The sequence below is a fragment of the Lethenteron reissneri genome, chromosome 61 (assembly GCF_015708825.2).
Source record: "Lethenteron reissneri isolate LAM-NWPU_2019-01 chromosome 61, ASM1570882v1, whole genome shotgun sequence".
NCBI classification, from domain to species: Eukaryota; Metazoa; Chordata; class Hyperoartia; order Petromyzontiformes; family Petromyzontidae; genus Lethenteron; species Lethenteron reissneri.
Genome location: NC_083839.1, coordinates 4,937,725 through 5,008,477, shown reverse-complemented (window position 1 = coordinate 5,008,477; position 70,753 = coordinate 4,937,725). Strand labels below are relative to the sequence as shown.

General features: G+C 55.4%; 2 protein-coding genes across 2 annotated transcripts; both read right to left on the bottom strand.

Annotated features, from left to right (window-relative positions):
• Positions 1–385: 385 nt before the first annotated feature.
• On the bottom strand, positions 386–34,522 carry LOC133358329 (enhancer of polycomb homolog 1-like). The gene is made up of 14 exons (XM_061576597.1): positions 34,000–34,522; positions 17,626–17,785; positions 16,821–16,966; positions 13,353–13,412; positions 12,634–12,810; positions 11,314–11,462; positions 10,749–10,896; positions 10,289–10,474; positions 9,640–9,729; positions 8,864–9,006; positions 8,289–8,602; positions 5,635–5,729; positions 3,480–4,396; positions 386–2,572 (listed from the first exon to the last, which is right to left on the bottom strand). Exons 1-14 carry the CDS (start codon positions 34,153–34,155, stop codon positions 2,500–2,502), a joined length of 2,814 nt encoding a protein of 937 aa, XP_061432581.1. The 5' UTR covers positions 34,156–34,522; the 3' UTR covers positions 386–2,499.
• Positions 34,523–36,098: 1,576 nt separating this feature from the next.
• On the bottom strand, positions 36,099–63,224 carry LOC133358260 (methyl-CpG-binding domain protein 5-like). The gene is made up of 13 exons (XM_061576499.1): positions 63,106–63,224; positions 62,407–62,509; positions 56,522–56,729; positions 55,871–56,342; positions 55,394–55,564; positions 54,858–55,356; positions 49,337–50,363; positions 44,517–45,746; positions 43,469–43,566; positions 41,582–42,985; positions 40,820–40,932; positions 39,292–39,367; positions 36,099–38,691 (listed from the first exon to the last, which is right to left on the bottom strand). Exons 1-13 carry the CDS (start codon positions 63,222–63,224, stop codon positions 38,620–38,622), a joined length of 5,592 nt encoding a protein of 1,863 aa, XP_061432483.1. The 3' UTR covers positions 36,099–38,619.
• Between the last annotated feature and the right edge of the window lie 7,529 nt (positions 63,225–70,753).

Here is a 70,753-nt window from a genome sequence, read left to right as displayed (position 1 = left end):
AGAGCCCAGGAGACACACGTGCAGGAGGTCCGGCTGCGTGGGAGGGTTTACGGATCGCGCACAGATGGGAGCCGACCGACCACTCCGGCTCCACGGGGCGGTACAGCAAGCAGGCCTGTGGCAGGCCCGTGCGTGCGGTGTTTGAGGATTGTCGTCCTCTGCATTGCCTCCCCCAAGGGAGATTATTTAAACACTCAAATAAGATAACTGGCCGAAACATCCCATGCAGGACCCTCCTGAAAAAAGAGTGGCGCCGTCGGCAACGCCTTCCCCACGGTAAATATTCCCAAACAACAGCAGCAGCAGGGTGCATCATTTGCAAACGGTGTGGGGTGGGTGGGTGGATGTTTGGGGTGCAGCAAGAGAAACAAAAACCAGACTTAACGATGTTTCACTTTTGTTTAAATCGCAACGCGAAACGCCCTTTTGGAGAGAGATAAAAAAAACCTGTCGCAATCAGCTTATCGGGAGACGCACGCAATTCCTCCCCGCCCCACGCCCTGAGCGACCAGTTGCGCAATTTGGTGGCATGCCAATGAAATCTCTCGGCGCCGCGTGGACGTGCTCTGGTGGCCAACTGGGAGCGGCCGCTCGCAGGAGCGATGCGGCACGATCCGACGACTCTCGACTTTGGGTTATTAGCGCAACCGATCGTTCAGTATTGACCCCCCCCCGAATTTACAGCGAGGACTGAGGGTGATGGGTAAAGGGACAGGGGGAGAGTTGAGGGAAGGGGGCAGAGAGAGGTTGGCAGTGGGGTATGAGGTGGCTGGCATGGCTACCCGGGGGTCAGGGGTTAAAGAGGTACCCACAGAGCAGCCGAGCTGAGCACCCGCAGTGTGTGTGTGAGGGTGGAGTGCGAGATGGCTATAGCCACACCCCGTACAAAATAGATCTGCTCTTCTTTCACCCTAGGTTCGCATATACATATACAACCATATAATTCTATACATCTCTATACATTTGTGTGTGTGTTGTGTTGCGTCGCAGCCTCTGTGCCATGATAAACCATTAAACATGTTGTTAGGCCCAAAATAAGAATGTCAATAATAATGATGACAGAAGAAACTTTTTTTGAGAAACATTAGTTTTTTTTCTTCTTCTTGTTTTTGAATCCTTTTTTTACCTTACAATTTACAAGGAGCAGCGAAGAGACCTGCAGGGCCCCCCCCCCCCTCCCACCACCCCCCTCCTCGGGCGACGTCACTACAGCAAACCCATTATTAAAAGATACAAAAAGAACAAAAATAAAGGGACTAGAAATCTCGTAAACACGGTACAATAAATAGATTAACACCCCCTCCCCTCCCCCCACGAGAAACCAGCGGTGGCGATGGCGGCGATGAGGAAGTGGGGTTGTTGGTGGCGGTGGGGAGCGAGGGGGGTGCAAAGCCGCACTTGATTCGCCATCCATATTCCCTGCTGCAGTCCCTCATGCATCCCCCATCAGCTGATTCCCCCACCAAGGTGACCTCACAGACCCCCCCCCCCCCCCACCTTAGTACCCTCCCCAGCCTACGCCCCCCTCCCGCTCACACTTGGCCGTGTCTCAATCTCCACCCCCCCACCCACTCTCCAAACCCAACGTGTTTCAAGTGCAAAGCATAACAGGCTGAGGTTTCCGAATTTCAAGTTACCAACGAACGGATGAATCGGTTTGTTTATATTTTCTACATTTATATATGTACACAATATTACAAAGGCGAGCGCGTTCCCGTGTGAAATCTGCGCGCGTCCGTACAGACGAGACGGGCGAAGGTGCGGGCGGGCGGGCGGCAGAGGCCGCTCTCCCACGCAGCCCGGACAAAAATAAACCACGTCGCAGCCGAGCGCGGGGAAGGTGAATTTCCACTGAGCAAGAACCCAGAATCTGGAACCCCGGGAACGCAGAAACCGGAATGGGAGCCATCTCCAGGAAGTCTTTCACAATCCGCAACAATAAGATTGTGTGGGCAAAATGTCACCCACCGAACCCAAACCAAACGACAACAAATTGAAATAAAAGAGGACCTGTCCAGGAGCAAAACGAAAAAGAGGTTCAAACGAATATCAAAGGCTGGATTCGAGGCAGTGCCCCTACTAAAGACTTTTATATTCATTCCATCATCACGACCTCTGCTCCTCGCACGTCTTTAATGCCATCTCGGTCTGGTTCCAGATCTGGATTCGTCTCGGTGTGCAGAGTCCAATTCCAGTCGTACGGTCCGGCTCAAGTGTGAGGGGGGGGGGCGCGCCCCAGCCACGCTAAGCGATTCACAGGGCCGCCCCGATTGGCTGTAAATCCCGAGCGGCGGTCGGTGTGGCTTAGTGGTTTTGTGGCGTTGACCAAGTCGCTAGGCCCGGTGGCCTGGGTGGCAGCGATGCGGGCGAAGGAGGCGGGCGGGGCCGGTGGCGCGGCAGTGCGCTGTCATTGGCTGGCGTCCTCCCTCCCCCCCCGCAACTCCGGGAGGTCGCAGGGTTGGTGGTGGGGGGGGTGAGGTGCGGCGACCCGGTCAGAGGTCACGTCACCTCCATGGGGGCAGGCTTGTCGGCGAGGCTGCTCAGGGAGCCGAGGTCGGCCTCGTGGCTCTCCCTGCACACGAAACACAAAGATCCCCCGTGTAGTTTCAACAGACTGTTGGGGCAAGTGCTGTTAGCGAGCAGCGCCTACGAAGGCCGGCACTGTGGCACACGAGGGGGTGGGTGGCCAGCACCACGCCCGGCCGCCTTTGTTTCCCGAGTGGCGATGTTTACACACCGCACCAGGTACTCATTTGAGGCTGAGTCAACCTAAGGAAGGCCCACGACCGGTTCAGATAATCATCACTGGTGTCGGCCATGAGCGGGAATCAAACTCGGGTCTCTGCCACGTTCGTAGCGCAGTGCGATAACCGTTCTACCACCGCTTCCCACACATGCATAGACACACACGCGTACACGCACAAGCGCACAGATACCCCAAACAGCGCACACACACGCGCGGATGCACGCACGCACACAGACGCGATGTGCTTGCACGAACACACGGACGTACACACGGCCGTCATCACAACTCTGCGCGCTCGTGACTGTGAAGTGTGATGAGGGTGCGCGTTGGCGACGCGAGCGATGGTGCAATGTGCATTTGAGAGGGCGCAGAGGAGAGAGAGAGGTAAAACCAAGGTGAGCGATGCGATTTAATTAGAGCAAAGATGAGTGAAGCTCTTTGTGACGTGACGGGGGAGTCTTACAATTCGAGCCAAACAAAACGAACCCTTGCATGCCCAACCGTCACTGACGCAATAAAGGTGGACATACTTGTTGCAAGTACGTCTGTTAAGACCAGCACGTGTGTAAATGTTATGTTCAGTACTTGCGTACAACAAGTACGTCTGTTACGACCAGGACGTCGCGTACAACCTAACCAGTCACCGTCAGGACCAGCACGTGTGCGCGCACGTGACCAGTCTGTCCGTACGACCGGTAGACACGCGTCACCGCGCGAGCCACTCCCCGCTCACCGTGCCGCCATGGCGAGTTTCAACGCCCCCGGCGACGGCGCCGGCGCCACCGCCAGCGCCCGAGGCGGCGGTGCCGCCGCCGCCGCTCCGTGCGGAGGCCGCGGCGCCGCGTGCGCGTGCAGGGGAGCGCCGCCGCCGGGCAGCGGCGAGGAGCAGCCGGCCGGGCGCGAGCAGGGCGCCGGCGCCGACACGGGCACCGGCACGGGCGCCGGGCGGGCGTGGTGAGGCCGCGGCGCGTGCTGCGCCGGCACGGCCGCGAGGGGCCGGACGCCGGAGAGCTGCACCGTCGCCGTCCTCGCGTACACCGGTTGCGCCGCCGACGCCACGACCGCGGCGGCCTTGCTCGCGACGTGAGCCATCGCCACGCCGCTGCCGACGGCGTGCGTCGCCATGGCGGCCCGCACCAGCGGCTGCGCCGGGATGCAGCTTCCCGTTTGCGCCATCGTGCCCGGTTGCTGCAGTTGCTGCTGCAACTGATGCTGCTGTAACTGTTGCTGGTGCTGTAACTGCTGCTGATGGTGTTGTAACTGCTGCTGCTGCTGCTGCAACTGCTGCTGGTGCTGCAGCGCGGCCACGGTCGTCGGCTGCTGTGGGATGGCGCCGCCCGCGCCGGCGAGCTGATGCTGGTGCATCGGGCCCACGTGTCGCACGGCCGCCAGCGCCGTGGGCTGTTGCGCCGACGGCCCTCCGCCGCCCAGCGCCACCGAGGCCCCGGGGCCCACCGGGAGGCAGTTGGCGAGGCTGGCGGGGAGAGGCACCGTGCCCGCCAAGGTGCCGGCGCGCGCTGGAGAGAGGGCGCCGGTGACCGCTGCGGCGCCGCCGCCCGACGCTAGCGGCAGTGCGTCGGTGGGGCCCAGCAGCGCCGTGACGGCGAAGAGGGCGCCGGCCGAGTCCAGAGTGTTCCCCAGACAGGGGCCCTGAGAGAGGCGAGGTGAGCAGAGTGGGAGTTGAGTGGAGAAATTAATATGGGGGGAGGGGGGGGGAGAGATCAGAAGACGAGAGAGATAAGAACGGAGGCGAGAGAGGTGGGGGGTAGAGCGAGAGGAGTATGATATGAAGGGGGTGTGAGAGACAGATGATGAGGCAACAGATGACGAGGTTAAGAAGAGATGCGAACACCAGGAGAAAAGAGAGGACTAGATGGAAGAGGACACGTGAGAAATTTACAAAGATCAATCACCATATGATAAGGAAACACTAATGAACTCCTTTTATCTGTGGCTGTCGAGTCCTTTAAAAACTCCTGAAATCTGTGGGTTTACTCTGATTATCTGCGATTATCCACCATGCCGATTACTCGTAATTTTTTGTACTTAAGAGTCACACGGAAAATTACTCATTATCCTGCAAATGACTCATTATCCGTGGGGTTATCGGTAATTTAATAAGTACATAAAAATGTGCCGCGATCAAAGCAAGTGCAAATTTGGCGCACTTATTTTGATAATGAGCCAACACAGACACACACATAACCACGGAGACACAGAGAGAGACAAGAAGACATGTAACCACAGAGACACAGAGTGAGACGGAGACTGATACAAAGCCAAAGAGGCATACACTAATAAGGGGGGAGACACACAAACAAAGACTGTCCCGTTTAACCTTTTAACAGGCTGTAGGAGCAAGTGGCGTTAGCGAGCACCTACGAAGGCCGGCACGGGACACTAGGGGGTGGGTGGCCACAGCACCATGCCCGTCCGCCTTGAGACACACATACAGACACAAAGACACAGATATGAAGACAAAGATATGTCGACACAGACATGGAGATGCATACTAAGGAGACACAGAGACAGAATGAGACACACGCAATTAATTTCACGGATAAGTTAATTTACCCAGCAGATTCATCCTCTCACCCGCGATTTACCACGTGGATAAGAAGAAAATCGCAGACAATAAGATCCACAATATTGATCCCCCATATAACCGTGGATACGAGGATTATTATATATATAAATTACTATCAACCTATATGCCAAACGTAACATTAAGGCTAAACTAGACAGCTGCACTCGGGAAGAAAAATCCATCTTTTTTTTAAACAAAGCGGGAAGATTGAAGACAAGCCGCGCGATTGACAACGGCAAACGGCGACTGCTGCGGTGAACAGCACCCCCCAAATCCTCCCCCCGCCCCCCCCCCCCCGTACCTGTTGCTGCTGGTGCAGCGAGTGGGCGGCGCTCTGCTCACGCTGCATGTCCGCCACTTGCTGCTGGTGCCTCGCGTACTGCTCCTGCGTGAAGCCTGCGGCGGCGGGGGGAGAGTCACCGCATTTAGCCACGACAGGCCGACTCGCGCCTTCCAACGTTTGACAACGATCCCCGGGGCAGAACTTTGGACGCCCGTGATTGGGGCGGCTTTGTGGAGGAGGGGGGCATTGGTGGACAGCGTTAAGAGATATAAATGTGTCGTTAAACCCGCCACCACCCGACACAGCCAATTGGTAAGGTTGGTAACGTAACCAAAACATGCCAAAAACTAGGAACGTTTTGGCTGTCGGGTGGTGGCCGGTTTAACGACACATTTATATTCATGTCATCTAACTCAAAAACCTCTATTGTGAATAATAGTGGTCAGGAAAGCCTCCGACTATGTGTCAGGTGTCAAGCTGACCAGCAGATGATGACACAGCAAGTTGGTTCGTTCGAGAACCCATCAGTGATGATCTTATTTATTGCCAGAAAGGGTAAAACCTATTCTCTTATTTTTCATCCTCTTTGGGTCTTTCGGTAAAGATAGAAAATTAACTTTTAAAAATCACGACGTTTCGATCGCAACACAAGCAATCGGCTTCAGGTGAAGAAATACAGCAGGCCGACTGCTGAGGCCGGAGAAATGTTTATCCTGCCTCAGAGCAGTTCGCCTGATGTGTCTGCAGTCACGAAAGCTTTAAGTCAAGATTTATTTTTCATCGTTTTGGATTCTAGAAAAAAGGTTCCATCGATATAACTGTTGGACCTGAGCTTAAAGTGTTCTGATACTGGCATCGTCTGCGTACTGTTTGCTTTTTGGCGTTCTCTGCGCTGACACTGATGACACAAGGCCATAATAAGTATAACCCGTAAAAACAAAGTTTTTCACTCTAAATCCTTTATATGCGTGGCGGCTAGAGTCCTCTCGTCCTCTGGCTTGAGATGGCTGCCACCTATGGGTCAGATGATTGTCTGCAGTATTAAACAATTGGTAATTAAATATTTAATTTGTTTTCCCTAAAAAGTGTAAAATTTTGGAAAAATGTTTTCACGAACATTAATTGTCTCGCACAACGAGTCTGTGTGCAAAATGTCAGCTCGATTGAAGTGGGTTAAAAAACGACCAAAAGATTTGCACGGTCGTAAGCAAGCAAGCACGCACGCAAGCACGCAAGCAAGCAAGCAAGCGAACTTAATATAAAGGATTTAAAAAGAAGGCCATCTGTGGTGTAAGCCAATCAGTTTAAAAAACAATGCATATATATTATGAGAGCATGTTTGTTTGCAAGTTCTACCACAAGTATAACGTGTGATTAATGCAGTACTTGACGCCTTGCAAAAGGTATCTATTGGTGTGTGAACATCTTATTGCCAGAAAGGGTAAAATCTACTCTTATTTTCATCATCTTCTGAACGTTTATCCCCTTGTATGTGTATTGGGTTTGCTCTGGATTATCCGGTTTCCCCCACCATAAGGCGATATTTTCCTTAAACAGACCCCAAATGTCTTCTTGGTTCTTTCGGTAAAGTCACGTAGAAGGGAAGTAATAAAATAATAAAAATAAAACATAATAAAATCAAATAATACTCACGACGTTTCGGCTACAACGCAAGCTTATTATTTGATTTTATTATGTTTTATTTTTATTATTTTATTACTTCCCTTCTACGTGACTTTACCGAAAGAACCAAGAAGATGAATCCCTGCAGTCACGAAAGCTTTAAATCGAAATTTAGACCCCAAATGGTATCCATCTAACACTGTGTAATTGAAGTGCGCTCAGTCAATCATCTCACTGCAAGGGCCTCCTCACACTTGGCCGGCAGGCACGCGGTCATGAAGGTTTTTAGACGACGACACGAAGCCGTGCGCTAGTCTGTGGACCTGCGTAATAACAATGTACACGTGCAAGGCACGTTTCATCCACAGATCTCAATGCACGCCGTGCATGGAAAGCAGGAAATCAAGAGAACCAGGGTACACGGCCAGAACTCGGGGGTAAAGATGGCTTTAAAGAGGTAAACTTTCAAGACAGACTTAAATATGTCTCACGATTACAGTCTATTCTCCTATAACGTTGCATGTTTTCATCGCGCGAATTGCAGGTAACGCGATGAATGTGATCGGGAACACACAGAACGCGATTGAGTGAACAGGACTACGTCGCGCGAGTCCGAATCAACGGTTGTACGGCCGCCTCGGTGTGGCGTCACACGAGGCGAGATGCTACCCACAAGCCTCAGTCTTTGTTCAGCCTGCGCACGCATATCATGTGTTACCACGGACTGTGTTTTACCCTGCATTCAATATTATTCATTATACCATTTTTCCATGGCGCGGTGTTATTCTTCATGAACACAACTATCTCGTTATAGGAGAAGAGACTGGAAAAGCAAAGGCAAAATCGTTCCATGGTTTAGGAGCTGCACTTGCAAAAGCCCGACCACCCCGGGACACGAGCCTTGACCTCGGCAGTACTACGGAGGTGATCTGAAGATTCCTCAACCAGGAACCTCGTCCCTCACGTTTCCCTCCCACGGCGTCTCACGGCGTCTCACCCCCCCCCCCCGCCATCTCCCCCCCTCCCACCCCGGCGGCGGTGACTCTCACCTCCGTGGTCCGTGGCCGCGTGCCGCGCCCCGCCGCCGTGCCGTGGCCGCTTGCCGGTGCCGGGGTGGGCGGCGGCGGCGGCGCCGTGCCGCGGGCGGTAGTGCGGGCAGCGCGCGGCGCGGATGTCGGCGAGGAGGCAGCTGAGCGGGTCGGTGAGGGCCGGGTGCGGCGAGGGAGCGCCGGGCTCGGCCGGGCTCGGCAACGCCGCCCGCTCCTCCTCCCCCTCCCGCTTCTCTCGCTCCTCTGCGCCGCCGTCCGCGCTCAGCCTCCACAGGAGGCCGTCGAGCGGCGAGCGCAAGCGGTCAAGGAGCAGCCTGAATGCACGGGGGGAGCGGCAGCGGTCGGTACAATCGGGTTTGGCGTGGGAGGTTTGATTCAGGCTACGCTTTGCCCATGGAGTGTTTCTGGGGTGCCTGTTTGTTGTGGTTAACTTCATACCTGGTGCTGAGTTTGCATGCGTGGTGGTGGAGGTGGCGTTGGTGATGGTGATGGTGGTAGCGGTGGTGATGATGGTTGTGCGTGGTTATGGCGGTGGCGGTTGTGCGTGTGGTTATGACGGTGGCGGCAGTGGTCACCTCCCGCCTCGCCCGACGCGCCGTCGTGCGAGCCCCATGCAGCGCGGCGGCGACGACAGCGACGTGAGGCTGTAGCCACGCGCGCCGCCTCTGCCGTTGTCATCGTCGCTGGCCGCCTGCCCGCTCGGTTCGCCGTCCCGGGGCTGTGTGGCACAAGCAGGAGAGCCGGTAAAAGGGGGAGAGAACTGGTTAACAGGAGAAACCGATGGGGAGGATTGTTGAGAGCAGATTCGCTTTAGAAGAGAACCGGTGACGGGACGAAGGGGAAACAGGAGAACCGCTGAGGGGGAACGGGTGATAAGGGGGCAAGGAGCAACAGAGACGATCTGCTGCTGTTGCTGTAGCACTACTTCGGCACAGAGACACGTCAAGCGCGGTGCGTCGTGAGCTCGTGAGGAACGCAGTGTGGTGCGCAGTGTGGTGCGCAGCGTGGTGCGCAGTGTGTGGCGCAGCGTGGTGCGCAGCGTGGTGCACAGCGTGGTGCACAGTGTGGTGCACAGTGTGGTGCGCAGTGTGGTGCACAGTGTGGTGCGCAGTGTGGTGCAGTGTGGTGCACAGTGTGGTGCACAGTGAGGAACGCAGTGTGGTGCACAGTGTGGTGCGCAGTGAGGAACGTGCAGCTTTGTGTGCACTCTAAGTGTGTGGGTGGCGGAGTTAGGCATGGCGGCGTGTGCAGAGCATCGTGTGTATGCGGTTACGGTGCAATTTTGTGCCGTGATGTATGGTGCGTATATATTTAGTATTGGTGTGGTGGTGGGGTGGGGGGCGCATCTCACCGCGTGGTAGAGGCACCCGGCGACCCGGCGGAAGGTGAACGTCCCGTCGGGACCGTTCTCTTGCTCCGAGTCGGATGACGAAGACTGAACCTGCAGAGCGAGATGAGCGGCCAGTCGCACTTTAACCAACACACTGGGACCCAGGGCCAGCCCACTGGGCTCTATCAGGCATCCACAGGACAAGCATTCAGGGTTCTAAAACCAGCCTTCAGGGGGATTCCAGGAAGTCTGCCACACCCTGTCACAACACCGCTATGCTGCACGTTCACCAAGCAAAGATGACGATCCCCTTCGTAGCCTTAACCGACTGTAGGGGCAAGTGCTGTTAGTGAGCACCTATGAAGGCCGGCACGGCACACGAGGGGATGGGTGGCCCGCACCATACCCAGCCGCCTTTGTCTCCCCGGTGGCGATGTTTTACAATCGCACCAGGTACTCGTTTGAGGCTAAGTCGACCAGGACCGGTGAAACTAATCGTCACTGGTGTTGGCCGTGAGCGGGAATCGAACTTGGGTCGTCAAGTTTTTAGCACCATGCGCTAACCGGTACACCACCGCTCCCCACACACGCTCACTCACACCACACAGCACCGCCACACCACCTCACTCGCTCGCAGGCACCGCCACGACCGCGCCTCCGCCTGGCTCACCGGTGCCGGGGACTCGTCGCCGGAGCTGTGGAAGTCGTATTGGTTGAGGTCCTTCAGGTTGAAGGTCGGGGCCGGCGCGGGGGTGACGGCGCTGGCGGCCGGTGGCGTTGCTGCGGCACGGCCGGCACCTGGGCGGTGCTTCTGGTGCTCGTACTTGCGCTTGGGCCGCCCAGGCTGACCTGGCTCCTACATTCAGGAGACGATGGGACGACGGGGTCAGAGGATTGGCAAAGAATTCCATTGGCTTACCGGCGCACTATGAGGATTATGAATAAACGATCGAGCCGATTGAGTAACGTACGATCATCAACTGCGGGTGTGACCGGTGGACTGACGTACGTTTACGAATGTGGGAACCAATCCATTGGTTAACCCAGGGTACGGAAAGAGTGTCCAGCCTGGGGCGGGGGTAGGTTAGGCGAGCGAGCGCGCGCGCGCAGGAGTGGTGGCCGGCACTCACCCGGTGCGCCTTGTAGTCGACGTGGTGGTAGGGGCTGCCCCCGTTGAGCAACGTCGGCGGGGAGGCCGGGGAGTGGGCAGGCGCCTCCTGCTGCCGCTGCGACAGCACCTCGGCGAGCATGTCCCCGTTCAGGTCTCCGGCCTCGTACCTGGTCAGCGAGGTGAGGGGGGGGGCGATGATGGCAGCAAAGCAATATGACTGACGAGCTACATTCAACCTGGTAAGGACTTTGATACACTTTAGAAACCGACATTACCTATGTAATAGAATGCATGGCTAGTGTGGGTTGCGTTGGGGGCATATGTCACGCACAATGTCACACTCGCGCACACAGACTGACACTCACACACAGTCTCTCACACACGGTCACACAATCACTTAGTCTCACTCACAAAAGACAAAGATCCCCCCTATAGCCATAACAGACTCGTGGGGCAAGTGCTGTTAGCACATAAGTGTCTCACACACGCAGTCTCACGCACGCAGTCTCACGCACGCAGTCTCACACACGCAGTATATCGCTCGCACGCACGCACACGCGTGTGCTGGTGGCGGCGGTGGGCACCTCTTGACGGCGACCTGCAGCGTGAGGTGCAGGAGCTGGCGCTTGTTGGCCTCGCGCCGCTTCACCATCTCCAGGATGGTGACGGCGCGACTCAGCTCGCGGCGCAGACGCAGCATGCGCTCGTACGACGCCTCCTCGTTCTTGCGGTTCTGGCGACGGGCACGGGGGTGGGTTGTTTTTTTATAATAATGATAACAGTTAAAAAAGAGTTGTGTTGCTGAGGGACTTCCCCGTGTAGGAGACCGGCCAAATCGCCCAGCACTTGCAAGACAAAAACTAGCGCCAAAATCAATGCTACTTCCCACTCCACCTCCGATGACGTCACCGCACGATGTCATCTCGCCACCTCGCGGCACCACGCGCCGTGTGTGACATCATCTTGTTGTGCGGCTTGCCACGCAAAGTCGCGAACGCTTATTGAAATATACTTCCGAGGGCAATGGTGCGTTAGAAAGCATTACAGAACGCAAGCGTATGCACGGTTCTTCGTTTTGTCTATTTCTCCAATGATATTTTCGCCTCCGATATGCCCATCGTGGCGCATGACAAAGAATCTGTTCGGATATCTCACCAAGCAATGCAGCTACCGAGTTAGAGAGCAGCCCACGGAAGCGGATATCACAGAACTACCACCTCTTGAGATAGCTTCAACTGCCCTCTGGTTCACACACAGGAGGCGGCGGCACCGTGCCACGCAATATGCTGCGGAAAACAGTAACGTTCTTCGCGCGACGAGTCAAATCGACACAGAGGGACGGTCTCCCGTTTACGACGGTCCAATTTAGTAAGATCCACATTCATGACATTTATAAATAACGCCACCATGGATCTATTTACGATGCAGAAACTTGATTTACGACGCATCTTCTGGCATGGCTCCGAATGCGTTTGAACAGAACCGGTCTTTGGTTTCCGACGTGACTTGGCGTGGAGCTTTTGTTATCTTCCAGTGTTAGGGTGGGTTTCTTTAACCTATTAAACCCCGTCAAATACGGCCGGTAAAAAGGAAATACACATCGGCAAGTATGTTTCTACCGTTTCTACTGTCTATGGAAAAATAAGGTCCGATTTCCGACGATACAATTTACTACGTGGGAGTGTCGCGTGGATTTTTCTCCGGGTCCTCCGGTTTTTCCCCTCCACGATTAGAATCGACGTGATAAGCCACTTCACTGGGCTGTTATTTGTGATAGCCAGGTCACTTCTGAAAAATACAACTCAGTGGGCCTTACCTGGTAAAATAAAAAAAGTCGTAAAATCGGGAGCGCCTGTGTATATATATATATACTTATTTAATTTATGTTTGTTTAATTTTCAGACCTTGCGCGTCTGCATCTTCTCCGTGCGCCGGCGGAAGGCCACGTAGGGGTTGTGGTTGTGGTTGTTGCTGTTGCTGCCGGCCGGCGTGGCAGGAGCGTCGCGCCGGTCCTGCCGCACCGAGGGCATGAGCGAGCAGCCCCGGCAGCGCCGCCGCTTGTTGCGCCAGTACTCCCACACCTGAACGCCGCGGACGACGAAAATAGGAGGGCGGAGGACGACGAGGATGAGGAAGGCGACAAGGTCAGAGCACGCGCGTAGGAACGACGGTCCCGACGCAAATTTCAAAACAACGGCAGAGATGTGGTGTAGGCGTCACTGCTCACATCGTTGCCAATGTGGGCAACAACACGTGGGCTTATCAACGATTAGCACGGTTGGATCGCACCGACGATAAGCACGGCTGGCTACGTACGGTGCAAAAGAAGTTCAAGATACGCACGTTCATCAACGGCGATAACGACGATGTGAGAATTACGCACATGGTCGAGGATGTGGACACGTCACACAATATCGTCAACATCATCATCATCATGGATGTGGGAGTCACGCTAACCATCATCAAACGTCGATGAACACCGTCATAAAAACATCGAACAATGTGGGCATTAAATTGACGTACGGTTAAAAATCAGAATTAAACAATAGGCTTGTTATTACAATTGTTAACACTCGTCATCATTAGGTACCAAAATTATGCATTAGAATTGGTGTATTAGTACCTCCTCTATCAGCTCATTCTCCTCCTGCAGCAGTAGCCGAGCCTCTGCAAGCGTGACGGACTGCACACACAAACACAAGGAGACACGCACGCACACAAAAAAAAATTCACATCCCCGTATAGCCGACATTGACTGTTGGGGCAAATACTTTACAAGCGAGCACATATTAAGGCCTCCATGGCTCATGAAGGGGTGGTGCAGACAGCACCACACCTGGATAGCTTTGTCTCCCCAGTGCCGATGATTACACACTGCACCTTGTACTCATTTAACGCCGAGTCGAGCTAGGCGAAATCCCAGCAATGATCCAGATATCAAAAGCCACTGATATTAGTCGTGGCCGTGAACTAAACTTGGGCCTCCGTGTTCAAAGCGCAACACACTAACCAACAACACTATTGGCTCCACAAACAAGACACGGACACAAAGGCAAGCCAACACACGGATAGCTATCTATAAACACTAGGTCATGGGTACCCTGATGGCTGTATATTTGGAGTTTTCATGTTCTCCCCGTGGCTACGTGGATTTTTCTCCGGGTCCTCCAGTTTTTTTTACATTTAGAATCATGCGTCTAGCGAGTTTGCCTGCTATAAATTTCCCCGCGATAAGCCGCTTCGTCGAGCTATCGTTTGTGGTAGCCAGGTCGCTTCTGAAAAAGAACTGTACAGCTCAGTCGGCCGTACCTGCTTACTCCGACCACTGATTTCAGGAAAAAGTAAGTGGTCGGAGAGAGCCCACAAACAACCCAAACATAGCTAGGACATATATAATAATTATTATTATTACTAAGGAGGTAAACACACCTCACATGGCCTCATACATTTTGTTGTAAAATCAGAAATTTCGATAAGGAGCCTCAATTCCATTGAAGCAAAAAAAACAAGCTAGGCTTTACGGAGGCAGGCAAAGCACTGGGAAAAAAGTGAAGATATTGGAACTGAACCTTAATAATACTGCGGTTGCCTTAGGCTATGAGCTTCACACATTATACTTTTTCATTACCATTAAAGTCAATGTTAACGGTGAAGAGGCAGGGCTGTGGTGCAATGGTTTGCAAGCGGTGCTTACGACCCATCGACCCGTGTTTGATTTTTGGCCACGGCTTACATAAGCAGTGGATTTCAGAATCGGCCCTTGGGTGTACCTCAACCAACTGGCCAGCGTGGTGAAGCATGGCCCAACAAGAAACCACGGCCGATACAGCATGGGGAGCCCGGCAGTGGATGCACAAAAGGACCATGCATATTGATGCATGTACATCATCTATATATACAAGGAGAATTTGTGAATATGTGTGTCTGTTCGAAATGTTTAGCATACTTCCCAACATGCAACAAACTTGAAATTTGGCATGTGGGTAGCTTCCAGACTGTACACAATGCAAAAAGTATAAAAATAGACTTTTGTATTTTGGGGGTGGGGGTGTAATAATGGATATATTTTGCACGGCAAGTGAGCGCCTGCCGCCCTGATGTAACCGATGTAAACATCGATATCCTTATACATCTGGCCGTTCTCCGGCATTGATTCAGGCAGTACTAAATCAGCTAATAAAACACGATGTCGACACTGGTCCAGAGATTGGTTGTATTGAATCAATGCGGCTGAATTTATGAATTCCCGGATTGTGCGGCCGATGGGTTGTGGAAACAATGCTTTTATACGGGTTTCTCTTGCTTTATGCGGGTTCGGTTTGTGCATTTTCGTGTATATGCGGCTAACTTATTTCTTCCCAAAATTCGCGGCATTATGCAGTTTGAATGCACTCGTATGTGGCTACGTGGTTGGACGTGGGACATTGCGTGTAAACTGTACATGCTACTCAGCAGGCAGCTATCGCGAACACAGAGAGGACACATACACAGAGATACATGGAAATAGAGCTACAAAGACACAGACAGAGAGATACATACACATACAGATACACAGAAAGATACACACAGAGATACAGACACATTCACAGAGATAACAAAAAAAAAGATACCCCATATTGCCTTAACAGACTTTTGAGGCAAGTGCTGTTAGTGACTACCTATGAAGGCCGGCACGGTGGCCAGCACCACACCCGGCCGCCTTTGTCTCCCCAGTGGCGATGTTTACACACCGCACCAGGTACTCATTTGAGGCCGAGTCGACCTAGGGGAGGCCCAGGACCGATCTAGAAAATCGTCACTCGTGTTGGCCGTGAGAGGGAATCGAACTCGGGTCGCCGAGTCCGTAGGGCAGCGTGCTATCCGTGAGGCTACCACTCCCCACCACACTGTGTGTGTACTTCACGCGCTACTCGGCAGGCAGCTGACTCCTCGTGTGGTTTCGCTTTTTGCGCCCTCTTCTTGGAACGCACCTCCTACGACCACCTCATCGAGCACGGGAAACCTGTATTGACTACGTGCAGAGACAAATACGAAGGAGCCGTATTGTCTGCTTATCTATTTTGTTAACGTATACTCTCCCACGATGGTGATAATTTTACTAAAACTAAGTGCCCAGAGACTAATACTGTGCATAGACTAACTAAACTCAACTATTTTTTTTATTTTACCAGGTAAGGACCACTGAGCTATTTTGCTCTTTTTCAGAAGCTACCTGGCCACAAACGAGAGCCCAACCAAGTGCTCTGAACGCACGTCAATTCTACACGGAGGGAAAAAACCGGAGGACGCGGAAAATAATCCACGCAATCACGGGGAGCGAGAAAACGCAAACTCCAAATATACAGGCAAGGTCACGGTGGGGATCGAACCCACGACCTCCTATATACCAGACGAGGTAGTGACCATCTCTCCACCATGCTGAAAGCTTGATGAATCGAACTTAGATAATTAATTGATTATTTATACTTGGTTACTTGCTCACCATTTTCTCTATTTTGCACTCTGACGGTTGCTGTTTTTTAGCAATGTTTGCTGTCGCAACTCGTTGAATCGCCCAATCCCTGGACGCGTGTGAAAAAGATCTTCATAGCGCATCGGATTCCCTCATTCCTCCAGTCCCAAACAAAGATTCTCGGTTCTGAACAATGATGATTTCGTGTCACCAAAACAATACAACACACCTGGCATGTGTGAGTGTGTGTGAGTGTGTGTGAGTGTGTGTGCTCAACGGACCGAAAGCCGCTGCGGTGGAGGCAGGGGGGGCGGTGGGGGTAGTGGGCGGGGGGGGGGGGCGGTGGGGGTAGTGGGCGGGGGGGGGGGGGGCGGTGGGGGTAGTGGGCGGGGGGTGGCGGTGGGGGTAGTGGGCGGGGGGTGGCGGTGCGGGTAGTGGGCGGGTGGTGGGGGTAGTGGGCGGGGGGTGGCGGTGGGGGTAGTGGGCGGGGGGTGGCGGTGAGGGTAGTGGGCGGGGGGGGGGTGGTGGGGGTAGTGGGCGGGGGGTGGCGTGGTGGTAGTGGGCGAGGGGGGGGGCGGTGGGGGTAGTGGGCGGGGGGGGGGCGGGGGGGGGGGTTAGTGGGGGGGGGGGGTCCCTCACCTGCATGCCACTGCCCTTCTCTAGGCGCTCCACCATGGCCTCCAGCTGTATCGGCGTGATGGGGTAGCGGCGGCCGGACCGTGCCAGGAACACCTCGTCCTCCGAGTCCAAGTCATACTCGGGCAGGTCCGGCTCCAGGCTCAGCGCTGTTGATGGAGATAGAAAAAACTGTTAAGACGATAAAACTATTTTTTATTCTACCCAGGTAAGGCCCACTTGAGCTGCGTGGATCTTTTTTCAGAAGTGACCCGGCAAAATGATCTGGCTTGATGATGGCTCGACTAAGTGGCTTATCGTCACGTGGAAATGTATAGCAGCCAAAGACTCTTAAATGCACGTCGATTCTAAAAGTGCAGAGGTAAAACTGGATGACCCGGAGAAAAATCCACGCGACCACAGGGAGTCAGGGTCAGGATCGAACCCACGAGATCCTGTATACCAGGCGAGGTAGTTAACATCTCGCCACTGTGGCAAGATGTTAACTACCTCGCGCACACACGGGATTTTGCGACGCTTTCAAAATTTGTCTGTATGTGCTCGTTAGTGTTTAATTGTTATTTATTAGCAGGCATGGGATCTTGTGGAACCTGAGTTCTTGTGAGTCTGGTGGAATGTGCCTCTGGTGACAGGTGGGTTCTGGTGGAATGCGGTTATGATAAGACGCTTGTTGTGGTGGGAAATATTTGTGGGGGCTTTTTGTGATGACTTCAAGTGGCTCTGGTGTCATGTGACAGGTCGCTGTAGAGAGGGAGGGTGGTGGAGTGGGGCAGGTGACGGGTGCGGTAGCAGCAGCAGCGTTACGCACGTGGCAGGCGGATCAGCTGCTTGGGCAGACGGTAGGTGCTGGGGTAGAGATCGTGGAAGTACGGCACGTTGCTCTGCGCCTCGGGCACGGGTATCACCATGCTCTCGCGCTTCTCGCCGTACGCCTGCTGCGCCGACATCGCCCGCTGCAGGTGGTGCTCCTGCACAGATGGACGGGCACGGCAGGGGAACAAACACGGTCAGCAGTTATTAAATTGAAGCAGAAGGCTCCGACTGCAACGGAGTGGGCAGCCAATGGAGCAACAGGGCTTTCGGTTATGAAACATGAACGGCAACATTACCGTCATTATCGCTGTCATCGTCACCAATATTCACAATCATTGTCACCATGACCACCCCACCCCCGTCCAGGGCTGGGAAAAGAGCATCAGCTGATGAGTCTGCGTCACAAAATGTAGATTAAGTCAACAATGGTTCAAGTTCGGTCAGGATGTACTGCTTCCCACCATGGGAATATGGACCGCAGCTTTACACCATGAGCACCAGCGAACAATGGCAGCACCAACAGGTACATGGGTAAAAGAGCACGGCTCACAAACATCACAGTTAAACATAACCATACATTACTTCATACAAACAACAACAGCCGCCATTCGCTACGACGTGGCGGTGACGTCAACACGGCGCTAGTCTTAGGCCAGGTGCGCTCCCGAGGTCACGTGAAGTGTCGAAGGCTCGCCGACAGGTCAAGGCACAGACCCATGTACCAACACGACCAATGGAACACGCAAAGGGACAAAAATGAGACGTACACTACTTCTCTACGCTGAGGTACTTCATGACACAGCCAATAAACCAAGGAAATAAGCAACAAACAGACCCACGCCTTCACTCCCCCGTATACAGGGTTACTGCATGCCAACACGGCAAATTAAAAAGCCAACGGGAAAACAAACAGACCTACACCACCACTCAACTCTATACAGAGGCACTCCGCACCTCCGATTAGCACGGTTGGCTGCGTACGGTGTGAAAGAAGTACAACATACATGCATATTTCACGACGCAGCCAATGAGTCAAGTAAACACAAAACAGACTCACGCCATCAACTTAGCACTATAGCGTACGGAGTAACTTCAAGACAAAGCCCACGGACTAAGCAAAACAGATAAATTAACAGATCCATGCTAATGCTCTAAATTAAACAGATGAGCTTAAAAGGCGAAAGCCGGCGGAACAAGTAAACAAAAACAAAGAGAAACCCCCACGCCACCACTCTACGATCGATACGGCGACTTCAAAGTGCAGCCCAATTACAGCCGTGCATAATCGCCACGAGTCGATAGTTTGAAGCCAATACGGTTCTGCGTGGGATTGTGGATTAGAAAAGTGCCTCTTCTGCGATCGATGGGACATTAAGGGGCGCTGCGATTTTGAAAGGGGGCAGACAGCGGCGGCATGACTGAGCGCCGCTTTGTTGCAGAGGTGTCACCATTCGAATCCAGCGGCCACCCTGATTATTACTGCGGTGGCGTGTAAAGTAATACCACGTAGACTAATACCACGCGCAGTCTGCTTCAGAGTGAACATTAACGTTCCTCTTCTTGGTTCTTTCGGTAAAGTCACGTAGAAGGAAAATAATAAAATTAAAACATAATAAAATAATTCTCACGACGTTTCGGCCACAACGCAAGCAGCCGTCCTCAGGTGAAGAACAGGTCTGTCAGACTCTGTCTCCTTGACAGCCCTGTTCTTCACCTGAGGACGGCTGCTTGCGTTGTGGCCGAAACGTCGTGAGAATAATTTTATTATGTTTTATTTTTATTATTTTCCTTCTACGTGACTTTACCGAAAGAACCAAGAAGATGAATCCCTGCAGTCACGTAAGCTTTAAATCGAAAATTAACGTTCCTCTGACGTAATTCACAAGAGTGCGCTATTGTGTCTAGCGTCAGGATCCAAATTCGCCAAATAAAAAAAAAAGACCAACAAAATTACATTTGGGGATATCATTGTACCCTACTTGAAGACGAATGTCCCATGTAACTATTCCAAATGAGTCAATCCTCATCTCTTGAGTGTTCTCCTGGTTAAGCAAAATAAACATGACCACTGGGTGCAACTGGTAACACATATCTCCTGGTTTTAAAATCTACCCCGTGAATTCCACCTGGATATTTTCTTTGAAAAACTGATAACAATGCTCATTGGGCTCCCGGCTGGTTCAAGAAAGGATATTGACATCTGACTGAATGTTCATGGGTGCAGTAATCATTTAATCAGACTGATATTACCACTCACAAGAAGGACGGACAGTCACAGGAGTCTGCAGTTTAGTGCTAACTTAAACCATATGAAGTACTCTAAACCTGGGCATTTCCTGGTAAGTACTCTCGCTAAAAGAGACAGTAAAAAAAACCTGTTATTCATATTCGTTGTTATTTGTTCTGTACATTCTCTAAAGGAACAACTTTCAAACAACAAAGACAAAGATGCCCCGTATAGCCTGTAACGGACTGTTGGGGCAAGTGCTATTAGCGAGCACCTATGAAGGCCAGAGTGGCACACAAGGGGGGGGGGGTGGGTGGCCAGCACCACACCACAGCCTTAGTGTCCCGAGTGGCGATGTTTATTCACCGCACCAGGTACTCATTGGAGGCCGAGTCGACCTAGAGGTAGAGGAGGAGGGGCGCAGGACCAGTTCAGATAATTGTCACTGGTGTGTTGGCCATCAGCGGGAATTGAACTCTGGCTGGGTTCGTAGTGCAGCGCGCTAACCGCTACACTACCGTTCCCCACCAACCAACACACACATGGGACAGGGGTGTGGGTGTGAATGTTGTTTTTACAAAGCACCACACGGAGAAGCTGCTGCAGGGGAAGGAGGTGGAATGAAGAAGTTAAAGCTTTAGAAGGGCTTGCTAATAATCTCAAGAAGGCAAGGGAGGCAAAACTTGCATCGTTTGGGGTATCTGTTGAGAAGAGAGACAGATGATGTAATTAAGACTACTGAGATACTGCCAATGCAGGGCAGGTGAGGGATTCTTAGATGGAAGGATCTGGTGGACCAAAATATTAGGGCAGTGGATGCATGTTGAACCTCTTTAGCAATCTATGTAGCCAACCGCGCTAATTATCCGAGGCACAGAACAGACAAATATGAAGCAAATACGAGCGGAGTACCCTATGCAATCATGGATCCCTATGTAAGCCTATGTAAGTGTGGGCTTCTTATGCATGTCTTTATGGGTCTCTATGCAAGTCTCTAGGTCTCTATGTAAGACCAATGATCATGAGAGCGTACGCGAGTTCATAGGTCGTCATACAAGTCTATGGATCCCGATGCAAAGCTACTGGACGTGATGACGAAGAGTCACAGAATAGAACGGAAAGAGCGAATGCGAGCAGATGACCCCACGCAACAATGGGACTTGTGGCACAGAAGATGGAAATGTGCTGCAGCCGACACATTAAGACTCGGAAAGAGAGGCGAGCACATTAGGTGAGCTCAGCTGGTGTGCGGTGAACGGGCAACAACGCGGCCGCTCGGTACAAAATGTAATTCTGCGGGGCCGCGAGGGGTCATGGGTCAGACGAGCCTGCGGATGCTTGCTTTCCCCAACGCCCAGAGGCGTTAACATCTCATTGCACGGAGCTCGTATTGGGTACAGTCCCCAGTGTGCGTCTGTACTCGTGTAGCGCGCACACATTAAAATATGATAGAATACATGTGTACGCGTACACGGGCAGAGAATTTTAGTTTTTTTTCATCAGGCGAGGGCTCTTTGAGGAAATAAGAGCTGGGAAAACGTAGCACAAGCACGTGGGCAAAACCAAAAGGTTAAAACATCTAAACATTGAAAAGGACATTGCAAAAGCCATACTCTTTTATGTCTGTGACATTAGGCATTCCAGTAGCATTTATTTAGCATGTATAACTGCTGATGAGACTGGAAAAAGTCAACACCTGTTTGCGTGCTTAAACAAATGCTGGGGAAAATGTTTTAACTGTGGGCTAAATGTGTTTTTCATCATAAAGGCAGACATACCTTTGTCTACGTAACATCTAAAAACATTTTAAAACGTTTGCCAATGTGAAACACAACTGCACTCCACAGGGAGAGGAATGCGTCCGAATGACTGACGTGTAACATATTCCATTAAAGCACCACTGCATTTATTGCGAATATGGGTCTGTTGACATTTATAATATAGCTTGTGAGCCACTGAAGATGTTTACACTGCTACACATAATAGGTTGTCATGGTTGCCTTGCTCAAGGAGTCGATGATGAGAATGCTCATGTCAGGAGAGAGCATCTGCAAGCGATGCACGTGTACACGTGTCTATAAATCAAATTGCCAAAGGAACACTGCGCCACTCCATTATAGCAGTCGTAGACAATGTATGTATGACTAGTGAAGAGCCCATATGACGAAAGTATATTGATCAAGAGAGAAAGACCATGGTTATTCTGGCCATCACTTAAATCTCGCTAATTAAGCGGCAGGCAGTTGGGAGCAAAACTTAAGGACGTTTTTGATTTGCACAGCGAGAGCCACCAAAAAAGTCAGCCCTGTATATAGAGCTCATTGGGAATACTTCCAATTCCTAACAACCTCTCAGACATACAATGCATCTCAGACACAACAAAGATCCCCCGTATAGCCTGAACAGGCTGTTGCAGCAAGTGCTGTTAGCGAGCACCTATGAAGGCCGGCATGGCACACCAGGGGGTGGATGGTCAAATACACCATGCCCGACCGCCTTTGCCTCCCCAGTGGCGATGTTTTTACACAATGCACCAGATACTTATTTAAGGCTGAGTCGACCGAGGGGAGGCCCAGGACGGGTTGAGATAATTGTCACCGGTGTTGGCCGTGAGCTGGACTCGAACTCGGGTCGCCGGGTTCGTAGCGCGGCGCGCTAGCTGCTGCACGACCGCTCCATATACAGTTCCTAACAGCCTCTCACAGACATACAATGCGTCAAAGACAAAGATCCCCCGTGTAGCCTTAACAGACTGTAGGGGAAAGTGATGTTAGCGAGCATCTATGAAGGCCCGAACGGTACACGAGGGGGTGGGTGGCCAGCACCACGCCCGACCGCCTTTGTCTCCCTAGTGGTGATGTTTACACACCGCACCAGGTACTCATTTGAGGCCGAGTTGACCTACAATGCCTCTCACACATTCACACCACTCCACACACGCATGGACAGTCGGACGCAGTTTCACAATCACACACTCACAAATACAGCAACAATATCTACAAATAAGGGACAAAATATTCCAAAGTTCCCATTTATATCTGCAGACACAGTGGCACTACCAACTATGATTAGCACACACCATGTTAAATAACTAAATAATGTGCTGGCAACCATCGCTAATGTAAGAAAATGTTGTTTTCAACTGACTCTCACGTGGCTAAAAACAACCACGGATATGTGTATGCCCAGAGCACCTATTAAGGCTAACCAAACGCACTCACACAATCATGGGATGCCTTTTCGATTGTCCGCAAATTATCTGGTGGTGATGCTGCTGCTGCTGCTGCGTTGGCAGTGATGCACACGCACAAGCAACAACTCAACCCATCTCTTCTTGGTTCTTTCGGTAAAGTCACGTAGAAGGGAAATAATAAAATAATAAACATTTTACAGAATAAAATAAAATTCTCACAAATTTTCTTTTATTATGTTTTATTTTAAAATTCTCACAAATGTTATTTTATCATGTTTTATTTTTTTTATTTTATTATTTCCCTTCTAACGTGACTTTACCGAAAGAACCAAGAAGATGAATCCCTGCAGTCATGAAAGCTTTAAATCGAAATTTAACTCAACCGATATTTAAATAACGCTGTGGCCTTAAAAGTTAAAATATATAATAGCCAACGTTTTGGGCAATGATCCTTCTTCAGAGCACCAAGAAAGCCCAGACAGATCTCCCCCCCCCGTGTGTATCTTTACACACCGTGTACTAAGCACTGAATTAAGTATCTTTGGCACCTTTTTTGCCAGTATCAAAATCAAGAATAGCTTTTGCCCTTACTGGCAAATAAAACAGGAGTTGTGTTAAGATGCTCAAACACCAAATACTGGATATCCTTTGAAAGGCATCAAATCTGCATTAACCACACAGTAATTGTGGAAAAACATGCTCTGATAAGAAATGCATTGTCTTCGAAAGCGATTGGCCTACACCAGAGACAGCCTTCTTGAGGGCCTGTTCTCACCACCAGTGTTAGTTAGACCAGAGGACAACGCAAAAAGGCCAACAGTACAAAGACAATGCAAGTATTTATCAGAGCATTTGTAGCTCGAGATGAGCAGGTATAGATACCTATGGGGCACTTATTAAGGTCATTTAAGGCTGGAGAGGGCCTATGGAAGGTGCAGGTCTGTGGTCTAATATCACACGCGTCTCCCTACAGCATGCTGTGATGGCTCCCACAATACCCCAGCACCAACAACGCATACGAGGAAGTCCAGGCACCCGCCCACGTGTACCCACACACCCACGTGAGCACCTCAAGTTGCATTTCTATACACACACAGACACACGTATACTATACAAAGACCCCCCCCCCCATGTGACCTTAAGAGTACGTGTTGTTAGCGAGCACCTATTCGGAACAGGATGGCACCACGAGGTGGTGATACAGTCGATGTTTATATGCCAACACTAGGTACCCATTTAAGGCTGAGGCGGCCTATGCAAGAGGTCGACGACTGTGCCGTGATATCGTTCGACGCCGATGTTATAAGTGGCCGGGAATGATAAGCAGGTCACCGGGTTTCTAACGCAGTGCACCAGCAGCTACTGCACCACCGCTCTCCACTCCTCGACGCGTGTGTACATCTACGCTTGTTCACTCACACACACCAAACAACATATAATACAAGCATAACAGAACAGGATAGTCAATAGGCTCTTTCTCTCTCTCGCACACGGACAAAATGGCTACATTTAAACAAGCAGACACGTGCTCACACTTACGTGTGCTGGTTCATATGTAAGGGTGCAATACCCAAACTGATGTCTCAGTACCTAGGCGATGTGGACCTCGCACACAATGTGCATTGTTATACGTGTGAAATGTGCCAGTGCCTACAAAGAAAAGTGGATGCACTCACACAGAGTTCTTCACTGCAAGGCCCACGGGCCTTTAGTGCGGCCCCCGACAATACACAACACCACGTGACAACAGCCCCCCACCATCAACATCATGGTGTTGCTGTCAAACCCAACAATGGTTTCAAACGTGTGGTGGCGCTCACACTGGTGATGTCTGAAAATGAGTGAAGGACACTGCACTCACACATGCAAACATCGCCACACGTGGACTCGAGGTATTCACACATCTCAACTCCAGTCAACGTGGGCATTCAACAAAGTTCCCCCGTGTAGCCATAACTCACTGCTCGGGCAAGTGCTGTTAGCAAGCACCTACGAAGGCCGTAACAGCACATGAGTGGGTGGGTGGCTGGCACCACGCCCGGCCGCCTTTGTCTCCCCGGTGGCGATGTTTACACACCGCACCAGGAACTCAATTGAGGCTGAATCGACCTAGGAGAGGCCCAGGACAGATTCAGATAATCGTCACTGGTGTTGGCCGTGAGCGGGAATTGAACCCGGATGGCCCGGGGTTCGTAGCGCATCGCGCTAACCGCTGCACCACCGCTCCCCACGTACAACAAACCGAAGCGTATTAAAACATGACAACACGAACACACAATAAACACAAGGCCACGTCTCCTAACGAGGCAACAACACTCCACGCTGACACATGCACGTGTTCTGACGTGTACGGGAACATCAACATAACGGCACGTGTCGTCACGTCAACACAAACCCACGTGTGCTGGCATGTCAACAAGCCCACGCGGACGGCAACGTATCAACATAAACCCACGTGTACGGTCAACACAAACACACGTGTACTGTCAACACAAACACACGTGTACTGTCAACACAAACACACGTGTACTGTCAACACAAACACACGTGTACTGTCAACACAAACACACGTGTACTGTCAACACAAACACACGTGTATTGTCAACACAAACACACGTGTATTATCAACACAAACACACGTGTACGGTCAACACAAACACACGTGTACTGTCAACACAAACACACGTGTACTGTCAACACAAACACACGTGTATTGTCAACACAAACACACGTGTACGGTCAACACAAACACACGTGTACTGTCAACACAAACACACGTGTACGGTCAACACAAACACACGTGTACTGTCAACACAAACACACGTGTACTGTCAACACAAACACACGTGTACTGTCAACACAAACACACGTGTACGGTCAACACAAACACACGTGTACTGTCAACACAAACACACGTGTACTGTCAACACAAACACACGTGTACGGTCAACACAAACACACGTGTACTGTCAACACAAACACACGTGTACTGTCAACACAAACACACGTGTATTGTCAACACAAACACACGTGTACGGTCAACACAAACACACGTGTACTGTCAACACAAACACACGTGTACGGTCAACACAAACACACGTGTACTGTCAACACAAACACACGTGTACTGTCAACACAAACACACGTGTACGGTCAACACAAACACACGTGTACTGTCAACACAAACACACGTGTACGGTCAACACAAACACACGTGTACTGTCAACACAAACACACGTGTACTGTCAACACAAACACACGTGTATTGTCAACAAACCCACGTGTATTGTCAACACAAACACACGTGTATTGTCAACAAACCCACGTGTATTGTCAACACAAACACACGTGTACTGTCAACAAACCCACGTGTATTGTCAACACAAACCCACGTGTACTGTCAACAAACACACGTGTACTGTCAACAAACACACGTGTACTGTCAACAAACACACGTGTACTGTCAACAAACACACGTGTATTATCAACACAAACCCACGTGTACTGTCAACACAAACCCACGTGTACTGTCAACACAAACACACGTGTACTGTCAACAAACACACGTGTATTATCAACACAAACACACGTGTATTGTCAACACAAACACACGTGTACTGTCAACACAAACACACGTGTACTGTCAACACAAACACACGTGTACTGTCAACACAAACCCACGTGTACTGTCAACACAAACACACGTGTACCGTCAACACAAACACACGTGTACTGTCAACACAAACACACGTGTACGGTCAACACAAACACACGTGTACTGTCAACACAAACCCACGTGTACTGTCAACACAAACACACGTGTAGGGTCAATAAGACCACGTGTACGGACGTTAACATATCAACATAAGGTTTAACACGTAGGCTTTCGCGACCAATATCATTCATAAGAGGTTTTTTGGGTTGGATCGCGTAAATGTGTCGTCAAAACCCGCCACCACCCGACACAGACAACTGGTAAGGGTTGTCATGTAATGATGTAAACAGAACGTGGCCAATTCGTCACTAGTGCAGCACACCGCTTGTGTGTTGCAGAGCCAAGCCAAGATTGTAAATGTTGTGGCTGGGCTTTCCAACACACCGGTTAGTGCTGTACTCGTGAAGAATTGGCCACGTTCTGTTTACGTGACAACCCTTACCAGTTGTCTGTGTCGGGTGGTGGCGGGTTTTAACGACACATTCATATATTTACACGTTCTACCCCAAAAAACCTCTACTATGGATATCAACATAAATCCACGTGTACTGTCAGGTCAACATCACCCCGCGTGTAACTGACATGTCAACAAATCCACGTGTATGTTAACATATCAACATAAATGGACTGTTAAGTCAACACACATCAACATAAAGCTACGCTGTACCACCATCACGACAAATGAACGCATTCCAACACAGATACCCACGTGGTACCATTACAATAAACGAACACATGCTAAGGCAAACACACACGTGTGTCCGTACATGCAAACACAAAACCACGTGTGCTTACCCATGCAAACAACTCGCGAACTGACTTTCACGTGAAATTGCACCAACCCACGTGCACTGAGCATGCAAATACAAAGAGCCCCCGTATAGCCTTAACAGACTGTTAGGGCAAGTGCTGTTAGCGAGCACCTATGAAGGCCAGCACGGCACACGAAAGAGGGTGGGTGACCAGCACCACGCCCGGCCGCCTTTGTCTCCCCAGTGGCGATGTTTAGACACACCGCACCGGGTGCTCATTTGAGGCTGAGTAGACCTAAACACACACACCTCTAGACAAACACCTGCACCAACCCACGTGCAAAGTGACCCACGCTCCCACGTGTGCTTCTCGGCGCTAACACTCAAAACATAAAACCCGCGTGTGCACTACACATATTCGTCTAAACACCCATATACACACACGAACATACGTGCACACACGTGTAAACACACATGTACAGGCGTGTAAACACACAAGCGTAAACATGTGCAAAGGTGTAAACACATGAACATTCAGAGACGTAGACACATTAGTACGCACACACTTGTAAACAAAGATCGCCCCTGAAAGCCTTGGCAGGCTGAGGCTATGAAGGTCTAACAAACGAGACAGAATAACGCACTAGCCACTGCACTACCACTGTCCCCGTGTAATCACAACACGTGCGCACACACACAGTTGTTAACACACGTGCGCACACACACAGTTGTAAACACACGTGCGCACACACACAGTTGTTAACACACGTGCGCACCCACACAGTTGTTAACACACGTGCGCACACACACAGTTGTAAACACACGTGCGCACACACACAGTTGTTAACACACGTGCGCACACACACAGTTGTTAACACACGTGCGCACACACACAGTCGTTAACACACGTGCGCACACACACAGTCGTTAACACACGTGCGCACACACACAGTTGTTAACACACGTGCGCACACACACAGTTGTTAACACACGTGCGCACACACACAGTTGTTAACACACGTGCGCACACACACAGTTGTTAACACACGTGCGCACACACACAGTTGTTAACACACGTGCGCACACACACAGTTGCTAACACACGTGCGTACACACACAGTTGCTAACACACGTGTATACACACACAGTTGTTAACACATGCACACACACACGTGTACACACACACACGTGTAAACACGCACAACCGAAAGCACGTGCACATGCATGTCAACACAAGCACGTGCAATGACGGCTGAAATCAGCTGACGCCGTTTGGATTGCAACCTCACACACACACACACAGTGTAAATACACACATGTAAACACACGTGTTTCCCCTGCATACACACACGTGGAAATATACGTGTTCCCCCTATAAACACTCACGCGTAAACACAACACGTGTTTAGCCCCCCGATACACAATGACAAAACATCCCCGTATAGCGTCAGCCGACTGCAGGGGCAAGTGCCGTTAGCGAGTAGCATCGCCGATGAAGGCCGGGGCATGACAAGACGAGGTGATTGGTCGGTGGTGGTGTGGCAACCACAAGGCCCGGTCAGTAAGAAGATCTCCCCACAAACACACGCACGCGTAGTGACAGCGAGCACGCATGGCGTGGCGTTGTACGAGGCAAGCGATGAGCAAAGCAATGAGATGCCACAGGTACACGAGGCGTGAGACGGGGAAAGTGCGAGATTGACACGGTGGAGAGAGCAGAGGGGGACGAGGGGACACGTCGAGAGACATCGAACGGTGAGACGGCGAGTGGGAAAGAAAGACAACAGAGGTTTAGTGCGTGGGGTATGAGCGATTTGGTGTGCGGGATAGAGTCGAAGAGAGTAAACTCGGGAGAAGAGCAGACTTGGATGAAGGAGATCACCCAAAAGCGAGCAGAGAGAGTGTGTGTGGAGAGGGGGGGTCACGGCTTAATAAGAATAACAGGAGGCATCAGAGAGAGAGCGTTGCAAAGGGGGAATGATGCAGTGAAACGTGGAGGTATGGAACTAGAGATTTGTAGCGGGGAAGAGCATGAGGGGTGTAGGTGAAGAGAGTAAACACGGCGGGGGTGCAGTGCCGTGCAGGCATGAGACGCAAGAAAGTGTGGCAGGGTGACACGTGTGGCAGGGTGACACACGTGGCAGGATGACATGTGTGTGGGAATGAACGAGTGGTGAGAGTGAGACAGAGCCGGTGTAAGAGATGGCAGGAGAGTGTGTGTGAATGAACGAGTGGTGAGTGGAGAGAGAGTGTGTGAATGAACGAGTGGTGAGTGGAGAGAGAGCCGGTGTACGAGATGGCAGGAGAGAGTGTGTGAATGAACGAGTGGTGAGTGGAGAGAGAGTGTGTGAATGAACGAGTGGTGAGTGGAGAGAGAGTGTGTGAATGAACGAGTGGTGAGTGGAGAGAGCGTGTGAATGAACGAGTGGTGAGTGGAGAGAGAGTGTGTGAATGAACGAGTGGTGAGTGGAGAGAGTGTGTGAATGAACGAGTGGTGAGTGGAGAGAGAGAGTGTGTGAATGAACGAGTGGTGAGTGGAGAGAGTGTGTGAATGAACGAGTGGTGAGTGGAGAGAGAGAGCGTGTGAATGAACGAGTGGTGAGTGGAGAGAGAGTGTGTGAATGAACGAGTGGTGAGTGGAGAGAGTGTGTGAATGAACGAGTGGTGAGTGAAGAGAGTGTGTGAATGAACGAGTGTGAGTGGAGAGAGAGAGTGTGTGAATGAACGAGTGGTGAGTGGAGAGAGTGTGTGAATGAACGAGTGGTGAGTGGAGAGAGAGCCGGTGTACGAGATGGCAGGAGAGAGTGTGTGAATGAACGAGTGGTGAGTGGAGAGAGAGTGTGTGAATGAACGAGTGGTGAGTGGAGAGAGTGTGTGAATGAACGAGTGGTGAGTGGAGAGAGAGTGTGTGAATGAACGAGTGGTGAGTGGAGAGAGCGTGTGAATGAACGCGTGGTGAGTGGAGAGAGTAGTGTGTGAATGAACGAGTGGTGAGTGGAGAGAGTGTGTGGAATGACGAGTGGTGAGTGGAGAGAAGCGAGAGTGTGTGAATGAACGACTGGTGAGTGGAGAGAGAGTGTGTGAATGAACGAGTGGTGAGTGGAGAGAGTGTGTGAATGAACGAGTGGTGAGTGGAGAGAGAGAGAGTGTGTGAATGAGTGAGTGGTGAGTGGAGAGAGAGAGTGTGTGTGAATGAACGAGTGTGAGTGGAGAGAGTGTGTGAATGAACGAGTGGTGAGTGGAGAGAGCGTGTGAATGAAACGAGTGGTGAGTGGAGAGAGAGTGTGTGAATGAACGAGTGGTGAGTGGAGAGAGTGTGTGAATGAACGAGTGGTGAGTGAAGAGAGTGTGTGAATGAACGAGTGGTGAGTGGGAGAGAGAGAGTGTGTGAATGAACGAGTGGGTGAGTGGAGAGAGAGTGTGTGAATGACGAGTGGTGAGTGGAGAGAGAGTGTGTGAATGAACGAGTGGTGAGTGGAGAGAGAGTGTGTGTGAATGAACGAGTGGTGAGTGGAGAGAAGAGAGAGTGTGTGAATGAACGAGTGGTGAGTGGAGAGAGAGTGTGTGAATGAACGAGTGGTGAGTGGAGAGAGAGTGTGTGAATGAACGAGTGGTGAGTGGAGAGAGTGTGTGAATGAACGAGTGGTGAGTGGAGAGAAGAGAGAGTGTGTGAATGAACGAGTGGAGAGAAGAGAGAGTGTGTGAATGAACGACTGGTGAGTGGAGAGAGAGTGTGTGAATGAACGAGTGGTGAGTGGAGAGAAGAGAGAGTGTGTGAATGAACGAGTGGTGAGTGGAGAGAGAGAGTGTGTGTGAATGAACGAGTGGTGAGTGGAGAGAGAGTGTGAATGAACGAGTGGTGAGTGGAGAGAGAGTGTGAATGAACGAGTGGTGAGTGGAGAGAGAGTGTGAATGAACGAGTGGTGAGTGGAGAGAGAGAGTGTGTGAATGAACGAGTGGTGAGTGGAGAGAGAGTGTGAATGAACGAGTGGTGAGTGGAGAGAGAGTGTGAATGAACGAGTGGTGAGTGGAGAGAGAGTGTGAATGAACGAGTGGTGAGTGGAGAGAGAGTGTGAATGAACGAGTGGTGAGTGGAGAGAGAGTGTTGGAATGAGTGAGTGGTGAGTGGAGAGAGAGAGTGTGTGAATGAACGAGTGGTGAGTGGAGAGAAGAGAGAGTGTGTGTGAATGAACGAGTGGTGAGTGGAGAGAGAGTGTGAATGAACGAGTGGTGAGTGGAGAGAGAGTGTGAATGAACGAGTGGTGAGTGGAGAGAGAGTGTTGGAATGAGTGAGTGGTGAGTGGAGAGAGAGTGTGTGAATGAACGAGTGGTGAGTGGAGAGAGAGAGTGTGTGTGAATGAACGAGTGGTGAGTGGAGAGAGAGTGTGAATGAACGAGTGGTGAGTGGAGAGAGAGTGTGAATGAACGAGTGGTGAGTGGAGAGAGAGAGTGTTGGAATGAGTGAGTGGTGAGTGGAGAGAGAGAGTGTGTGAATGAACGAGTGGTGAGTGGAGAGAGAGTGTGAATGAGTGAGTGGTGAGAGACAGAGTCGGTGTAAGAGATGACAGGAGAGAGTGTGGGAACGAGTGAGTGGTGAGTGGAGAGAGAGTGTGTGAATGAACGAGTGGTGAGTGGAGAGAGAGAGTGTGTGAATGAACGAGTGGTGAGTGGAGAGAGAGTGTGTGAATGAACGAGTGGTGAGTGGAGAGAGAGAGTGTGTGAATGAACGAGTGGTGAGTGGTGAGTGGAGAGTGTGTGAATGAACGAGTGGTGAGTGGAGAGAGAGTGTGTGAATGAACGAGTGGTGAGTGGTGAGTGGAGAGTGTGTGAATGAACGAGTGGTGAGTGGAGAGAGAGAGTGTGTGAATGAACGAGTGGTGAGTGGAGAGAGAGTGTGTGAATGAACGAGTGGTGAGTGGAGAGAGAGAGTGTGTGAATGAACGAGTGGTGAGTGGAGAGAGTGTGTGAATGAACGAGTGGTGAGTGGAGAGAGAGAGTGTGTGAATGAACGAGTGGTGAGTGGTGAGTGGAGAGTGTGTGAATGAACGAGTGGTGAGTGGAGAGAGAGTGTGTGAATGAACGAGTGGTGAGTGGTGAGTGGAGAGTGTGTGAATGAACGAGTGGTGAGTGGAGAGAGAGAGTGTGTGAATGAACGAGTGGTGAGTGGTGAGAGAGAGTGTGAATGAACGAGTGGCGAGTGTAGAGAGAGTGTGTGAATGAACGAGTGGTGAGTGGAGAGAGAGAGTGTGTGAATGAACGAGTGGTGAGTGGAGAGAGAGCCGGTGTAAGATATGGCAGGAGAGAGTGTGTGAATGAACGAGTGGTGAGTGGAGAGAGACAGAGCCGGTGTAAGAGATGGCAAGAGAGTTGAGACATCGTGTGTTGAGCAATCGGTGCACGGGCCGCGTGGGTCGGGAGCGAGGAAGAGAGCGGGGCTAGAGGCATGGACGGTGCTGCAAGGAAGTGCACGGGAGGCGATGGGGCCGAGGTGCGTAGCCAGCGAGTGAAAGACCCATCAGCAGCAGAGATCACAGTCGAGTACAGCACCAGAGAGAGAGACACAGAGAGAGAGACACTGAGAGAGACACAGAGAGAGACACTGAGAGAGACACAGAGAGAGACACAGAGAGACACTGAGAGAGACACAGAGAGAGACACTGAGACACAGAGAGAGACACTGAGAGAGACACAGAGAGACACACACAGAGAGAGAGTTAAGAGAGTTGAGTGGCATTGCACGCGTGGCGGAAGAGAGTGAGAGAGTGAGAGAGAGAGAGGAGATGGTGCAGCAGGGGGACATGGGAAGAGCAGCAGGAGCGACACCGAGAGAGCTGCAGACACCCAGAGGGGAGGGAGACGAGTCAACCTGCAGCAGGAGCAGCAGCAGGAGCAGCAGCAGCAGGAGGACACACAGCGGAGCATGCATGGAGTGAGGAGAGAGATGACGGACATCACGGGGGGGGGGGGGGGAGGGGGGTGCTAACAGCTGGAGACACCGACAGAGGTGCAGACACCGAGAGAGGAGACGAGTCAACCTGGAGCAGCAGCAGGAGCAGGAACAGCAGCAGCAGGAACAGCAGCAGCAGGAGGCCACACAGCGGAGCATGCATGGAGTGAGGAGAGAGATGACGGACATCACGGGGAGGGGGGTGCTAACAGCTGGAGACACCGGGAGAGGTGCAGACACCGAGAGAGGAGACGAGTCAACCTGGAGCAGCAGCAGGAGCAGGAACAACAGCAGCAGGAGCAGGAGGACACACAGCGGAGCATGCATGGAGTGAGGAGAGAGATGGCAGTGACGGACATCACGGGGGTAGTGGAGATGAGGGGGGGGGGGCGCGCTAACAGTGCAGACACCGGCGGAGCAAGCGATGGCAGCTGTCGGAGAGAGAGACAAACACGGCGGTGAAGAGGGGGGGGGGGGGGGGGGGAGACGACAGACAGAGAGAAGAGAGAGAAGAGAGGGAGCCGTGGCCACGCACCGACTCCTCCTCTCGCTCCATGCCCGTGGGCATCTGCGGCACGGCGCGGCTGATGGAGACGGCGTCCTGCAGGTCGGGCAGCGCCTCGGCGCGGAACACGGGGAGCGGCTTCGAGGCGTCCAGCGCCCGGGCGCGGAACGACAGCTTGCTGCTCATGTCTCCGCTTGGTTTCTACTCTCCCCCCCCCCAAGCTAAAACAACAACACAAAGACGGTGGTGGCGGTGGTGGCGCCTCCACCTCCCACCCCCGTGAGGCTTCCCCCCCGATCCCCCCCGCCCCGGCCCGGGGGGTCCCGCCTCACGGCTCCTTTAGGCGGCCGCTCGCCCCGGCGTCCATGATCGTGGCGACGGCGACGGCGGGTGTTGTTGCGAATCGATGGCCGGGGTGGTGGTGGTTGCGGATGGTCGTCGTTTTGTTGTTGTTGTGTTTTTTTTTTGGTCAAGACGCTCGAGGTATAATAAAAAAAAATCTGTGCTCGGGTTTCGGTTCGTGTCTGATTCCCCCCCCCCGTGTGCCCCCCTTTTGTCGCGCGCTCTCTCTGCTCCCGCTGCTCCTGCTGCTGCTACTACCCCCCCCCCCAGCTTCGCTCCCTTCGGTTTTTTCTCCCCTCTAGCGGAGAGACGCCATTACAAGATGGCGGCGGCGGCGGCGAAAAAAACTTCCCGCCCCTGGAGCACGCGCGGCGCGAGCCCCCCCCCCCACCGCGCATGCGCGCGCTGTGACGTCACCCCGCAAAACACTCCCCCCCCCCATCCGCCCCACCACCACCCACACAGCTGCACCGCGTATGCGCGCGCTGTGACGTCACCCTCGCAAAATACACCCCCCCCCACCCACACAGCTGCATCGCGCATGCGCGCGCTGTGACGTCACCCCGCAAAACACTCCCCCCCCCACCACCACCCACACAGCTGCACCGCGTATGCGCGCGCTGTGACGTCACCTCGCAAAACACACCCCCATCCATCCACACCCCCTACCACCCCCACCGCGCATGCGCGCGCTGTGACGTCACCCCGCAAAACACTCCCCCCCCCACCACCACCCACACAGCTGCACCGCGTATGCGCGCGCTGTGACGTCACCTCGCAAACACACCCCCCCCCCATTCACACCCCTACCACCCACAGCCGCATCGCGCATGCGCGCGCTGTGACGTCACCACGCAAAACACACCACACCCCCCCCCCTAACTCCACCCCCCGGGCGTGTTGCTCAACGATTAAAACCACCCCAATTTCCTCCTCGGAGCGGATGACGTCACGGAGGGGGGGGGGAGGTTTAAAATGACGTCACGTAAACGCCGCTGTTTGTGGAAGGGGCGGGTGACGTCATCGCACAGAAAGTGACGTTATGCGGAAGAATTGGGGAAATCGGGGGGGGGGGGGCAGTGGGAAGGTCGCGGATCTGCCTTTCGGGTGGGGGGCCGGCGTGGAATTGTACAAAGTGACGTCACGCGTGGGGATGAAGTTTGTTGTTGACACGGCGGATGATGTCACGGTCCGACTGCAAGCTGGTGGGCAACGTCACGTCTGGTTCAAATTGACGTCACGTCTGGTTCAAAAATGACGTCACTTCCGGCTCTGATACTTGTTCCAGGGTCGACACGTCACAATAACTCGGTCGGCGGGAAGATTCGACGGTTGATGACGTCACAAACGGCTTGTCGGTTGACAAATGACAAGTCGACCGTGACATCACAAACAGGCTAGTGACTGCTGTGACGTCACGATCATAATTACACGAGGCAGCGTGAAGCGACGTCATTTTGTTAAGGAAACTGGACAAGTGATCGCTTGGCAACTTCTTAATAACCCAAGACTACGTCACAAGTCTTCTTGGTTCTTTCGGTAAAGTCACGTAGAAGGGAAATAATAAAATAATACAAATAAAACATAAAATAATTCTCACGACGTTTCGGCCACAACGCAAGCAGCCGTCCTCAGGCGAAACCAGGTCCTGTCGAGACGACAGCGTCTGAACCTTGGGTGGTCAAAACACCAAAAATGGATGTTCACAGATTCAAGAATTGACTAGGGGAGTGGGAATGCATCGACTCGCGATCGCCGGCCGGTCAGCGAAGACGACCGAGGCAACCTAAAATTATACTTTTTTTTAATTCCAAATCTGTTACATCAAAAAATAAAACACGTTACAATTATACCGTTAAAAATCTGCGAATCGCCATATATACACTTCATGAGACGCGGGGGGGTTGGGGTGAGGGGGCCGCGTCTTCCACCCTCACCGTTCACCGATAACCGTGTCTCTGCGCAATCCGCACAGTCGGCGAGACCCCCAAAGTACCGTGGAACTCCACCACCTCGCACACGCAGAGAAAAGGTGTGCGGGGAAGGTTATGGAATAATCATCCTAAGAGACCTGCCCCCACCCCCCATCCCCGGCCGTGTCCCAGTAACCAACATTGACAAACGTTGGGTCTCTTCTTAGAAAAAGATGGGTGGGTGGGTCGGTGGTTTTTAAATTTGGCGCAAAAAACAGCGAGCGCTTGGGGCTGGCCAGGCGACGGCTGGGATTGACCCGTTACCTCCGCAAGCCCGTCCGTGTCCAGCCAACGAAAATAATTACAAGGAGAAATGAAAAACTTTTAAATATAGGAGGAGAAAAGAAACTGCTTTGTGTGTTTTAGAATTTTTTTTTCACACGTGGCCAAGTCTTAAGGAGAGAGAGGAGGAGGAGGAGGAATCTATGGAGGATTCTGGAATAAAAAAATCGCCAAAGGTTTTGAAGAAGTTTGAAAATGTGGCGTCTAGATTTTTGCCCAAAGAAGTAGTTCCTCGAAACGAACTAGTCCCCTGTGGACGAAGCCCCCCGCGCGTACGACGAGAGGGGAGAGAGAGAACGCTTAATCCCCGTCGTGAAGATCGGTCTAAATGAGTACGTACATACTTGCTGCGCTGCCGTCAGCCATCGACGCAGGAGGCAATACCCCTGGGGGGCTGATGGGGCCATCTCACGAGCACATCGTCGTATCGCGCCACGCGTATCACCTGCCCCCCACCTCACCGCTCCACAACCGGAGACTCGGGGTGGGGGGGTAAATAGTAAAATCGGGGGCATCCGCAGAACGCCCGGTTGGGTCGAATGCGACCGACCGCGCTGGTAACCGTAAAAGCAGATCCGCTTTCTCATCCCACCGCCCCCGGTCGCCCCACCGGCGTGAAAAACAAATCTGGAGCAGGAAATTATTGTCAACCCCTGGAAACCCCCCCCCCCCCACGTCCGTTAGCACCTATGCAGACCGGCCACTTTAGAGAGTGCGCGCAGACCGACTTAATTTGTGAAGCAAATGAAACACACGTCGTTAGTTAGTTGTTGTTCGCTCGCCGCCGTGCGATCTACGCCATCAAACAAAAGAAACAAAAAAAATCGCTCCCAAAAACAAACAAAAATTCGCGGGCGGGCAAACGAACGCACTCCGTCCGCTTGGCGAGTCCCGACGCTTTCTCGTCTACAAAAAAATAAAAATCGGCCATCGTAATAATACAGCAGTATCATAACAAATGTGTACACCGTTTATACAGCGGGGGTTAATCTCACCGAATCACTCGCTCTCCTCTTTCGCCCTCTCTGCAGCAGGCTTGAAGCGGAGTCCGCGGTGCACTGTGTGCAAAAACCTCACGTCCGCCAGTGTAAGAACGCGCGGACGACACATCCCATACAGCACCTCCTTGCATCCGCGCAATCACAGAAAACCCATTTCTCCACGAGCCCTTACTCAACTACAGCGCTGCGATTGGGGAGGGAGGTAGGGCAGGTCAGGGGAAGGTTCGCGAGTTCAACGGAGTTGACCGTTGACGCTCCAAAACAAAAACAGGGGAGCCCGTCACCGTCACCCCCCCCCCCTTCCTCCATCAGGAAATGCCCCCAAAATAACATTCCCTCTCTCCACCAAGGGTCCTCTCGACCACGTAGGTTTTGTTGTTGTTGTTGCCGTCTGGCGGTTGTGCTGCTGCTGCTGCTGCAACGGCTCTCCGTGCGCTTCCCGTGGTGCTATTGTCCGGCCGTCTGTCCGACGTTGTGACGCCATCCACGTGCTGGGCAGCGTTCCTCGGGTACAACCGTGAAGAAAAAAAAAACATCGGGGAAGATCCTCTCCCCCCGCGCCCTCGTAACCGTCACAACCGCCATGCGGCTTCTTACTGCGTGGTCGGGGGGGGGTGAGCGGTTCGTGTGCGGCGCCAATCAGAGGAGAGGGTGGGCGGCAGCGCGGTGCCGGTCGAACCGAGGCCGGGGATCGCACCCAGCAGGACCGGCGTGGCTTATCGTGTCCACCGTTTTTGCTGTGGCTGCCGAGAAGGCGGCGGTCGGCCTTTCCCGACCGACGGCACGACCAGACAAAGCGACCTCGGCGTCGTATCCTGGTGCCGTCGCACGAAGGGGAATGCGTCACACATCGTCGAAGTGAACGGGCCGGGTTGGAAGGGCGGTCGTTTCTGAAGGTCGCCTCCCGCATCTGCTCAACGCCCGCTGCGCGAGAGGGGGCCGGAGGAGCCGGAGTTCGCGCCCCCCGCGGAACGGAATGTCAAAAGCTCAAGTAGTGTGGTGTGCCCTCGGGTCAAGGGGGTCGGAGATCGGCGGGTCTTGGTGGACGAGGGTCATCTGGATATCTTCCGCCGCTTGGCTCCCTTGGGGGTCTTGTCCGAGCGCCCCTTCGGCTGCTCGTCCGCCTGCGGTAAAGGAAGCACAAGCGCACGCACACACGCAGTGTGAGTAGGGACGCACGCACAGCCGCTTCAACAAGCAACCATCTGCCCGGACACACAGACGCCATGCGTCGCTCCCCGCACCCCAGTCTCATCCCAGTTCAAACTTAAAACTCGCTTGCACAACATTTGAAGCCGTTGCAGCCAAGACCAGCTCTGCACGAACCGGCGGTGGACGCCACGATCGGTCACTTCCGGGTTAGACGCGTACCCGTTACCTTTCCTTGAACCAGGGCCGCCACTCAAACCACACTACGGCGCTCATTGGCAACGCTCCGTCGAGAGAAAGACGCAAATTGGACTGCCCAGCCTGAGACCAGGCCAAACCACACGCTCACCAGGGAGACAGCCTTCGAAAACCTGCCCTAGAAACCAGATCCAGAGCGGGTCACAGAGGAGCAGGGCCTGGGGAACCAGCCCTGGACAGGGCCCAGAGGCACCAGGGTCCGAGTTGGGTCACAGATGGGCACCTCCGGTTAGCACGGTTGGCTACATACAGTGCGAAAGAAGTTCACCACATGTACGTACGCACAGCGAGGGTGGGGGTGGGGCGATGGTACGTACAGCCTCTGTCATCTTGTCCAGTTCCGTCATGGCTTCCTGGATGGCAGCCTCAAGGCTGCTGTTCAGCTTCCGGCTCCTGCGAGGTAACGAGCGCACGGTGACGATGGTGGTGATGACGATGGTGGTGGTGGTGATGGTGGTGGTGATGGTGGTGACAATGGTGGTGACAATGGTGGTGACGATGGTGGTGGTGACGGTGATGACGATGGTGGTGGTGACGGTGATGACGATGGTGGTGGTGGTGACGATGATGACGATGGTGGTGGTGGTGACGATGGTGGTGGTGGTGACGATGGTGGTGAAGATGGTGGTGACGATGGTGGTGGTGACGATAAGTCGAAGAATATCGATAACAGCACAGGGGTTGCCACGCTTAAATCATCCAACCCCAAGATCAGTTTTAACACATAGGCTTTGGCGACCAATGTTATTCATAGTAAAGGGTTTTTTTGGGGTGAGATCGCGTACATTTATAGGTGTCGTTAACCCACCATTACCCAGCCAATTAGTAAGGTAATTTATATTTTTGCGATCAAACCCAAAAAATGTTTTATTCTTGCCACGTTTTGTTTACATGGCAAGCCTTACTAATTGGATGTGTCGGTCTGTGGTGGGTTATATTTACGCGATTCAACCAAAAACAACATTTTTATATAACCCAAAGGTATTAGCCATCAACAAACTTGCCTACCCCACCTCACTCACCCACCCACCTCACTTATTCAGTCACCAAACCACCCACAAATTCAACCACTCACCCATCCACACGCACTCGTCCGCTCGCCCATCCATTCATTCACCTGCTCACTTACCGACTCACGTACTCACCTCACCCCCCCACTTCCACCAGTGCATCGATCCACTGACCCACACAAACATCTGCCCACTCGCATATCCATCCACTTACCCACCCACCCACCCACACTATTTTAACAAAACATTTTTGTAATTAAACTTTTATTTTACCAGGTAAGGCCCACTGCGCTACAAAGTTTTTTTCTGGCCACAAATGACAGCTCAACAGAGTGGCTTCTCAAGTGGAGATTTATAGCAGCTAAATACTCTGAACGCGTGACGTTGATTCTTAAAATGTGGGGGGGGGGGAAACGGAGGACCTGGAGAAAAATCCACACGGCCACGTGGAGAGACATCATACAAATCCCACTTACTCACTCACTCTCACTGCAGAACAGGGGAGATCATACAAACTCCACTCACTCACTCTCACTGCAGAGCAGGGGGAGATCATACAAACTCCACCCATTCACACTGCAGAACAGGGTGAGATCATACAAACTCCACTCACTCACGCTGCAGAACAGGGGAGATCATACAAACTCCACCCACTCGCACTGCAGAACAGGGGGAGATCATACAAACTTCACTCACTCACTCAGTAGAACTGATAAACCAATATTTGATCATACAAACACCACTCACAAAAAAGCACCAGAGTCACAAATCGAACCCCCCCCCCCGCCACCCTCTCCTGCTGCGAGTTAGGTGTGCGAGGCAGCGGCGAGCATACTTGCGGTAGCGCTTGCGTGCGCGGTGGTGCGCCTCCAGCCCCTCGGACAGAGTCTTCAACTTCTCGGGCTCCACCTGTGTGAAGCTGTGGTCTCCGAACCACATGACCCACACCTGCGGCACGCGCGCACGGCAACACAGGAAAGGCAAAGGTCCCCCGTGGAGCCTCGGCAGACTGTCGGGGTAAGTGCTCGTTAGCGAACAGCAGCGGCTATTAAGGCCGGCACGGTGGCGCACGATGGGGCGATTGGTGGGCCAGCACCACGCCCGGCCGCCTTTGTCTCCCCAATGACGATGTTTACACAAAGCACTAAGTACTCATTTGAGGCTGAGTCGACCTAGGGGAGGCCCAGGGCCGGTTCAGATAATCGTCACTGATGTTGGCCGTGAGCGGGAATCGAACTCAGGTGGACGGATTCATAGCACAGCGCGCTAACTGCTGCACTACCGCTCCCCACACACACACACACACAGACACGCGCGTACACACATGTACCACACACGTACCACACACGTGCGTACGCGTGTCCGCGCGCGCTCCATATGTCCATGTCAGTGTCCACGTGTGTGTCAGCACGCCTGTGTACTGGGTGGTGCTCTCCACCCACCCAGTTGCGTGCCGTGCCGGCCTTCAACTGGCCTGGCACAGGCGCCGTGGTGACGTGTACGGTGCCGGTAACGCGTGTGCTCATCGTCGTCATCGTCGTCATCGTCGTCATCGTCGTCATCGCAGTGCACCCGCGTGTCCGCGCTGGCGCCGCACCTTGCCGTCCTCGGAGCGCGTGGGGTGGGCGCTGCGCACCTCGTCGTGCCGCACCAGCTTGCCGGGCCACGACGGGAAGCCCTTGATCTGGCCCCACACCAAGTCGCCCAGGTTGAACGTGCGGGGCCCGTAGCGAGCGTCGTGCACCTCGCCGGCCTCGCCGTCCGCGTCGCCGCCCCCGGCGCCGTCGGCGGGCGCCGGGGATCCCGGCGCCCGGCCGCCGTCCTCGTCCTCGTCCTCGCTGAGGCTGCGCGTGTCCGAGGGGCTCGGCGAGCACCCGTTCACCGGCTCCGGGCGCTCGCCGTTGCACGGGAACGCCGGCGCCTCATCCGGCGGCGCCGCCGCGTCCGGCGCCTCCTCCGCGTCGTCGGCCTCGCACGCCGCGGACGCCTCGGGCGGTTCGGGCGGCGTCGGAAGCGGCGGGGTCGGCGCCGTCGCATCCGCCGTCCCCCCGGACGGCGGCGGGCTGGCGGGAGGCGGAGGGGAGGGGCGGCCGGTCTCCGCCGTCGACGCGCTCCGCTCCTCCACGCCTCGCGGGTCGCGCCAGCTTGCCGGGTTTTCGTCGGCAGATGGCGCCGCCGCCACCGCTCGTGGCGACGGAGCGACGGTTTCCTCTCCGCCGGCGGCGGCCTCGCAGGGCGGCGGCGTCGGCAGGGCGAGCGCCGGCGGCGATTGCGGCAGCGACGGAGTCCCGGCCGGGGAAGGAGCGGCCGCGGCCTCGCGCAACGGCTCCGCGGCGCCGTCGCGACTCCGCCAACGCTCGTCAGGTTCTCTCGGCGAGGCGCCGGCTCCTTCGCAGGTACCGCCGCCTCTCTGGTCCGTCTCGTCAGCGCCACGCCGGGGTAAAGTCACGTCGGAGTCGGCGTCCGCCGGTTGCGACGTCTCCCGCGGCGCTTCTTCCCCGGCGCCGGTGCCGACGCCCGCTCCGGCAGGCGTCGGCGCCGGCCGCTCCGGCGAGCGGCTCGGTATCCCGCGTTCCTCCGGCGCGTCTCCCGCCCGCGCCAATTCCCGGAACTCGCACGACTCGGCCGCCGTGTCCGTGCCAAACCCTGGGGGGGCGCCGTCGTCAGTCTCCGGTGCAGCCGCCGGCGACGTCACGACAGACTCGGAGGCGCCGGCGCTCGGGACGGGAGGAGACTCGCGGTCCGAGGCAGCGGCAGCAGGGGACGACGCTCGCGCCGGCGTGGAGCCCGGCGCCGGCGACGGCGACCGGTCGGCGCCGGCGGCGTTGCCCAACGGCGACGGCGCGGGGGCGGTGGGCCCGCCGCCCTCGGCCCCGGCGTCCCGGTCCGGTTGGGGCCGCGTCGGGCCGGGCGGCGGAGGGGCCGCCGGCGCGGGGTCCGGACGGTCGCGAGCGGCGGCGCCGTCCGCGGTCGCCCCCTCCGCGGCTCGGCCCACGCCGACCTGGCGGAGGAGGCAGAGATGAGGCCGCGGTTGGGACGCAGGCGGCCCTCGGCGGCACGGCGGAGCGAGGCCCAGAGTCCGGGTCTCTATCCGGGTCTCGGCCGTCCAATGGAGATTAAACCGAGTGGAACGAGCCGATGGTCTCATCATCCCGGTCACCAGCGACGCTTATTTTATATCGATATTAAAGGTGTCAAGGTGCTTAAAGACACGGCGACACGTATTGGTGGACCGGTTTAGATGGCAGGCGGCGTGCGTGCAAGGCCTGGGGAACGAGTGGGTGGCTACTCGGGGATCACAAAGGGATCAGGGCGAGGGGAAGCAGGAGGAGGGGAATGGGCGATGGAGGGGAGGAGGTGAGGATTTACGAGAGGAACGGAAGGAGGTTAAGGAGGAAGGGGGGGGGGGGGGCTGCTCAAGGGTTAGTGGGTCACCACGCGGGGTGAACGGGTGAGATGGTGACGGGGGGGGGGGGTCACTCACCAGGTTGAGGAGGCATGTGGGGAGCAGCATGGAGCCCGGCAGCAGCGGCGCCGTCAGGTCTTGCGAGAGAGCGGCGCTCGCCAGAGCTGGGAGCTCAGCTGGACAGACACGCGCACACGCAGACACACACACAAAGATCCCCCGTGTAGCCTTAACAGACTGTAGGGGCAAGTGCTGTTAGCGAGCACCTATGAAGGCCGGTACGGCACACGAGGAGGTGGGTGGCCAGCACCACGCCCGGCTGCCTTTTTCTCCCCGGCGGCGATGTTTACTACACACCGCACCAGGTACTCATTTCAGGCTGAGTCGACCTAGGGGAGGCCCAGGACCGGTTCAGATAATCGTCACTGGGTGTTGGCCCACGAGCGGGAATCGAACCCGAGTCACCAGGTTCATAGCACAGCGCGCTCACCGCTACACTACCGCTCCCCACACTACACACACAGACACACACAGACACGTGGACACACACGCACGCACACACACGCAGACACACACGCACGCACGCAGACACACACGCACGCACGCAGATACGTGGACACACGTGAACACAGAGGGACACACAAGCTGACACACGTTCACGTACACACACACACACACACGTTGACACGCGGATACACAAGCACAAGGACACACGCAGTGACACGCGTCAGGAACAGACGAAACACGTGTGACAATAGCATGGGGGAGGTCGTTCTGGGGTCACGCGCGCCCAGCTGGCCCTGCCGCGATCCTGGGTTTGTAACCGGATATCACGGCCGCCAAATCGAGATTCAACCGGGTCTCTCGCGTGCGCCGAGTAGGCGATGTCGGCCCCGCCATCAACGACTCAAATGTCGACCCAAAGGCTTCTACAGGAGACCCCGAGACCCACACAGGCAGAGTTGCGATGACATCATGTTCTCAAGCGAGTTTACTCCCTGCTCCCTCCATCGCCCATTTCCTCCTCGTCTTTCCACCTCTCATCTCCCCATGCATTCACTTCACACCTCCTGCTCCCCCACAATCTCCCACCTCCTGCCGTCTTCCACCGATGCGCCCAACTCACCGAGGAGGCTTGATGTGAGCAGGGGGCTCAGCAGATGGGGCACGAGCGACGCCGGAAGCTTCTCTGCGCCGGCGCCACCGCCCAGCGCCACCGCGGCCGCTCTCCCGCTCGGCGTCGGCGGCGGCAGCAGCCCCTCGCCGACCCCAACAGCCGACGGCACGGCTCCCGGCGGCGCCTCCGCCGGCCCCTCGCCGGCGCCCCCCGTCGCCGGCAAAGAACAGACGGCTGCGGCGAGGTGCGGCGCCGCAAACTTGCCGGCGCCTCGCTCGTTCTGCTGCTGCGCCGGCGTGGAAACGACCGACTGCCGCCGTTGGCCGTCGTGCGGCGCCGGCGCGGGCCCCGCAGGCGCCGCGCCGGCGGCGGCGTCCTCCTCCGAAGCCGACGTCTCGGCAAGTTCCAACCGCGGCGAAGGCGCCAGCGCCGGAACGTCATCGGCAGGCCGCGCCGGCGGCGCCTCTGCTTCTTCCCGAGGTAGCGCTTCGCCGGCGCCGCACAGCGGGTTGAGCAGCCCCGCCGCGAGCTGCGGCCCCAGCGTCATGAGCGCCGGCAACGACAGCAGCAGCGAGTTGCCGGCCGCCGCCGCCGCCTCCATGGACGCGGCGGCGGTGAGATTGGCGAGGAAGGTGGTGTCGGCGATGGCGCTCGCCAGGCTCGCCGGGTGCTCGCCGAGCGGCGACGGCGCCCCCGCGTCCGGGAACGGCAGGTTCAGCAGCATAGCGCCGAGCCCCTGCGCCGCCACCAGCGCCGCCAGCTGCTGCTGCTGCTGCTGGTGCTGCTGCGCCGTGAGCGCCAGCTGCAAGAGCAGCTGCTGCACCGCTTGCGACTCCGCGTCGGCGCCGGCGGGCAGCGGCGGCAGGGAGAACGCCGCCGGCGCCGACAGCAGCCCGAGGCTCTCGGCGAGGCCGGCGCCGGCGCCGCCGGGCGGCAGCAGCCCCGGGAAGGGCAGCGGGGGCAGCTGCAGGGCGGCGAGCAGCCCGGCCGGCCCGCCGAGCGCCGGCAGAGTCGACTGGCTCAGCAGCGCCAGCTGCTCCTGGGCGAGTAAAGGGAAGGAGCCGGGCAGGGACAGAGCGGGCGCCAGCGCATCCTGGGAGCTGCCGGACGGCGGCTTGGGGGAGGCGGCGCTCGGGTCCTCGGCGATGGCGGCGGCGGCGCCGTCTTCGCCGGACTCTTCTAGCGGTTGCTCCGTCGACGCTTGCGTCGTCCCGTCCGCGCCGGGCTGCTCCTCCGCACCTGGCGAGCGCGCGGCGCAAGCGACGCCGTCGAGGAGGGATGAACGGGTGTTAAGCGCAATCGCTGCGGACGCCGCACAAAGACCGTGGTCGCCGCATCATCGCGCGGCGCTTGCAGGTGCGCTTCTGCGGCCGTCTGGAACGCTCTTCCCTTCCGATGTTAGGAAGTCACTGGGAGCTGCGCACTTTTAAATCGTCTTCGTCGAGATTGACAAACTGCTTTTGTGGTTAGTTTGTTGTTCTCCCCCCCTCCCCGCACCTCCGATTAGTATGGTTGGCTACAGTGCAAATAGAGTTCAACGTACATACGTATGTATGACCGTATTCTCTGGATCACACACAACTTTGCGTTAAAACACAGGGGGGGAGGGGCAAAGCAAGTTTGACAAAGCGGAGAAGCTGATATTAGATATTATCAACAACCATAAGATAGGTTTTTTTTCGGTTCGATCGCGTAAATATAAAATGTCGTTAAACCCGATTGCTGGACTGCACCCGACACAGCCAACTAGTAGGGGTTGTCACGTAAACAGAACATGCCAATTCGTCACTAGTACAGCACTACGGGTGTGTGTTGGAGAGTAAACTTACAATCAGAGTACAACGTTTCGACAGTAATTACAACGAGCTTCTGCCCGATGATGCTAGTTGTAATATGTACGCGATCTAACCCAACAAACCTATATTATTGATATTGGTCGCGAAAGCCTACATGTTAAATTATCCACAACAATTGCCCATTTATGTACCCAGGAAAGCCTAAACGAGTCTCTCGCATTGAGTAATTTTCAGAGTAATTTTTTGTTTTTTCAGCATTAGGATGTCTCGGCCGATAGCGGTTACAATGTATGGAAGGTAAAGTCACGTAGAAGGGAAATAATAAAATAATAAAAATAAAACATAATAAAATAATTTTTTATGCTTTCTTTTTATTATTTTACCGAAAGAACCAAGAAGATGAATCCCTGCAGTCACGAAAGCTTTAAATCGAAATGTATGGAAGGGTTATTTAGCTGTGGGAGGAAAACGGAGAACCAGGAGGTAACCCATGCAGGACAGGGACAACAAGAACACAAACTCCACACACAAAAGGTGCCCAAGGGGCATCGAATCCCCCACTCACTCACTGTGCGGAGCAGGAGAGAACATACAAACAACAACAGCCACCATTCGCCACTAAGTGGCGGTGACGTCATCACGGCGCTTGTGCCAGGCTGTGTGCACTTTGAGGCCACGTGAAGTGTCGAATGCCCACTGGCAGGAGGTCACGGGACAGACCCAAGTGCCATGGGTTAACTTGCTGAGATGACCGAGATGACTGGCTGAGATGACCGAGATGACTGGCTGATGAATCACCTGTGCCGCCTAATGTGCTAACTTGCTGTTTTAGCTGCCCGGCGCTCCGCTCGTTGTTGTGAGCGTCGCTCCTCCGCCCTCCGTTGTTGTTGGAGGGCGACTGCCTCCAACTGACCAGTAGCGGCCTTCACGAGCCTCCTCCACTGAGGCCGATCCTGACACCGCTGGTACTGGTCATCGGCAAGTCCACTCAGCTCCACGTCCTCCTGTACCACATCACTCCATCTCTTCTCTAGCCCGTGCCGCGCCCGTTTAGCCCCCTCGATCCGGCCGAACAAAAGCTGTTTAGGCATGCGGTGGCTGGGCATGCGGGCTACATGACCCAGCCAATGCAGCCTGATGGGACCAGATCTTTCAAGGATTTGTGAGCTCCTCACACAATCCAGCCGGGTTAAACAATTATTATTATGTCATGTAGGGCAGTCTGCACACAATGGGAGATAATCTTTGCCAGGTGCTTTTCATGGTTTCAGACTCTGGATCGCCTTCAGTACTTCCTCAACAGATGGCACTTCAGCCAGCCACTCACAGGGGGTGACTACTTCTGCCAACATTTGAGGCACTTCAGCCTCAGCAGGGTCATCCCCACTTTGCCCCATGAGGTTTTCCAGGCCGAGGGATTTCCCCTCCCCCAGGACTTCACAGAAACGCTCAGCAAATCTGCAAACCTGTTCCTGGGGGTCGGAGATCGGATCACCTTTCCTTCCCCTAAGGATGGTTGATAAGGTGTGGCGCTGCAAGTTACTTATTTGATGTAATTAAATAGCGATTTGTGATTGCGGGCTACTGGGGCAGGACTCCATCTCCTCAGCAACCTTTGCCACCCACCACCCATCCCTGCAATGCCGCATGGCTCTCTCCGAACCTCCGAGTGAAGGCTGCGGTAAACGTCCTCATTCTCCGACATGTTATGCTGTAAGAAGGTGGGAGTGGGCCTGTCGCTTTTTCTCAGCCAGCCGGAACACCTGCTCCGTCAGCCAGGGTCTATGGGGAGGTCTGGACCGCGTCCCCAAAGCAGCCATTGCAGCTTCATGAGCCACAGTCCTAAACCTCGCCCATTTCCCCTCGGCAACAGGAGCAGGGCGGACGATGCCAACTCCAGCCGCAAGCGATGATGAAATTTTCACTTGCAACTTTCATCAGCTAGCCGAGACGAGGCCACTGTGGGTTTGAATGGGGTCCTGGGTGTACACCCACTACTGGAGTGGAAGAATGGCAGGCGCATCTTACAGATGACAAGTCGATGGTCAGTGGCCAGATCAGCTGGTGTCAAGAACATGGGCCCGCATCCGCTGTTCCGTCACTATGTAGTCCAGCAGATGTTCTTGCTTGGACCCGGCATGCATCCATGATGTTGTGTGGATGCCGGAACAGCGTGTTGGCGATTACAAGCCCATGGGCTTCAGAAAAGTCTAGCAGCCTCCTACCGTTGTTATTGAGCTGATCTGACCCATGCCTTCCAATCACTCCAGACCAGGTTCCAGGATCATGACACACTAGGGCATTAAAGTCACCCAACAGAATAATTATGCCAAGGGGCCACCCTTTAACTGGCACCTGTGATAGGCGGTCATAGAAGGCATCCGATTCATCCCTCCACCAATGTTCATCTTCGGTGGGGACGGAAGCAACCACCATCATCACCCACTCCTCGCCTCTGGTCGATGGGGAGGCGAGCCCGCATTAGCCTGGGGCTTACCGCTTCACACACCTCACCGCCAAGTTCCCATACCCCCTTCATTCTTTTGTTTCGAAGAAGAGCCACTCCCTGTTGTTTGGAAGTCTCCTGTCCCAAGCAGAGGACTGTCCACCCCTCATGGTGAATGAAACCAGAGCCGGTCCACCGGACCTCCTAAATATCACAGAGATCCAAGCGGTGCCGGTCCAGCTCCCTACAGGAGTGGCAGCCTCTCCTCTGCAGCGAGTGTTCGAACATTCCACGTGGCCACTTACTTCACACACACTGTGGAAAACAGGGGGAGAGATCATACAAACGCCACTCACTCACTCAGTGCAGACTTGGGGGAGATCATACAATGTCCACTCACTCACAATGAACAGACTAGGGGGAGATCACACAAACTACACTCACACAGTGCAGAACAGGGGCAGAGAGATCCCACAAGCAAGCTCCAACACAGAGAGGGGCCGCCTGCCCCCAAGGCACGAGTGCCACCCTGCCAAGGGCTGCATACGAACGAGAGAAGAGAGAGATCCAACTAACAATACACCAACCGGCGACGGTCGTGTCCCGCCGGGCCTCGGCGCAATCCGGCGCCTCCGCTTGCGCCACGCCCTCGCTGCCGGCGCTCCCGGTCCCCCCGGCGGGCAGGACGGGCGACGGCGCAGCCAAACTCGCCGCGGATTCTCCCGTTCCGTCCGGCGCTGGCGACGGCGTTGGGAGCCGGTCCACGGGGGTCGCCTCCCTCTCGCCGGCGCCCGACTCCGGCAGGGACAGATCCAGCCCCACCTCTTCCTCGGGGTCCTTCCGCTCGTGCCCGCGAGTCCTGGCGTTCTCGCCGCTCGCGCCCACAGAACGCTCCTGCGCTCGGCCGGGCGAGCTCGCCCCCCCCTTCAACCGCGCGGTCGCCACGGCGCCGCCGGCGCCATCAACGACCCCGTTGCCGGCGCCGCATTCGTCCACACTCATCCCGGCGGCGACGGCACCGTCTAAGTCCCAGGCGTGACCCTTCGCGGCAGCGGCGGTGCCGGCGTCGTCCGGGGAGGCGACCTCGGGCGCCGCCGCCGGAGCCAGCTGGTTGCCCGCCGCCCTCGCGCCACCGGCGCCCGCCTGCTGCGAGCTCATGCTCTGCAGCAGCTGCGACATGGGGTGGCTCCCAAGCAGCCCGCCGCGCCACAGCACCTGCGGCGGGCCTTTCGGCGAGCCGGCCCTCCCGTCGGACGGCGCCGGCTGCTGATGCTGTTGGTGCACCAGCTGCTGCGCCGACTGCTGCTGCTGCGGCACCTGCTGGCGGAGCATGCTCAGCACGTCGGCGGCGGTGGGGCCCGACGACGGCGGCGCACGGTGGCGCCGGTGGTGACCCCCGCTCAGCCGGTCGCGCAGGGACGGCGCCGCGCCGACGGGGCTGCCGGCGCCGTCCCCGCCGGGTAGCAGCACGCTGCCGGCACCCTGGAAGACGCCGCGCTTGCTCGGGAGGTCGGTGCCGCCGGGCTGCTTGCCCTGGTTGGCGAGCTGGGCCTTGGCGGCGGCCGACAGGAGGCTGCTGGCCGGGTAGGAGGTCGGGTTCTGTTGACTCAGCACCTGGAGAAGTAGAAGCGAGTGAGAGTGTGAGCGAGCGAGTGGGAGGAGGGGTTCTGTTGACTCAGCACCTGGAGAAGTAGAAGTGAGTGAGTGAGTGGGAGTGAGCGAGCGAGTGGGAGGAGGGGTTCTGTTGACTCAGCACCTGGAGAAGTAGGAGTGAGTGAGTGAGCGAGTGGGAGGAGGGGTTCTATTGACTCAGCACCTGGAGAAGTAGGAGTGAGTGAGTGAGTGGGAGTGAGCGAGCGAGTGGGAGGAGGGGTTCTGTTGACTCAGCACCTGGAGAAGTAGGAGTGAGTGAGTGAGTGGGAGTGAGCGAGCGAGTGGGAGGAGGGGTTCTGTTGACTCAGCACCTGGAGAAGTAGGAGTGAGTGAGAGTGGGAGTGAGTGAGCGAGTGGGAGGAGGGGTTCTGTTGACTCAGCACCTGGAGAAGTAGGAGTGAGTGAGTGAGTGAGCGAGCGAGCGGGAGGAGGGGTTCTGTTGACTCAGCACCTGGAGAAGTAGGAGTGAGTGAGTGAGTGGGAGTGAGTGAGTGGGAGTGAGCGAGCGAGTGGGGGGAGGGGTTCTGTTGACTCAGCACCTGGAGAAGTAGGAGTGAGTGAGCGAGTGGGAGGAGGGGTTCTATTGACTCAGCACCTGGAGAAGTAGGAGTGAGTGAGTGAGTGGGAGTGAGCGAGCGAGTGGGAGGAGGGGTTCTGTTGACTCAGCACCTGGAGAAGTAGGAGTGAGTGAGAGTGGGAGTGAGTGAGCGAGTGGGAGGAGGGGTTCTGTTGACTCAGCACCTGGAGAAGTAGGAGTGAGTGAGAGTGGGAGTGAGCGAGCGAGTGGGAGGAGGGGTTCTGTTGACTCAGCACCTGGAGAAGTAGGAGTGAGTGAGTGAGTGGGAGTGAGCGAGCGAGTGGGAGGAGGGGTTCTGTTGACTCAGCACCTGGAGAAGTAGGAGTGAGTGAGTGAGCGGGAGTGAGCGAGCGAGTGGGGGGAGGGGTTCTGTTGACTCAGCACCTGGAGAAGTAGGAGTGAGTGAGCGAGTGGGAGGAGGGGTTCTATTGACTCAGCACCTGGAGAAGTAGGAGTGAGTGAGTGAGTGGGAGTGAGCGAGCGAGCGGGAGGAGGGGTTCTGTTGACTCAGCACCTGGAGAAGTAGGAGTGAGTGAGTGAGCGAGTGGGAGGAGGGGTTCTATTGACTCAGCACCTGGAGAAGTAGGAGTGAGTGAGTGAGTGGGAGTGAGCGAGCGAGTGGGAGGAGGGGTTCTGTTGACTCAGCACCTGGAGAAGTAGGAGTGAGTGAGTGAGTGGGAGTGAGCGAGCGAGTGGGAGGAGGGGTTCTGTTGACTCAGCACCTGGAGAAGTAGGAGTGAGTGAGAGTGGGAGTGAGTGAGCGAGTGGGAGGAGGGGTTCTGTTGACTCAGCACCTGGAGAAGTAGGAGTGAGTGAGTGAGTGAGCGAGCGAGCGGGAGGAGGGGTTCTGTTGACTCAGCACCTGGAGAAGTAGGAGTGAGTGAGTGAGTGGGAGTGAGTGAGTGGGAGTGAGCGAGCGAGTGGGGGGAGGGGTTCTGTTGACTCAGCACCTGGAGAAGTAGGAGTGAGTGAGCGAGTGGGAGGAGGGGTTCTATTGACTCAGCACCTGGAGAAGTAGGAGTGAGTGAGTGAGTGGGAGTGAGCGAGCGAGTGGGAGGAGGGGTTCTGTTGACTCAGCACCTGGAGAAGTAGGAGTGAGTGAGAGTGGGAGTGAGTGAGCGAGTGGGAGGAGGGGTTCTGTTGACTCAGCACCTGGAGAAGTAGGAGTGAGTGAGAGTGGGAGTGAGCGAGCGAGTGGGAGGAGGGGTTCTGTTGACTCAGCACCTGGAGAAGTAGGAGTGAGTGAGTGAGTGGGAGTGAGCGAGCGAGTGGGAGGAGGGGTTCTGTTGACTCAGCACCTGGAGAAGTAGGAGTGAGTGAGTGAGTGGGAGTGAGCGAGCGAGTGGGGGGAGGGGTTCTGTTGACTCAGCACCTGGAGAAGTAGGAGTGAGTGAGCGAGTGGGAGGAGGGGTTCTATTGACTCAGCACCTGGAGAAGTAGGAGTGAGTGAGTGAGTGGGAGTGAGCGAAGCGAGCGGGAGGAGGGGTTCTGTTGACTCAGCACCTGGAGAAGTAGGAGTGAGTGAGTGAGCGAGTGGGAGGAGGGGTTCTATTGACTCAGCACCTGGAGAAGTAGGAGTGAGTGAGTGAGTGGGAGTGAGCGAGCGAGTGGGAGGAGGGGTTCTGTTGACTCAGCACCTGGAGAAGTAGGAGTGAGTGAGTGAGTGGGAGTGAGCGAGCGAGTGGGAGGAGGGGTTCTGTTGACTCAGCACCTGGAGAAGTAGGAGTGAGTGAGAGTGGGAGTGAGTGAGCGAGTGGGAGGAGGGGTTCTGTTGACTCAGCACCTGGAGAAGTAGGAGTGAGTGAGTGAGTGAGCGAGCGAGCGGGAGGAGGGGTTCTGTTGACTCAGCACCTGGAGAAGTAGGAGTGAGTGAGTGAGTGGGAGTGAGTGAGTGGGAGTGAGCGAGCGAGTGGGGGGAGGGGTTCTGTTGACTCAGCACCTGGAGAAGTAGGAGTGAGTGAGCGAGTGGGAGGAGGGGTTCTATTGACTCAGCACCTGGAGAAGTAGGAGTGAGTGAGTGAGTGGGAGTGAGCGAGCGAGTGGGAGGAGGGGTTCTGTTGACTCAGCACCTGGAGAAGTAGGAGTGAGTGAGAGTGGGAGTGAGTGAGCGAGTGGGAGGAGGGGTTCTGTTGACTCAGCACCTGGAGAAGTAGGAGTGAGTGAGAGTGGGAGTGAGCGAGCGAGTGGGAGGAGGGGTTCTGTTGACTCAGCACCTGGAGAAGTAGGAGTGAGTGAGTGAGTGGGAGTGAGCGAGCGAGTGGGAGGAGGGGTTCTGTTGACTCAGCACCTGGAGAAGTAGGAGTGAGTGAGTGAGTGGGAGTGAGCGAGCGAGTGGGGGGAGGGGTTCTGTTGACTCAGCACCTGGAGAAGTAGGAGTGAGTGAGCGAGTGGGAGGAGGGGTTCTATTGACTCAGCACCTGGAGAAGTAGGAGTGAGTGAGTGAGTGGGAGTGAGCGAGCGAGTGGGAGGAGGGGTTCTGTTGACTCAGCACCTGGAGAAGTAGGAGTGAGTGAGTGAGTGGGAGTGAGCGAGCGAGTGGGGGGAGGGGTTCTGTTGACTCAGCACCTGGAGAAGTAGAAGTGAGTGAGAGTGGGAGTGAGTGAGCGAGCGGGAGGAGGGGTTCTGTTGACTCAGCACCTGGAGAAGTAGGAGTGAGTGAGTGAGTGAGCGAGCGAGCGGGAGGAGGGGTTCTGTTGACTCAGCACCTGGAGAAGTAGGAGTGAGTGAGTGAGCGAGTGGGAGGAGGGGTTCTATTGACTCAGCACCTGGAGAAGTAGGAGTGAGTGAGTGGGAGTGAGCGAGCGAGTGGGAGGAGGGGTTCTGTTGACTCAGCACCTGGAGAAGTAGGAGTGAGTGAGAGTGAGAGCGCGCGAGCGAGTGAGAGGAGGAGGGGGATTTTAGCAAGTTATGTTTGGGTGGCAGGGTAGCGGCAGTGATAACACTTGATAATTGTTTTTTTACCCCATTGGAACCTCATTTGCCGGTAAAAAAGAAAATCTTTTTTTTACCCTTCTATCTGGCAACAAAACTGACACCTTTTTTTTTTTACAAGGAGTCATGTTTTCATAGACCACAATACTTGCAGCCATAATGCAAACAAAAAACATAACTCTGATAATGTATGCACTGTCCTTGAAGTTGATTGGTCCACACCCGAGACAGCTTTCCTTAGGAGCCTAGTCTCGCATGAAAAAAAGGCGTCAGTTTTGTTGCCAGATAAAAGGGTAAAAAAACAATTATCATATTTTTTACTAGCAAATGAGGTTCCAATGGTGATAACACTTGTTAGCTTCGCAGCAAGAAAACCCCGAGTTCAATCCCCGACGACTCGTACACCCCCTTTCAGTGCGGAGTTTGTATGTCTCGCACCACGTGATCAAAGACGATGTAAAATAGTGTCGGGGACCAGAGGGCAGCCTCTGTAGGACAGGGGATGGCTCCGACTCCCGGGCACGTAGCTTCACCTGGGCATGCCCCGCCATCGTGAAGACCCCAAATGATTTTGAGCAGTGTCAGGGACCCCGAAAGCAATGAATTACCCACACAATCTCTTACACACACACATTCAAAGACAAAGATTATCCTTATCGCTTTAAGAGACCGTTGGGACAAGTACTAGCTATTAAGGCTGGCACAGCGCACGATGGGGTGGGTGGCCAGCACCACGCCCGGCCGCCTTTGTCTCCCCAGTGGCGATGTTTACACACCGCACCAGGTGCTCATTTGAGGCCGAGTCAACCGAGGGGAGGCCCAGCACCGGTTCAAATATTCGCCGGGTATGTAACCACTTGACCACCGCACGCACGCACACACGCACGCACACTTTCACACGACTACACACACGTGCCGGTGCTACGCCGCCAGACAGCCCACCGCACCTGGCACAGCGGTGTGCCCAGGAGGCCCGGCTGTTGTTTTCCCTGCTGCTGCTGGTGCTGCTGGTGCTGCTGGTGGTGGTTGCTGGCGTACGAGTGCGACGCCGCCGCCGCCGCCGCCGCCGCGCCAGGCAGACCGATGAGAATGGACGGCGCCAGCTCCTTGTAGCCAGCGTCCCCGCTCAGCCGGGGCGACCGGGCCGCCGGACCCCGCGCCCCGCCGGCACCGCCGGCGCCCTCGACGCACCCCGAGCCGGAGCGCGGCCTCTGAGGCGAGGCGTCGGCACGGCAACCCGCGGGCCCCGCGCCGTGGTAACCGTCCGGAGAGCCCACGTGGTGCTGCTGCTGGTGGTGGTGAAGGTGCTGAGACGTGGATGTCGGCATCGTCATCGACGACGCCGCCGCCACCGCCGCCGCCGCCGCCGCCCGTGCCAAGAGATGGTTGCCGTGACCGCCCCCCCGATCCGGCGCCACCGCCTCCTCCTCCCGCGCCGCCGCCGTGCTTCATGGCGGTCGGCAGCGGCAGGTTGCTAGGCAACGGCACGACCACCGGCGTGGCGTTGAGCGGCGAGGGCAGCGCAAACGCCGTGGGGTTCACGAACTGTCCGCTGGCGCCGCCGCTCGTAGCGGCGCCGCCGCCGAGATTGGCGGGCCGCGCCGGGATGGGATCCAAGATGCCGAGCGGGTCTTTCTCGGTGCCGCCAACAGGACTGCGGCGCAGCGCGCACGCCGGCTTGCCACCGTAGTAGCCGTGAGCCGCCGCCGCGGCCGCCGCCGCCGCGGCCGCCGCCGCCGCGGCCGCCGCGTGCTCCACCAGCGGGAGACCGAACGGCGCCGCCTTCTTGGCGAACGGGCTCTTGGGCGTGAGCGTCGGCGAGTGCGGCACGGCGCCGGCGCGGCTCGTGGCGGCCGCCGCCGCCGGCGGGCAGCCCGCGGGGAGCAGCCCTCCCGCCGCCGCCGCCGCCGCCGCCGCCGCCGCCGCCGCCGCCGCCGAAGGGCAGAAGCCCGGGCTGCACCGGCTGCCGTAGGCGTCGGGGCTGCCGACCGACTCGGCGCAGGGCGAGGTGGCGCCTTCGCCGAAGAAGCACGAGCTGCTGGAGGAGGCGGCGCTGCTGAGGCTGCCTTGGCTGCCGTAGTACGGAGACCGCTGGCCACGCTCGCCGCTCCCCGCTCGCTGGCGCCCCCCGGAGGAACCGGGGCCGGCGCCGCCGGCGCAGGCGTCCCGGGGCTCCGGCGTGCCGCCGAGAGACCACTCGGAGCTGCCGAGCCGAGGCCGGGCGCCGGCGGGCACGGGCGGCTCGGGCGCCGCCTCGCACGGCCGCGCGGCGTTGGCGCCGTGGCCGGCGCGCAGCCGCGACAGGAAGGAGTTGGCGCGCGCCGAGAGGCATGAGGGGAAGAGCAGCTCGGCGCCCGGCTTGGGCCGGCCGGAGCGGCCGCCAGGCCCGGTGCTGCCGCCGCCGCGTGGCGCGGGACGCACGCCGCCCTCGCCTGCAACGGGAGGGGAGGTCAGCGGTGGCGCCGTGGCGGTGGTGGTGGCGAGCGGGCCCACGTGCCAGTGGCTCGGCGCGTGGCAAGTCACTCTCCGCCCGACCGACCGACCCATCCACCGCATCTACCCAACCGACCACAACGATCGCGCGGCCATTCACACCGGCCCTCGCACTCACCAGCAGAGGAGAGCACCATGGCGGTGGCGGTCGTGGTGCGGTGATGGTGGTGGCGGTGGTGGTGCCCTCCCGTCTCCATGCTCTTGTGGAGCGTTGCCATGGCGATTATCTTCCGCTTGTGGTTGCACAGCTTGGTCATGTCGGCGTCCGCCTTCACGTCCTCCGCCGAACGCGGCCGCACCGCAGCTCCGCGCTCAAAGTTGAACACCTGACCCAGGTGCGCGGGGGGGGGGGGGGAGATTGTGTATGGGTCTGTGTGTGTGTGCGCGCGAGAACATCGCCACTGGGGAGACAAAGGCGGCCGGGCATAGTGCTGGCAACCCACCCCCCCCATTCTGGCCTTCGTAGGTGCTCGCTAACAGCACTTGCCCCACAAAGTATGCCGAGGCTATACGGGGGATCTTTGCCGCTGTGTACAGGTAGCGCCCTCCAACAACAATGAAAGGCGGAGGAGCGACGCTCATAAAACAAACGAGCGGAGCGCGCCTGGGGCAGCCACGTCACACCGAGTCGGTGCAATAGGGAGCGCAGGTGGTGCATCTGCCGGTCATCTCAGGCGGTCAACCCATGGCGCCTGCTGGGTCTGTTCCGTGACCTCCTGCCATCATCAGCGAGCCTTTGACATTCCACGTGGCCGCCTGACAGCTGCACCTAGCCTGGCACAAGCGTGGTGCTGACGCCCGTTGTTGGTGCACGCGTCTGTTGGGCGTATGGGTCCATTCGTACGCGGGTCAGCCTGTGTCGCTGTGTCCATCTCTGTGGGTCAGTATGCGTCTCTGTGGGTCAGTATGTGTCTGGGCAGTATGTCTATGTGGGTCAGTATGTGTCTATGTGTGTCAAGTATGCGTCTATGTGTGTCAGTGTGCGTCTCTGTGTGTCAGTATGCGTCTGTGTGGGTCAGCACGCGTCTCTGTGGGTCAGCATGTGTCTCTGTGGGTCAGTATGCGTCTCTGTGGGTCAGTATGCGTCTCTGTGGGTCAGCACGCGTCTCTGTGGGTCAGCACGCGTCTTTGTGGGTCAGCACGCGTCTCTGTGGGTCAGCACGCGTCTCTGTGGGTCAGCACGCGTCTCTGTGGGTCAGTATGCGTCTCTGTGGGTCAGTATGCGTCTATGTGTGTCAGTATGCGTCTGGTCAGTATGTGTCTCTGTGGGTCAGTATGTGTCTGGTCAGTATGAGTCTCTGTGGGTCAGTATGTGTCTCTGTGGGTCAGTATGTGTCTATGTGGGTCAGTATGCGTCTCTGTGGGTCAGTATGTGGTGTCTGGGCAGTAGTCGTGCAGCGGTTCGCGTGCTACGCTCCAAAGTAAGCTCGCAATAATCGTCAGACCGTGAAGATTAATATCCGGCCGGTCTCCGATGTGTGCCTCGGGTTGCCAAAACTGCCTTCCGGCCAATATCTGGCACCGAGGTGCCTTAATAAATAAGTTGCATTATTAAAACGGCTACTTTCTCTATTAAGCTGGGATAGCAAACACCCGAAGGATAATAAAACAGAAACAGAAACATCCGGGCTTCGGAAACTCCGTTCTGGAGAAGCTCCCAGCACGCGTAGCGAAACGTCGGACAACCACACACCGCAAGAGGCCGCACACGGCAGCACGACCGCGGACACCCCACGCGGCCACGATGTCGTAACGCGTCGCGACAAACAAAGATCATCGCGGCGACCCCGAGCTCCAGCCGAGAGTGATGGGGGTCCCAGACGGGGTCTAGACGGTGGGTGATGGGGGTCCCAGACGGGGTCTAGACAGTGGGTGATGGGGGTCCCAGACGGGGTCTAGACCGTGGGTGATGGGGGTCCAGACAGGGTCTAGACAGTGGGTGATGGGGGTCCCAGACGGGGTCTAGACAGTGGGTGATGGGGGGTCCCAGACGGGGTCTAGACCGTGGGTGATGGGGGTCCAGACAGGATCTAGACCGTGGGTGATGGGGGTCCAGACAGGGTCTAGACAGTGGGTGATGGGGGTCCCAGACGGGGTCTAGACGGTGGGTGATGGGGGTCCCAGACGGGGTCTAGACAGTGGGTGATGGGGGTCCCAGACGGGGTCTAGACAGTGGGTGATGGGGGTCCCAGACGGGGTCTAGACAGTGGGTGATGGAGGTCCCAGACGGGGTCTAGACAGTGGGTGATGGGGGTCCAGACGGGGTCTAGACAGTGGGTGATGGGGGTCCCAGACGGGGTCTAGACAGTGGGTGATGGGGGTCCCGATGGGGTCTAGACAGTGGGTGATGGGGGTCCCAGACGGGGTCTAGACAGTGGGTGATGGGGGTCCCAGACGGGGTCTAGACAGTGGGTGATGGGGGTCCCGATGGGGTCTAGACAGTGGGTGATGGGGGTCCCAGACGGGGTCTAGACAGTGGGTGATGGGGGTCCCAGACAGGGTCTAGACAGTGGGTGATGGGGGTCCCGATGGGGTCTAGACAGTGGGTGATGGGGGTCCAGACGGGGTCTAGACAGTGGGTGATGGGGGTCCCAGATGGGGTCTAGACAGTGGGTGATGGGGGTCCCGATGGGGTCTAGACAGTGGGTGATGGGGGTCCCAGACGGGGTCTAGACAGTGGGTGATGGGGGTCCCAGACAGGGTCTAGACAGTGGGTGATGGGGGTCCCGATGGGGTCTAGACAGTGGGTGATGGAAGTCCCAGACGGGGTCTAGACAGTGGGTGATGGGGGTCCCAGACGGGGTCTAGACAGTGGGTGATGGGGGTCCCGATGGGGTCTAGACAGTGGGTGATGGGGGTCCCAGACAGGGTCTAGACAGTGGGTGATGGGGGTCCCAGACAGGGTCTAGACAGTGGGTGATGGGGGTCCCGATGGGGTCTAGACAGTGGGTGATGGGGGTCCAGACGGGGTCTAGACAGTGGGTGATGGGGGTCCCAGACGGGGTCTAGACAGTGGGTGATGGGGGTCCCGATGGGGTCTAGACAGTGGGTGATGGGGGTCCCAGACGGGGTCTAGACAGTGGGTGATGGGGGTCCCAGACAGGGTCTAGACAGTGGGTGATGGGGGTCCCGATGGGGTCTAGACAGTGGGTGATGGAAGTCCCAGACGGGGTCTAGACAGTGGGTGATGGGGGTCCCAGACGGGGTCTAAACAGTGGGTGATGGGGGTCCCGATGGGGTCTAGACAGTGGGTGATGGGGGTCCCAGACGGGGTCTAGACAGTGGGTGATGGGGGTCCCAGACAGGGTCTAGACAGTGGGTGATGGGGGTCCCGATGGGGTCTAGACAGTGGGTGATGGAAGTCCCAGACGGGGTCTAGACAGTGGGTGATGGGGGTCCCAGACGGGGTCTAGACAGTGGGTGATGGGGGTCCCAGACGGGGTCTAGACAGTGGGTGATGGGGGTCCCAGTCGGGGTCTAGACAGTGGGTGATGGGGGTCCCAGACGGGGTCTAGACAGTGCGTGATGGGGGTCCCAGACAGGGTCTAGACAGTGGGTGATGGGGGTCCCAGACAGGGTCTAGACAGTGGGTGATGGGGGTCCCAGACAGGGTCTAGACCAGGGGTCGGCAACCTACGGCTCCGGAGCCGCATGCGGCTCTTTACGGGCTGCTTCTTAACGATGAGTACGTATGAGTACGTATGTACTCAGATGCATTGCGGCTCTTGAAATACTGAATTTTGTACCGAATTGGAAAGAAATGGCTCTTCTTGTTATTTTGGTTGCCGACCCCTGGTCTAGACAGTGGGTGATGGGGGTCCCATACAGGGTCTAGACAGTGGGTGATGGGGGTCCCAGACGGGGTCTAGACAGTGGGTGATGGGGGTCCCAGACGGGGTCTAGACAGTGGGTGATGGGGGTCCTAGACGGGGTCTAGACAGTGCGTGATGGGGGTCCCAGACGGGGTCTAGACAGTGGGTGATGGGGGTCCCAGTCGGGGTCTAGACAGTGGGTGATGTGGGTCCCAGACGGGGTCTAGACAGTGGGTAATGGGGGTCCCAGACGGGGTCCAGACAGTGAGTGATGGGGGTCCCAGACGGGGTCCAGACAGGGTCTAGACCGTGGGTGATGGGGGTCCCAGTCGGGGTCTAGACCGTGGGTGATGGGGGTCCCAGACGGGGTCTAGACAGTGGGTGATGGGGGTCCAGACGGGGTCTAGACAGTGGGTAATGGGGGTCCCAGACGGGGTCTAGACAGTGAGTGATGGGGGTCCAGACAGGGTCTAGACGGTGAGTGATGGGGGTCCCAGACGGGGTCTAGACCGTGGGTGATGGGGGTCCAGACAGGGTCTAAACAGTGGGTGATGGGGGTCCCAGACGGGGTCTAGACAGTGGGTGATGGGGGTCCCAGTCGGGGTCTAGACAGTGGGTGATGGGGGTCCCAGACAGGGTCTAGACAGTGGGTGATGGGGGTCCCAGACGGGGTCTAGACCGTGGGTGATGGGGGTCCTAGACGGGGTCTAGACAGTGGGTGATGGGGGTCCTAGACGGGGTCTAGACCGTGGGTGATGGGGGTCCTAGACGGGGTCTAGACCGTGGGTGATGGGGGTCCTAGACGGGGTCTAGACAGTGGGTGATGGGGGTCCCAGACAGGGTCTAGACAGTGGGTGATGGGGGTCCCAGACGGGGTCTAGACCGTGGGTGATGGGGGTCCTAGACGGGGTCTAGACAGTGGGTGATGGGGGTCCCACACGGGGTCTAGACAGTGGGTGATGGGGTCCCAGACGGGGTCTAGACAGTGGGTGATGTGGGTCCCAGACGGGGTCTAGACAGTCAGTGATGGGGGTCCCAGACGGGGTCTAGACAGTGGGTGATGGGGGTCCCAGACGGGGTCTAGACGGTGGGTTATGGGGGTCCCAGTCGGGGTCTAGACAGTGGGTGATGGGGGTCTAGACAGTGGGTGATGGGGGTCCAGACGGGGTCCAGACAGTGAGTGATGGGGGTCCCAGACGGGGTCCAGACAGGGTCTAGACCGTGGGTGATGGGGGTCCCAGTCGGGGTCTAGACCGTGGGTGATGGGGGGTCCCAGACGGGGTCTAGACAGTGGGTGATGGGGGTCCAGACGGGGTCTAGACAGTGGGTAATGGGGGTCCCAGACGGGGTCTAGACAGTGAGTGATGGGGGTCCAGACAGGGTCTAGACGGTGAGTGATGGGGGTCCCAGACGGGGTCTAGACCGTGGGTGATGGGGGTCCAGACAGGGTCTAAACAGTGGGTGATGGGGGTCCCAGACGGGGTCTAGACAGTGGGTGATGGGGGTCCCAGTCGGGGTCTAGACAGTGGGTGATGGGGGTCCCAGACGGGGTCTAGACAGTGGGTGATGGGGGTCCCAGACGGGGTCTAGACCGTGGGTGATGGGGGTCCTAGACGGGGTCTAGACAGTGGGTGATGGGGGTCCTAGACGGGGTCTAGACCGTGGGTGATGGGGGTCCTAGACGGGGTCTAAACCGTGGGTGATGGGGGTCCTAGACGGGGTCTAGACAGTGGGTGATGGGGGTCCCAGACAGGGTCTAGACAGTGGGTGATGGGGGTCCCAGACGGGGTCTAGACCGTGGGTGATGGGGGTCCTAGACGGGGTCTAGACAGTGGGTGATGGGGGTCCCACACGGGGTCTAGACAGTGGGTGATGGGGTCCCAGACGGGGTCTAGACAGTGGGTGATGGGGGTCCCAGACGGGGTCTAGACAGTCAGTGATGGGGGTCCCAGACGGGGTCTAGACAGTGGGTGATGGGGGTCCCAGACGGGGTCTAGACGGTGGGTTATGGGGGTCCCAGTCGGGGTCTAGACAGTGGGTGATGGGGGTCTAGACAGTGGGTGATGGGGGTCCAGACGGGGTCTAGACAGTAGGTGATGGGGGTCCAGACGGGGTCCAGACGGGGTCCAGACAGGGTCTAGACGGTGGGTGATGGTGGTCCAGACGGGGGTCCCGGACCGCCTGTGCTCACCTTGTGTAGTACAAGGGGACACTCCAGGCCACACTTGCAGGTGCCGTCGGCGAGCAGGTAACTCTTCACCTCCTCCATGGAGCACAGCACGCTGCCTCCGGGACTGGATGCGGACAGAACAAAGATTCCCCCACCGCCACGTGTTGGCAGCCCCATTGCCGGCGATCGCTACACCTACGCTTGGTTGCGCAGGAAGGGCGCAAACGAGTCTCAATCATCTTTGCAGGAGGGTTCTGCCAAGTTTTTTTTTTGCAGGGAGGGAGCAAGGAAGGAGTGGGGGGGGGGGGGATGTTGCTGCCAAGCATGCAACATCAAATTGGGTACATTTTTGCCGGTAATCATTTTTGGCATTACGATGTTTTTGGAAAATACCGATTACATTGTGTGTGTGTGCGTGTGTGTGTGGGGAGCGATAGTGCAGCGGTTAGCGCGCTGCGCTATGAACCCGGCGACCCGGATTTGATACCCGCTCATGGTCAACTCCGGTGACGATAATCCGATCCGATCTCGGGCCTCCCCTCAAATGAGTACCTGGCGAGGTGCGTAAACGTCGCCACTGGGGAGACAAACGCGGCCGAGCGAGGTGCCGGCCACCCGCCCCCTCGTGTGCCGCCCTTCATGAGGTGCCGCTCGCTAACAGCGCTGCCCCCCCCCCCCCCCCCCACAGTCCGTGAAAGACGACACGGGGGATCCTCGCACCTGGTGTAGGTGACGGCGTGCGACTCCACCTTGCGCTGCCACCCGACGGGCACCATGACCGCCGCCACCACCAGCACCTCGTGAGCGCCGGATGTCTCGCCCTCTTTAGCGCCATTCATGTCGCCGTGACGACTGCGCCGCCGCCGCCGCCGCCCCGCCCCCCCGCCAACCCGCTCGTTCCCGCTCTCCGGCTCGGCTCCCTTCCAGCTCGCCCTCTCCCGCCCGCCCACACAACCCGTCCGCTCGCCGCCCGTCCGCCCGCGGTCCGCGCTGCGTCTCACGTCATGCTGGCGCGCTCGCCCCGCGAGCTGGCGCCGCCACGCGACGGCCGGAGACGCGGCGCCCCGCTGGGACGTGTCGCTGCCGTCGCCGACCCGCTGCTGCGGCCCGCCGCCGTCGCCGTCGTCGCCAACGACGACGACCGGTCGGAGACGATTCTCGTACTTCCAAGTCTCGTTCCCCTGCCCCCCCCCCCCACACCCCTCCACAACCACCGCACCGGCCGAATCGATGCCGGCTTCTCAGCGGCGGTGCGGGGTCAACGGCGTCATCGCGACGGTGGATCGCCGGGCGACGCCACACCCTGCCGGCGATTAAACAACAACGCCGACGCCGCGCCTCTCGTCGTAGCCCGTTCGTCAACGCCAAAGCCACCGCTGGTCGGGGAATGCGGCAGCAGCAGCCATGGTGACGAAGAAGCCAGGCCCCGAGCCGGCCGTGCCCTCGGCGGCTCGCCCCTCTCGTCTCCCCGATCGCTTGCGGTGTAGGCGCCGGCGCGTCAGATCTTCCGTTTCGGTTCCTTTGGTCCGCCTCCTCGTCAGGGCCGCGCGGCGCGGCACGGATGAAGAGGGCCCCTCGTCGGGCCGGACGGCATGACGGCACGGGGAGCGAGAGACCTGGGAATGAAATATAAATAAACAAACAAACGCGCACGTGTCAACGCGAAAAGATCCTCCGCGCGGCCACGCGCTGCGGAGCGGAGGCCGTTGCTGATAGCGGGCGACCGTTGAAAGGCCGTCCCAGTGCACACTCAAAGCGTCGAGGCAACCCCGAGTAGGCCCCCTGCACAGGTTCCAATATCATCAACCCACCAATGCCAAGCGTGGCGGGGAATAGAAACATCAGGCCATCATCGGGAATCAAACGAAGAATCGCAGCAATTAATTGAACCACGGGGCGGTGGGGGGGGTGGTGTGTCATCTTGCCTGTCTTGTTCATTCAATTCTCGTGAAGGTACATTCGCAAGCAACTTCCGCAATAGACTTGCGTGCATCGAAACCGAATCTCGCGTGCACCATTCCACGCGTGCATCGTCAGCATAACGAATCGGTGAAATCAAAGGGATCATCATTACACGCCTAACGAGTAAAGCCCCGCCCCCCCTTTCATTATTACGCTTGGGGGATGCTGCGGTGTCTAAACCCAATTGAGTAACTTTGCAGATCATTTTTCAGCAACGGAATGTGGTTTGGCCAATACCAGAGACTGACTATTGTCACGGGTTTTTTTATAGCTATGAAAGGAAACCGGAGAATCCAGAGGAAACCCCATGCAGAGCAGGGAGAGAACATACAAACTCCGCACACAAAGCGCACCAGAGTAGGGCATCGAACCCAGGCTCTTCTTGCTGGCAGGTGCACGCGTTAGCACGGTGCCACCCAACTCGAAAAACGACGACACGCCGCTGGAGGCGGCGGCGGCGAGACGAAGGGGTAAGAGCGGCGCGCGTGGTCCAGAGGTCGCAACCGGGTACCCGATACCCGTACCCTACCCGATACCCGGCTACCCGTACCCGGCCGGGTACGGGTACCCGTTTGCGACCCTGGTGCGGGTACGTGTAGGCCACGAGTCACTGCTGAGTAACCGTTTGTCACTCATTTCGGGTAGGGTACGGGTAGGGTACGGGTAGGATACGGCTACCTGTACCCGGCCGGGTACGGGTACCCGGTTGCGACCCTGGCGCAGCTGGGTACAGGTAGGCCGTGAGTCACTGCTGAGTAACCGTTTGTCACTCATTTCGGGTAGGGTACGGGTAGGGTACGGATAGGATACGGCTACCTGTACCCGGCCGGGTACGGGTACCCGGTTGCGACCTCTGCGTGGGGGTGGCGACGCTGCCTCTGCAATTGCTGCACTACAACTCTGGAACTTGTTGCCTCATCTGAGGGGTCACGACTTGCGAGGCGCTACTTACAAATGTGAACATCGCGCCTAAAAAAAAAAGGCTTCTTTTGTAAAATGTCTCTCTCTGGTTATTTTCAAACGTCTCTTCTTCTCGACTTGGTTGTTGTTAACCATGTTCTGTCTTCCCATGCGTAGCGGGCCCCGAGAATTACTGCTTAAGGGCACTTTATACATTTACATTGTTGTTATTATTAAGCTCGTCCATAAGAGAGCTCCAGAGAGAGCATCTTCAGACGCTATCTTGGCCTCCTCTTTCAACGCTGGCCCGACGTTTTGGAAGAGGCGGTGAGCACCAACACTTTAATTCTAGATTTGAAGCTTTCGTGACTGCAAGAATTCATACTGTTATAATTTTTTTTTTCGGTAAAGTCACGTAGGTAAAAATTTAATTAAAATTAATAAAAATAAAATAATAAAATCACGACGTTTCGGAGGCAACACAAGTCTCCGTCATCAGGTGGGACCGTCACAGCCAGATTTGCTGCATCAAGTGAGGCAGGGATTCAAGATGCAAGCTCTTAAATACAAGTTAAGGGGGAGGAGAGAGGGGGGGGGGGGGAGCTTATCACACTTTACCCCACAGCAGGCGACCCGCCGATGTGCTGCGGTGCAACCGTTTGGTGGACAGAGGTGGCCAGCGCGGTGGAATTTAAGCTGCCCACGTGGCAAATAAATCCAGTCCACCCTCGACCCGTCACGCGCACCACTCGGCGCGCACGCCGTCACGAGCCTAACGAGAGATTTTTAAATCCTTTATATTAAGTTCGCTTGCTTGCTTGCGTGCTTGCTTGCTTACGACCGTGCAAATCTTTCGGTCGTTTTTTAACCCACTTCCCGTGATCCAATCGAGCTGACATTTTCCACACAGACTCGTTGTGCGTGACAATTTATTTTCGTCAAATTTTTTTTCCAAAATTTTATACTGTTTAGGGACAATTTTTTAAAATATTTAATTACCAATTGCTTAATGCTGGCAGACAATCATCTGACCCATAGGTGGCAGCCATCTCAAGCCAGAGGACGAGAGGACTCTAGCCGCCACGCATATAAAGGATTTAGAGTGAAAAACTTTGTTTTTACGGGTTAATTTTTTAAAATCGACGCGTCGTTCGGACCCTCGGCGTGTGCCGCGCAGTTTCTCAAAGACGCCGGCGATTGTGGCCTTCCTTCCATTCTCTAGCGCCACGGTTGCCAGGAGATGTTAACCCCCTCGCCTGGTTTACAAGAGGTCGTGGGTTCAACCCCGACACCTGTATATTTGGGGCTTGCATGTTCTCCCCGTGGTCGCGTCGATTTTTCTCCAGGCTCTCCGGTTTTTCCCCTCCACGTTTTAGATGCTTTCGTCGCTTATTTGGCTGCTATAAATGTTCAGTTCAACATACATACGTACAGTGGATGCTCCCAATTGCAATTCAGTTTCGATGTAAAGCTTTCGTGACTGCAGGGATTCATCTTCTTGGTTCTTTCGGTAAAGTCACGTAGTTTTCACCTGAGGACGGCTGCTTGCGTTGTGGCCGAAACGTCATGAGAATTATTTTGTTATGTTTTTTTTTACTTCCCTTCTACGTGACTTTACCGAAAGAACCAAGAAGATGCAATTCAGTTGTTAAAATTGCTTTCGGTGAAACGTAATTCGTCGGCTGGCCTGGCTACAATCCCAGTAAAAAAACATTTATATTCAGTCTACTTATCTTATTACGTGTCAAAAGAACTCTAACTTGGACTTTTTTTTAAACACTCAAAATTTTCTAATTTCCCAACTGCTCAATCGGCGTCCAGGGTCGTCAGAAGCAGTACGTACGTTGAACTTCTTTCGCACCATACGTAGCCAACGGTGCCAAATCGGAGGTGCGAGACGTGACGAACAAGCCGAATAGATCTTCTTGGTTCTTTCGGTAAAGTCACGTAGAAGGGAAGTAATAAAATAATAAAAATAAAACATTATAAAATAATATAATATTTATTTTTATTATTTTATTACTTCCCTTCTACGCGACTTTACCGAAAGAACCAAGAAGATGAATCCCTGCAGTCACGAAAGCTTGAAATCGAAATTTAAGCCGAATAGAATCCATTAAAATAAAATATTCTTACATGTTGATGCTGGCAAGGGAGGTCCCGTGACAGAACCCATTAGTTTAACACGCTGTAGTAGAAGGCTCTCGCAACCAATATTATCCACGAGGTTTTTTTGGGGGTAGATCGCGTAAATATAAATGTGCCGTTAAACCCGCCACCACCTGACACAGCCAACTAGTGAGGTTTGTCACGTAAACAGAACGTGACAATTCGTCACGAGTACAGCACTAACCGGTGTGCTGTACTAGTAACTAGTACAGCACTAACCGGTGTGCTGTACTAGTAACTAGTACAGCACTAACCGGTGTGCTGTACTAGTAACTAGTACTAGTAACTAGTACAGCACAGAGCCAAGCCACATCATTTACAATCAGAGTACGACGTTTCGCTAGTAATTACAACTAGCTTCATCAGGCGACAGCCAGATTTGTGGAGAAGTCCTCCTGTTTAGGTCCTTAACTAGAAGGGTAGGTGTGATGACAACACTTGCGTGCTCTTGGAGAATTCGTTAGGACAACCTCGCGTCAAACGATGCGTTTGCGGAAGCGGATATATCGGAGCTACATTAGAAATCCCATATTCTTAGGTTTTTTCGATAAAGTCACGTAAAAATCACGACGTTTCGGAGGCAACACAACCTGAAGACGGAAGCTTGTGTTGCCTCCGAAACGTCGTGATTTTATTTTATTTTCATTTTACTTTTATTAATTAAAATTTTTTACCCACGTGACTTTACCGAAAAAACCTAAGAATATGAATACTTGCAGTCACGAAAGCTTCAAATCTAGAATCAGAAATCCCTTCGCTCCACACAGCGAAGGAGTGGCGGCGGTGCCGGCGTGTCGGCACGTTCCCCACCTGCTCTGCCAGCGAGAGTCACGGCTCGGCCGCACGACGGTCATAACCGATGTTTATTTCGTCAGCCGTGGCTCGGGAAATCGAACGCAAGAGATCACCAGGTTGGGAGCGAAGTACGGTCCACCGTTCTATTTCGATGGTGGATTATGAACGGGGGGCGGGAGGGAAATGTAGCGTCTTAGAAACTTTTACAAGGAATGGATTTTAAAATAAATTAAATCAGCGCATTGTTAGATCCCCCAAGGCACGAGTTAAGGCAGAAATGCAGAGAAGAGGGGGGGGGGGAAGATAAAAAAACGGAGTTTGTAGTCGCGTCTTTTATGCAAAATTACGTCCATTTTTTTCATCGAAAACTACTGGGGAAAGTCGCTTGCACCTTTAAATAATAAATGAAGATCACGCCGCCCTCAGGAGACTGCACTCGCCTGAAAAACAATGACTTCACCGACTCGCTTACTCAGAAAAGCCACGAGCGAAAAGGGAGTCTCAAGGCCTTCCCGGAGGAGGGTCCTGCTACAGCAGGGAACGCGATAAAAAAGTTTGACTCCATTTGAGAGTCAAGCGGAGAAACCTGGAGATAAAAAAACCACGATACACGGTGGGGTGCAGAAGGGAGCCAACACCTCCACACAGATGGATTCAATTGAAAGAGGCACAGTCACTTGGAATGTTGAGCAATACATTCACTGCCGTACTCCGAGATTGAAAACTCATTTCTTTCAAAGTGCTTTGTGTATTAGTTTGTTATGTCCTTCTTCCCGTACCTCCGATTAGCGCGGTATGGCTACGTACGGTGCGAATGAAGTTCTACGTACACACACACACAACCTTTCTGGCCAGAGTCTACGACACCATGCCAGAGGTCGCAAACGGGTTTTGATTCCTTACCCGTACCCGGCCGCACCAGGGTCGCAAACGGGTACCCTTACCCGGCCGTACCCGTACCCAGCCGGGTACGGGTATCGGGTACCCGATTGCGACCTCTGGGATGCAGCCATGTTGCAGGCACGGGTGGGTTGATTCTAGGAACTTGAATTGTGAGAAGAGACAAGACGTTGGGAAATGAGTGACAAACGGTTACTCATCAAAGTCACTCGTCCCGCCATCTCGCGGTGCGTAGCAGTGGTACATCGCGCCTCGCCACACTTTACCTTCACTACATTATTTACGGGCAAATTGTTTCCGCTTAACGAGGCCCTTTTCAGGAACGCATCCCACTACCCGCGACAGCGCTGAACGTGGGAAATTGCCGCAGAAGAAACGACAGGGGCTTAAAAAGGTAGGTGAATGACGCCGTCTCCCCGACAGACCTGGTCTTCACCTGAGGACGGCTGCTTGCGTTGTGGCCGAAACGTCGTGAGAATTATTTTGTTATGTTATATTTTTATTATTTTATTATTTCCCTTCTACGTCACTTTCCTGAAAGAACCAAGAAGAAGTGGGATATGGGCAGGAGAGTTCGCTTCGACGATGGCCGAGCCAAGAGGAGGGAAACGCGACCAAGGCACCGTTCAACGCGGAGATGGAGCTACGAAATAAGCTCGTGGACTGGAGCCAGCTGGAGTGTTGCCATCGCAACGCCCGCGAGCGATGCAACGGCTTGGGGGGGGGGGGGGATCGCGAGGGTAAATCACCTGCGTGCCTGGTGAACGTGAGTGACACCCCCCCCCCCGCGCCTTAGAGCCAGCGGTCAGAGGCGCAGGGACTGAGAACTGTGGGTTTGGAGTGTGTGGCAGTCAAGTTGAGCCAGCTTAGAGGTTGTAATTCTAGATTTGAAGCTTTCGTGACTGCAAGGATTCAAACTGAGGTTTTTTTTTTCGGTAAAGTCACGTAGGTAAAAAATAAAATTAATAAGAGTAATAATAGAAATAAAATTAAAAACAAATATTTTTTATTTTTATTATTACTTTTATTAATTTTTATTTTATTTTTTACCTTAGTGGTTGTAGTTGGATGGGCGATCCCCAATGGTGCGTCCAGACGGTCGTTTTCAGAGTCAGTCCCCACACCTCTGACACATGCTGGGTTATCTCCCACACGAAGCCAACCCACTTATTCATGGAATTGCCAAACATCCCAATGGGGCAAGGGAACCTCCTGTGCGCTGGTACTTCTTTTCGCACCGCACGTAGTCAACCATGCAGGTCGGAGGTGCGGGGGGGGGGGGTCAACAAACTAAACACACAGAGCAGTTCTCCTGTAAAGAAGCTTTCCTGTATCATTGGCACAATGGACCAAATTGTCCTTGCGTGTCGCAGAGAAGATAAACTAAAAACTACAGAGCTGTACCGCTCCATCAGAAGGGACCTGCCCATTATAAAATGACAGCTCAATGCATTGACATATAAAATTTTACTTTATAGCAGCCAAATACTCTAAATGCACGTTTCTAAAATGTGGAAGGAAAAAAGCGAATGACCCGGAGAAAAATCCACGCGACCACGAGGAGAGACACAACACGCAAACTCCAAATACACAGCAGGCATCAGGGTCGAGATGAAACCCACGACCGCCCGTGTACCAGGCG

Bases quoted from the DNA above. Each gene is read 5' to 3' on its own strand.
- LOC133358329 (XM_061576597.1), bottom strand. From the start codon at position 34,155: ATGAGCAGCAAGCTGTCGTTCCGCGCCCGGGCGCTGGACGCCTCGAAG. The intron at 17,786-33,999 runs GTGCGTGGCCAC...CCATCTGTGCAG, and splicing joins TGGAGCGAGAGGAGGAGTCG to GAGCACCACCTGCAGCGGGC. The intron at 9,007-9,639 runs GTGAGATGCGCC...TGTGCCACACAG, and splicing joins CCGGGTGCCTCTACCACGCG to CCCCGGGACGGCGAACCGAG.
- LOC133358260 (XM_061576499.1), bottom strand. From the start codon at position 63,224: ATGAATGGCGCTAAAGAGGGCGAGACATCCGGCGCTCACGAGGTGCTG. The intron at 55,357-55,393 runs GTTGCCTAGCAA...ACCGCCATGAAG, and splicing joins GCCACGCCGGTGGTCGTGCC to CACGGCGGCGGCGCGGGAGG. The intron at 39,368-40,819 runs GTATGCTCGCCG...GTTACCTCGCAG, and splicing joins GCACGCAAGCGCTACCGCAA to GAGCCGGAAGCTGAACAGCA.